The sequence below is a fragment of the Triturus cristatus genome, chromosome 2_1 (genome assembly GCF_964204655.1).
Source record: "Triturus cristatus chromosome 2_1, aTriCri1.1, whole genome shotgun sequence".
In the NCBI taxonomy this organism is placed as follows: Eukaryota; Metazoa; Chordata; class Amphibia; order Caudata; family Salamandridae; genus Triturus; species Triturus cristatus.
In genome coordinates, this window is record NC_140581.1 from 756,432,470 (window position 1) to 756,504,558 (window position 72,089).

Below are 72,089 nucleotides of genomic sequence, written 5' to 3' on the forward strand. Positions count from 1 at the left end.
AAAATACATATTTGGCTCTCTAATTTCAGAACTATCCTTTCAATAGTGAATGCTTCTACAACATCAATTTTTTTCGACTCTACATGACACAGAGTGTTCACGTTTGAAACCCCAAGTGGACTCATACCAGAGAACAGGTACTGAGTCGTAACATCAAATAAAGTTACCTGGAGGAGGAGCCTAGCGCGCATCCAAGATGGTCGCGTGAGCACAGGGCTCCCCGGACCCTCGCTGCTCCTCGGAATTTATCCTGACTCTATCCTGACTTGGTTGATGGAACCTGGGAGACGAATGCTGGCTGAACACTAAACTCCTTTCGGAAATCAAATCGGACCTGGCAATCCGGAGTTATGGCGGTTTGAACTTTTGAGGCCCACCCGACGGCTGTGCCCGATGCGAGGGTGATCTGTGGAGCCGGGGCGTAGTTGAACAACAACGGCAGCGAGGCTGTGCCAGTGGCCGTCACATTACTTTCGGTTTCACTTTTGGTCTTTGAGGGGCTGGACTGTGGACTTGCTTGGTGCGACTGGGCTTTCATTTTGCCTTTGCTTGATGCCGGTGGCTTCGTCTGCTGCCAGTGTGCTCATTGACGGTGGTCCCTTCGCTCCGCCATATTGCGGCCTGTGGTGCGACACGCGTCTGCCTGGCCTGTGCCACCTCGACGCTTCCTCAGTGGTCCCCTTCGGCGATCGAGGTTCTCATGGGAGGCAAGGGAGACCCCGAGATGCGTAAGACCAAAACATCCCTACGTGGGGGACCGGTCCAGACGAACAACATGGACCGCTACACTCAGGGTAAAGGATTCCCCGGGACGGCCAATGTCCCCCTGGAGGACACCAGTGGTGGCCCGTCCGTTTCTCCGGATCTGTCCCTGCAGGACATCATGGGCGCCATTAAGGGCATCAGAGAGACCATCGCTACGCAGTACGAGGCCTTGGCCCGTAAAATCGACACGGTGGCCATTGACATTACGCTAATCCGGGCGGATCTCTCTAAGACCAACGAGAGGGTTCAATCGCTGGATTTGCGGACGTCCTCCCTTGGTACGGACGTGTCGGACCTGCAGGCCACTCTCGGCGATCTCAAGTCGGCCAATGATCTGATGGCCCGGCGGCTGGAAGACTTCGAGGGACGGGCCCGCCGCAATAACATCCGCGTCATAGGCGTTCCGGAGACCTCCGATAACCGCCCGGTTGATCTCCTGGTCGAGGAGCTCATCCTCGAACATCTTGCTCCCGCTGGCCTGAGTAAGTTTTTCGCTGTGGAGCGGGCCCATCGAGTCCCAGGTGGCCGGCCGCGACCGGGTGCCCCCCCGAGGCCTATCGTTGCGAGACTTTTCCATTACAGAGACCGAGACGCGATTCTGCAGGCCTCACGGGTCCATGGCCCGGTCCGACATGAGAACTCGTCCATTAACTTTTTCCCGGACTTCACCCAACTTGTCCAGAAACAGCGGATGGGCTTCCAGGGGGTGAAGCGGCGCTCTCCGGGACCTCGGTCTCAAGTACTCTATGCTTTATCCTGCAAGGCTCCGAGTGGAACATGAAGATCGGACTACCTTTTTTGACTCTCCTGCGACTCTGAGTGACTGGCTGGATTCGCTGCCGGACCGGGGTGACCGGACTGGGCCCTCTGCCGGCACCGAGGGTGGCGGGTCTCCTTTGGAGTGACTTATGGTCCCGGACTCTGCCATGTTGTACTGTTCGGCTGGGTTCTACTTCTTTTGTGCATTTTGTTTCACTATGTTGTGTGTGGGGAGCGGGCGGGGACGGGTCCCTTCCCTCCTCCGGGGTCTTTTCGTAGAATGGGGTTTGTAGGGCGACAGGCACACTGCAAGTTGGGGTGGTTTTTTGGACCGCAGGGGTGCAGGGTGGGGGGTGTTGGAGTTGGGGGGGGGTTGGTGGGTGGGTGGGGTTGTTTGCATTTGTGTTTTTTGTTTTCAAGGCGAAGTATTGGCTATGGTTCATCCTTGGGTGTTGAGCTCTTTGCTAGGGGGCCCTTGATCTACTGGAGGGGATGGGGGGGGACGGGTTGAGATTGATGTCTTGGAACGTCAAGGGATTGGGGGACCGTATCAAACAGGGTGTTGTGCTGCAATATCTGCGTCGTCTGACTCCTGATGTGGTGTTCTTACAGGAGACGCATCTGGTTGGCAATGTTTGTCGGGCTATGAACAGGGGGGGATATCGACTTGTGGCCCACTCTGGTTTCACCACTGGTTCGAGAGGGGTGGGCATTCTCTTGCGAGCTTCACTTCCGTTGGAGATCACCAGGGTGGTCCCAGACGATAGAGGGCGCTATGTGGCTCTGACTGGGAGGTGGGAGGGGCAGTCCCTTTCCTTGATCTCGGTCTATGTTCCCCCGGGCCTCCAGAACTCCACCTTCTCAGACTTGGGTCGTATGTTGCTTGGGCTTCCTGACAGTCTTTTGCTTATGGGTGGGGACTTTAATTCGGTTGTCTCGGTTGACCTGGACCGTCATCCGCCCAGGGCCCTCCCTGCTGCCCAGGCGTGGCTGGGCGGGCTCCTGGAGACCTTCGGTCTGGTGGACTGTTGGAGGTTAATGCATCCGACACAGTGTCAGTACACCTTTCACTCTGGGGCCCATGGGAGTCTCTCCAGACTGGATTATTTCCTTATGCCCGCGGCCCAGGCTACTCGGATTCGAGAGGTCAAACACCTGGCCAGGGGTATTTCTGATCATTCCCCACTGTGGTTGCTTTTTGACACCGGGTCGCGGTCCGCTGGGCGGATCGCTCCTATTAACCCTTGGTACCTGCGAGACCCCAATATCCGGGATAGCCTGATTAAGTCGATTGATCAATATTTTTCTGAGAATGAGGGGTCGGTGTTGTCCTCGGTGTCCCGTTGGGAAGCTTTCAAAGCAGTGCTCCGCGGGCATGCCCTGTCCCAGATAGTGGAGGCCAAGAGGGTTAAGAGAGAGGCGGTTGTGACGCTGGAGACTGAAATATCGGGGCTGGAGGCAGCCTTGGAGGCGGGTGTCACCCCGGATGGGCTGCATGCCCTCAGCCTGAAGCAGTTTGAATATAAGTCTCTCGTCACTGATGCTGCCAAGACTATGTATAGGGAGCAGCAGGGTAGGTTGTATGACGCCGGAGACAAGGCGGGTAAGCTGATTGCCTGGTTGGACAAGAAGGAGAGAGTGAATCGTGTGGTCCCGGAGCTTCGGGTGTCGGATGGAGTGTGTGTGACTGAGCCTGGTGAGATTGTTGAGTGTTTTGCTGACCACCTCCGTGCAGTGTACTCCCCGGTGTCTGATAGAGATGAGGACGACTCTCGTCTTCTGCTTCGGGATATTGCCCTGCCCGGCTTATCCGTCGAGGACCGCGAGCTGATGGATGCCCCTTTGTCTGTCGAAGAGATAGCTACTGCGATTCGCTCCCTCCGCTCGGGCAAGGCTATGGGCCCCAACGGTCTGCCGATTGAACTATATAAGTTGCGCCCGGATAAAATCGCGCCTTTCCTCCGTCATATGTTTCAGGAATCGCTCGAGAGGGGTTCCCTTCCTGACGACCAGCGTCTGGCTACTATAGTGGTGATTCCCAAGGAGGGTAAGCCACGTGACCGCTGTGCCTCCTATAGGCCTATTTCCCTGCTGAATGCCGAACCCAAAATCCTTGCTAAGGTCCTCGCCAATCGCTTGCTGAGCGTTATATGTGACTTGATACATCCGGATCAATGTGGCTTCATCCCACATCGTAATACCGCTCTCAACTTACGGCGTCTGCGCGGCGTCCTCGCTAGGGCTGAGTACTTCGCTGAACCGGCCATATTGGTTTCCCTAGACGCCACGATGGCCTTTGATACCATTGAATGGCCATTTCTTTGGGCCGTCTTGGCGAAGTTTGGTTTTGGGGAGGGGTTCCTTAGCTGGGTGAAGCTCCTTTATGCTGGACCAATGGCTCAGGTGGTTGTCAATGGGCGGGTTTCTCGGCCATTCGCTCTCGGGAGGGGAACTAGGCAGGGGTGCCCGTTGTCCCCGCTGCTCTTTGCTCTCGCCCTGGAACCGCTCGCTGCCTGGCTCCGTTGGGAGCCCTCGATTAGAGGGCTCCGGTGGGCCCCGGGCTTCGAGGATCGGGTTTCATTGTACGCGGATGATATTCTCTTGTATCTCACCTCACCGCGGAAGTCGCTCAATGTTCTCTTTGATGTCCTTACTTCCTTCGGGAAAAACTCGGGTCTGATAATCAACTGGTCCAAATCTTGTGTGTACCCTATCTCTGGTGGTCTTCCTCTCTTGCCGCCTCGGCTTCCGCTCCAAATATCTCAGTCCGGCTTTAAATACCTGGAGGTGTACGTTTCGTTGGATCCGGCGGTCCGCTATGAGCAGAATCTCCTGTCTCCACTCCGGCGTTTGAGGGCACATACGGCTCGGTGGTGTAAGCTGCCCTTGTCTCCGCTTGGTCGCGCGGCGCTGTTTAAAATGATGTCCCTTCCCAGATTCCTTTATGCACTCCAGAACTCCTTCGATGTCATTCCTGCGGCCTACTTTAGGGAGGTGGAGAGTTTGCAGCGGAGACTGGTTTGGGACGGGCGATCGCGTATCGCTTTGGCCAAGCTGACTCTTTCCTGGTATGACGGGGGCATCGCGCTTCCTGATATTAGACGGTACTATTGGGCCTCCCAGCTGTCTGCCATTAATCATGCTACGTACGCTCCTGGTTCGAACCCGGCATATGAGATGGATAAATTCCTGCTCCCCGGCGGTAACTATAACAGAGCGCTTTACTCGCGGTCTGCTGGTAGGGCCCTTACGGGCCCTACCAGGATTGCGGTCCGTGTATGGAAGGCGGCTAACGTTGCGATGGGCTGGAGTGAGCGTTTAACGCGCGCCACTCCTCTATTCGACTCAGACCGCTTGGGAAGCCTCTGGACAACGAAAGGCTTCGAGCGCTGGGATACGATCGGCATCAGCAGAGTGGGGGACCTGTGGGTTAAAGGTGCGGTTAAATCCTTTGCGGCGCTTCAGCGCGAGTATGAGCTTAGTGACAGAGAGTTCTTCTGTTATGCACAGGTTCGGCACGCCCTGCTTTCGGTCTTTGGGGAGGGGACCACGGTCCCTTCTTCTTCGCCTCTCGAGGACCGCATACTCGATGGTCACGTCCCCGACAGTACTATCTCCCTGATTTACAAAAAACTGATAAACAATAGGGCTGACCTCTTGGTGCGTCTTCGGGAGGCATGGACGGGAGATGGGGTGGAGCTGGACGATGAGGACTGGCAGACTGCACTGTCATCCCCTAAGGAGGTGGCCATCCCGGCCCGTCTCCGCCTGGTCCAGCTTAAGATTCTCCATCGTGTATATGTGACGGGCCCCCGCCTGGTCTCGATGGGGTTTTCAGACGACGGACTCTGTAAGCGTGGCTGCGGGCTCAGTGCTACCTTTCTCCATATCCTATGGGAATGCCGCGAGGTGGCGGAATATTGGCGCCGGGTGCATGATATTATGAGACGAGTCACCGGGGTCGCTCTGCTGCCGGAGGTGCGTCGTTGTGTGCTGAATGTATGGGAGCCCAATGACTGCAATGCGGCTCAGGCTCGGTGGGCGGCCTTGGGGAACATGATTGCAAAGAGAGATATTGCACAGCTTTGGGGTTCCCAGCGGCCTCCCACCGTGTCCGTCTGGAAGGAGAACATGGACTGGTGCATGTTCAGGGAGAAAACGGTGTATGTGGCTCGTGGTAAACCGGGGGCTTGGGGTAAAATTTGGGGGCAGTGGAACGCGTATCGTGGGTCTATCTGTGCTCCCCCTTTGGTGGATACGTCCGGGGTTGCCTCGTCCCCCTGATCCTTGAGGGTTCCTTGTGCATCTCGTACTTTGGAGTACAGATTTGGTTCTCTCGTGGCTCCCCCCTCCCTCTCAGGTCTTCTTTTATTGACCGCCCTCGGGTGGTTGGTGTGTTGACTCCCCCGGCTGGTGTTCGCCGCCCTTCATAAGTCGTTTCGCCTTGTTTGTTGTATTTTTCTATTTTTCTTTTTTGTTGTTATTTATACTAAAAGTGTGTATTCTGATTTCCCTTATGTGCAGTCTGATCTACTGTGATAGTGCGGAGCCCCTGTGGGCCAGTCATTGTTTTCTGATATGCTGGAACACTTCGACTACTAGCGGCCGGCCCTGGTGGTTGTAGGCCCGTGTTTGTAACCCTTTTTATGCACAATAAAATCTTTTCAAAAAAAAAAATATATATATAAAATTCCCTGTCTTTTTTTCCTTATCAGAAAATATATATTTAAGAACAATCCATTATAATTACAGGGTTTATTGAAATTTCCTAAAACAACTAAACTCTTGATCCGTTTGTGAGGATATCAAACCCCAAGTGGACCTACATCAGATAACAGGTACCGAGTCGCAATATTAAATATAGTTATCTGTCCTCCTTTTTTATCATAATATATACTTAAGTACTATTCATTATAATTACAGGTCCCCTTAGAAACCTCCTAAAACCATCATACCTTTGACCCATTTGTGAGGATATCATTTTCAGTAAGCATCACTAAACCTTTCAATAATTTTTTTGAGCAATATATTCTCAACATCGAAACGTCCTAATTATATAGTCATCTTTATTTACATTTCTGTTTTCTTCTTTATACATATCATATATTTTTATCTCTAATTGCTTACTTACTTTTTGTCCATTTACTTTCGCTCATTCACTCTTTCCCTTTTGCCTTTACCATTATCTTTCTTTGAAATGATCCCTGCCCATATTTCCCAAATTTTATGAATAAGAAATGTGCATAGTAGATATACACAGCCTTATGATGAAATCTGTAATTGTGTCCATTAGATCATGTAGCCACAATATGCTGGATATGAAATTGAAAAATCATCTATGAAAGATAGTATTCAGCCTCTGTTTTTTAATTGCAGGAATTGTGGCTTTTCCTGACGAAGGCGTATTTTTTTGCCGAAACGCGCGTAGAAGACTATTACATGGCCACAGAAGTGCCCCCATTTTCTGTATAACTATTGTAATTTTAATGGAATCATTGTATTGAATGACTATATATTGTATAATTGTATTCTCTAACTGTGATTTCTTTTATTTTTGTGATATCTATATCAATAATAAATATTATTGTGCAATTTTTTAATTTGTTGTGGCTACACTAATTGGACACTCCTACAATACAATAATGCTTGATAAACTAATTGCCTAGGAAGTTACTGTTCCATTGTGCTTCACTTGTTTAACCTGTCCTAATTCAGCCCTTCCAAGTACCACACATCAGGTGTTAGACTAATGCATTTCAGTGTGGTGGTTCGCATAACTGTATTGAAATGCAATGTCCCGCATTATAGCACCTCAGCAGTCAATGCACCACACAGCTACAGTGACAATGCGGTGCATGCTGCACACGGCGAGTTTGGGGGCTCTGGCTCAGCTGCTAGAGCTCAGCCTGCACAATGCTACAATACAACAGTAGGCACCCAACACCGGCGTGGCAATTACTATTTGCAATGCCAATCACTGACCTGAGGCATCCGGTTGGAGTCTCAGTGCCCAATGGCAACACAGAGAGTTGTTTGTTAGACACATCATAATGACTAATAGATGGGTCTGTCCACCCCTACTGCCTCCTGCATCACACAAGGGGGCAGGCAGTGGCACTTCTTATAAAGTTTTGGGCTGTTGCTGCACAGTGCAGCTCAAGGGCAGACGGCAAATAAGCTCACTGCCCTGCTCATACCGCAGGCAGTAGTATCAGGATCCAATCCCAGAGTTTCCTGTGACGGGCCCGATTCACAATGGACCAGCTTGCATAATTGCGCACAAAAGTGAATTATTTTGCGAACTCTAAAAAATCGTAACTTTAAAAGTACATACTGTAATAAAAGTTCTTGGTCTTAAATATTACATAAAAATCGATACTGTTTTTATAATGCATCATACTGGCTTGGTCGTAAATTGCATCCATTGCATGCCACGGTTAGCTTACGACCGAGACGTATGGAGCGGTTCGGACCCGGAAACGACTCAGTCATTGAATTTCATGTAGCTCGCATCGTACTTGCTCGCTCGCACAGCTGTACGAGTCAGGTGGAAAACACACCTACAGCTCGTAGTTTTTCCGGCCAGATCGTGTTCCGTGCCCTTCCGACCTGGATCGGAATCGGCCCCTAACTGTTCACCCACACTACCAAAAATAGAGCATTAGTATTATCTACGTTTGCCTCAGTATACCAATCTGGGTCTCACTGGACTCTCTGCACAGTGTACTTCATTTTAGACCAGACCTCATAGTAGGACTGACCATGGGACATCAGAGGCAAATGACCTCAACCACTATTGTTGAGCTTCTAGCCAGCAGTGTGTTGTACTGTAATTGCATATATATAATGCACTTACTAGCCTGTTGAAAGATTAGAATGCTGCTCCAGGAATACAAGGTTAGGTACTTGATTAGTTTGTTAATGCTTTCACATGTGATTGTATTTAATAATTTATGAGCCTTGTGTTCTTAAAGTGATCCATTACATGCATTAGTTAAGGTGCTTCCTGGTCAGATTATTTCTATTTATCTTCTTTATGTAAGAGATAGAGAGTAGGTGATTAATTAGACTAGGACGCTGGCTTTCTATATAGTGCACTAAAATGAAGTACACTGTACAGAGAGACCCAGATTGGTATACTGAGGCAAAAGTAGATAATACTAATGCTCTATTTTTGGTAGTGTGGGTAAACAGTTAGGCTTATCAGAGGGTAGTGTTAAGCATTTGTTGTACTCAGAGAGGCAATGAATGAGACACACACTTAAGAATAAATGTGAGAGCAACTTATCAAAATAGTATTGATTTGTATGTAATTTTCAAGACAAAGAACTTTTATTTACAGTAAGTACTTTTAAAGTTACGATTTTTCAGAGTTTGCAAAAAATATCAATTGTGTGCACAATTATGCACCATTGAAGTCAATGGGGAGAAAGCAGAAAAATGCTTATAAAATCAAGCAATGCATTCATGAATTTCACCTTCTTGTTTTAGGTTGACAGCAGGACCATGTCCAATGCTCCAGCAGCAGAAAATCAGTAGCGTCCTGGATTTGGCCTGGAGCAGGGTGCTGAGGGTGTTGGTAGCTGGTGCGCTATGACGAAGGGGGCCACTTGAATATACACGGCACAGGAAGACTTGAAGGTAAGTTTGAGGGTGGTCTTACTCAGGGGAGGAGGTCGCAAGGGTTTTAGGACCACAGGAGCACAGCTGGGTTGTCATTACCGGGGCACTGCAGATAGGCAGACCAGATAGGTCGGTTGGGTGCCGTGCATGGAGATGTCCTCGTGGTTAGGAGCAGGCAATTTTGGGGCAGCTGGACCACTCGCAATGTGGTCCTAAGGGATTTTGATGTCACTCAATGGTTGCCTGTTGCTGGGGTAGTTGGAGTTCAGAATGGAATCTTCATCTCACTCTTTGCTGAAGGGGGGTTCAGTACCATGGGTATTGGTATGGTGCGGCTCTGGAAGGTCCTGGTGTCTCCAACATTAGTGGGGAAACAGATCTGACCCTCCAGAGCTGATGTACCTTTTCTGGTTTGGGTGCTGCACTGGAGTCACCTGGGAGCAGCAAGTTGACTAACTGGACTTAGCAGGTTCAGTACATTGGGTGTGCAGGGCAGTGATATCTTCACTCCAAGGGAGGCCATCAGTGATTTCTAAAAGACTTGAGGAGTTCCGAGGTTCTTGGAGTCTTCACAGGGTCAAGACAAGACTGCACAACCACCATTGTCAAGGACTTGAGGCAGCAGGCAGGTTTTGGCACAATTTTTTTCTCCAGCAAGGCTTCAGTTCTTGGGCAGCAGCTCTTCTTTGTCTGCATCTTCTTCTTGTGAGTCAATTCGAAGGTTCAAGGTCCGGAGATGCCACCAAAATACTATATTTAGGGGGACATTTAGTACCCAATTGGTTACCTACATTTAGTGTGTCTACACCCTCTAAGTGACTACTTCTGGTAGGGAGGGATACTACCCTAGCCATGATAGGTTGTTTACCCACAATTTCAAGACGCTGGATTGTCAAAGGAGAGGTCTACATTGCCTGCCACACCTTAGGGGTGGTGCTGGCAAAATGTGGACACTCCTCTTCATCTACCTCATTTTACCACCTTCCCTCCTGCCAAATGTGGGGCAGGACAGAGGGGTTGGCATCCCCCGCTATCTGGGGATGCCTGGGCTGCACTTCAAAGGCAGCATCACCTTTGAATCATTCCATCCTGGCAGAGGTGTGAAGTCAAAAAGAGGTCTGGTGCTGGCAAGATGGCTAGGACTAGTCAGGGACCACACTCAGGTGACCCTCTAAAGGGTCTCCTGTGTGCATTTATTAATAAATCCAACACTGGCATCAGTGACGACATATTAAGACAGATGTTTGGTACCATGCATCTTAGGGTACCATGAAGCCATCATGGAGGAAACTCATAATGAGAAGTATCCAGCCCATGTACTCTCTATGGCTTCCCCATGCCCTTACAATATCTAAGAATGGTTCAGATGTTGCAGGGTCATATCTGCTTATGCGGATATGCCCACACATGGGATATACTGCACTCTGCCTTAGGGCTGTAAGGCCTGCAGTAGAGGTGACTTACCTATATCCCATGCAGTGTTTGATGGCATGGCACACAGGGCTGTGTGCCATGTTGAATCTTCCGTTTTCTTTGTACCAAGACAAGCAGCCTGCAGTGGCAGTGTGCATGGCCTTGGCATGGGTGGCACAATTAGTTCCACAGCACTAGAAGATCCTATTCAGTACCTATGCTCTAGTTACCAGGGGCACCACTTACGAGGGACTTACAGGGTTAACTGAAGTTGTGCCAATCGTGGTACAGGTTTTTAGAAAGAGATATGGCACTAGGAGCCTGATTAGCTGAGACCCAGTACACTTACAGTTCAAAATCACATCTGACATCAGGTAAAAAGTGGGGGCTAACCATGTCAAAAGAAGCACTTTCATACCCATGTCTTTTGATTTTGCTCTACAAATATACAAGGTTGATAGGGTTTGCCACATGTTCTGCCCATCCCGTTTTAAGTGTGCAATGATATTTTCACTCTAAATAGAGAGGACAGGTCAGACACTGGTGTATTTGTGATGCACCACATCTGCTTAGTTCTGAAAAAACACGAAACACTCACCAGAGCTTAACACAGTAACCCTATTTACTACTTTAACTCCTCCACAACACTTATTGAGTGCAAATATGACCATGGCCCACAATAGTACACAGAGAGGAGTAGGTATTTTATAAGGAAGCTTAGACATAAAACATATAAGCATCTTTAGCCACATTTCACCCATGAATATTTCTTACAGAATTATAGCTATTTGATGTGCTCATAAAAAGTAATTCTCTGCTATTTTAGTATCGTTTTTGGACAAAGTGTCCATGTTTGAATAATAAACCTTAATGTGAAGCACAGTGTTTCCACTGGACTTAGTCCAAAAGTAAAATAAGATTTAACAACAACAGCTTGGCAGTCCTGTCTATATTTGTAACAGATTCACTATTATTTGAGCAGCTCAGACTCTGCCTTGTGCACTCAGTATACAGGATAACATGCATCATCATTGTTGTTATTTAATTTACTTAGAACGACTGACCATACAAAGTTATGAGGGTTTTAATCCACAATTTTTAACAAAGAATGTTTAAAAGTAATGTAGTCAGTGATAGTGAACGGAGTCACAACAACACAAGGTTTTATGTTGGATACGTGAGGGATCATTGACAAATAATGTCTATCTCTATTCTACTTATTGATGTTAAGATTTCAGCCCATTGATTTGTCAATCTCAAGATTATGTTCAGAAACAGGAACTGCACTAAGTGTTATATACCAAATGGCTGAGAGAGCAATCGAGGAAGAGCATAGGGATGGTTATTGCTAACATAATTATCCTATGAAGAGCATACAATGAATGTTATATTCAGGGCTGTGGTGGCCCTTACATCACTGCAAATCAAGAAGCACAGTAACTCTACCAACTGATGCCTGGTTTAGCAAACACAGTTGGACACACCTCAGATATAATTTTCGCAGGACCAAGACTTGTTAGATCCACAGAGAATGTCCTTACAATCTAAAGTGACCATCACCTCATTTAATTATGTATTAACTTCCCTAACAGAATAACTCAATCCATAACATTCTTGAACAAACGTACGTATAGCCAATGGAAGAAAACAGTTCTATCAGAACCTGGCCTATACCTCATCAAGAATTCTGCCAACAAACTAACATCAGAAGTGGGTAAAAAGCACAGCAAAAAGACACCTACTTTCTCTAAGCAAAGAAAGCCACCTGAATAAACAAAAAGATAAATAAGAAGAAAATAAAGGTAGGTGCCATACAATATCTCTTGATTAAATCAGACAGCAAAAATGATAACAATGTTGCAACCTTGTATAAAAATCATGTATCAAGAATGATAAAAGGCTCCATTACTCCATGTGACACACCACAGTGGAACACCTATCAGAAGAACTACATAGGATCTTCTCAAAATCTTCTCAGAATTCCACAACCCAGAGTGTACCACCACTAAAATACTACACTCACAAGCATTCTCAGAGGTCATTGCAAATGGGCTTGAAACCAAAACAAAGAAATTAAATGACTGCCTCAGGATCAATGCAATTAGCATCCAGTCTACAAAAAACATGATGAGCACAACAATAAGTGATAGAAAATATTTTGATCTCCTCAGAAACTCTTCAATGCCAAATTCAAGGAATGGGTAAAGGGAAGCAAACATTTTTAATCAATGTCAGACCCACAAAGACAACTTACCTATCACAACCACTGCCTCTGTGGCAAGAAATATACTCAACTGATCCACTCCCTTTACCAAGGCTATTTTCCCTCTCATCTCTGAACTCTGACATCTGATGTTTCCAACATATGAAAACAGGTAGAAACAGATGCTTTCTCCCAGATCCCCAACTTCATAAAAGTGAATAATCTACTTTCAGTGAACTTGGTTTCCACCCTAGTAAAGGCACCAGATTCACCATAATACTTTTCTGGGATGATATGAAATTGACAGCACACAGAGCACACAGAGATGGAGAGGTGGCACTACTACTGCTGAATTTATCAGCAGAATGTGACTCTCTCCACCACCAGACCATACTACTGAGACATGAAGAATTAAGCATACTATGAAATATCCTAAACCGCATGTTCTACTATGTCCAAGTTATGCAGAGTATCATCTCACTACCTCTGTTCCCATCAATACTTTTCACCACACATTATGTAGTTTCCTAAGGCTCAGTTATCTTCTCACCTCTGTAAACCTACTGCCTCTCCTCCTTATCAGGTCTGATTCGCTGCTTCGGTTTTACCTACTACAATTATGATGCAACTCACATATAATACTAAATCTAGAAAGCTATATGGGCCTAGTGTCATCAAGTCTATACCACAGTTTCCTTGACATTCATTAATGGATGAACATCACACTTCTTGAACTGAACTCTAAAACTAAAAAGCTGGCCTGTGATCATGGAGTAACTACCAACCTACAGCCATCTGGCTCAAGAGAATAGAGTCCCACCATAAATAACAAAGAAAGTAAGATATCTCACACAGATAAAGGATTCCAACAAAACCCTGATCCCTCACGTTGATTAAGCCACAAGGAATATCTTCTCTCCAACTACTTCCTGCATCTAGGATACTTGCAGAAAGTGATGGACATTATTGTCATGTTATTGTTTCAAATATATTATGCAAATCACACTTAGGGGAACTGCTACGTCTGTATCTATGGGCATAACTCTTCCTATTTTGTAAATATCAAAGAATCCAGAAACCTGCAGCAAGACACCCCCTACATTTCCACTGAAGAGGATACATTACTCCAGTGCCTCAAGCACTCCACTGGCTACTAACAGCCAGACACTCTGCCTTCAAGGCACTCTGCATTATCCACATGACCATCCAAGGTAAAGGCCCATTGCACCTCCAAGTCGAATTCCAAAATAAGGACATAACTGAACACCCCAAACCAGACTAGTCATATGCCTGTTGATCCTTTTCTAAAAGAAAAAAAGCACTGGCGAAAGGTCTTCTCTGTACAGGTGTCAAATTTTGAAATTTGCTAACACCATCAAAAGGAAACACAGAAGACCATCCACGTTCATGAAGGATATTAAGACACGGTTCTTTCCTGAGGTGGCAAAACAATATTGATGGCTTGGCTCTACAAAATACTAAACAAAATCTAAGTACAGTCACATGAAAGACAAGAAACATACAAGAACAACGTAAATAGGGCATTTACCCTGAGTGACTGAAACCAGCACACTTCCTGGTCTACTCATATGTGTCTAATGGAGCATCACAATAAGGAATTTAACATCCTGGTGGTTTCTCCAGCATGCACGGTGTTGTACTAGGAAATAGTAAATGTTGCATTCATTTATCCACTTGTTTTCACTTCTGAACTTACCTAGATCATCATGAAATTGATATGCATCCCACTCCTGGGTGGGCACATTATGACATCTATGCACTAGCTTTGATAATTTGGATGGCTTTGATTGCAGTGCATGCTGTGGGAACCCTCCATTCACTGGATGGAGTCTAAAGGACAAGTATGGTGTGTGTATGCTAAATGTTGCTCCTCAACTTCAGTAGGGCTAACTTTATCCAATCTTTGCCAATGGGATGATCTACTCTTCATACTGGAGACGCTCTATAGCACACTTTTTCTCAGTACCTGTAATGAGTTCACACCTGACCCTTTATCCTTTATTACTCCGGAGTTGTACTAAAGGAATTTTCACTATAAGTACAACCTCTTCTCTGCAGGCCCATGAACTCCTTTAGCAAATTTTTTACACACTCTAGGCAAGATAAGACCACCACTCTGTTCAATCACACAAGCCACCAACATGCATCCCACATAGGCCACAATGAAACTCAAACCCTTCAACCAAGCAATCCCCCATTGTGTAGGGTACTGCTTGTCTCAACCATTGTTTCTAGAGTTGTTACTGTGACGGGACGCACCTCAATTGTAGTGCATACAGCTTGGTGGATAATCTCCACTACGAAGTGCATTTCTTATCATGTTTTGCAAATCTATTCTGATTATTTCGTTTGAACACAACATCTGCATGCTCAACAGCAACATATCGCCTTTTGGAAATTCGCCTTGATTCGTTTATCATTGCCTCGACTGCTATTTACACAGTCCCATACAGATGCCATATACAGGCAATTGTACTGGAAAGTGCCCTTAGACCATTGGTGCACATTTTGGATTGGCACAGGCGATTTACATCTAAGCTGCCCTGAAGAAGTCCAATGTTTAAATGGACAAAACACGATGGCTGATGGTTTTTTATGAATGGAATATTCCACAATAAAGGAAGAAATAAAGACTTATGGATCATATAGACACTGTTATTCACAAGGATGTGTCAAATTAGATTGTGATCTTTTGAGGTTGTTTCGATTCATATGTTCGCTTTTCTGTGGTGCAGCTCCAATTTTACTTTGTTGCTCCATACTCCCTTGGGAAGGGAGGCATCCTCGGGCAGGGGGTGCATGTGGAGATTTGCACAAAAGGATATATTGTATTATCACAAAGTATGGGTGATTAACGGTTTGAATGTTGTTTGGTGTTTTGGTCCACTGCCAATATCCTGAGTATTTGTCTGGTAATGTGCTTCAGCACCGCGTCAGAATTATGAAGCGCTGTACAAGGTTTCATATTAAAACCAGAAGTGCTGGCTTTTTTCAATGCTTGTTTGTAAGCCACCAGGGTTCAATGAAAATGTGGTGAAAGTAAAGCCTGTCCATGCTGTATACGTGAATACAGCTAAGAATGAGGCTGTGACTGAGGGAGGAGCAGGAGCTGGGGCAATGTAGCCCCATAAAGATAACTCAGTCAGTACTGAATTCAGGAATCAAACTCAGACAAAATAAACAAAGCACACTTTTCAGTTTACTACTTATGTATGTGCTAAATACAAAAATGGTGTGGAACACAGGTATTTTGGGGTTTGGGGGGATTGAGATACTAAATCCTGTGTTGGGTTAATCAACTTCAGAATAAATAGATAAAAAAATGAAATTTTTGTCTTAAGCCTACATCGTCTACTTAAGTGGTTAGTTGTTCTCTGCCCAGTCCCCACTTTCTGTGGAGAATGCATTCCCCCCCAAAAAATGTCAGAACCCTGACTGCTATTATGAATGCAAACTTCACTCTCAGCACATATGTAGAAGCAGATGGAGACAGGGTGGGTAATTTGATGCACTGTCACTATGACTCTCACGCTAAATTAGCGTGGTTCCAGCGGTATCATGAAGGGGCACGGTAACTACTCAACGTGGGTTGGCCCGTTACTCAACTTTTAGAAGGGAAACCTACATAAGGTATATAGTGTTTGTGTCTCCTTAGATTCCTTCACAAGTTCCAAACACTGTGTAGATTAGAATCCTTTGGTCCTAATGAATTGCCCCTTGATCATTATTGACTTTTTTGAGGCAAGAAACATGTCAACCTTTTGAAAATTGTTTTGGCATCCAGAGATCATTGTCTCTTCTGGGAGCCACCACCTTTTTAATTGGACAAGCATACGCACTGCTTATAATCCTACCTAGAGAATTGGTTAGTCCATTTTAAATCAGATTTTTTCATACACACACACTGCAATTCCCCAATCTACACTCTGGGCCTTATACTAGCACTTCACATATGGCATTGGGACAAAAGATCTCCGATAAAGAGTCCCCTTGGGGGGGGGGGGGGCTTTTCGGGCATTGCAGCGCCGGCATGACAAGTATCAATGTACTATGAGAAAGCATGACACCCACCTGGGTGAGTGAGGGCCCTAATTCCTAAAGGGACTGTCCCCCCAACTTTGGGTCCTCTTCCTCCGACCTGACTATTGCCCCCTTCCCTCTCAGCAACTGCATATCCTTCATTGTTAGGAAGCATATGGAAAGTCATTGTTCGAGCAATGATTATAGTCAGCCCTTCATCACCTCTGAAATACTCACCATGCTGTGGTAAATTCATATATTGACTTTCAAACGCTTACCTCTTGTGATAGAGAAAAAAAATCCATAATGCTTCAGAAAATGCCAAGCTTGTGTCACCTATGACACAGCCATAATAATGCCTGAAAGTGTTCCTATCTGTTACTAGGACCCGGTGCAAAGGCAGACGTGACAGTCACATTTCCTCATCCCCTGCTGTATCTCCTGTACAGTCTCAAAGCACCAGCCTCGTGCAGTTCAGGGCCATACTGAATACGTACTATACAGAACTTGTGGCCATGATCAAGTAGTTCCCACTCGCATGTGCGCACTGTAACCTGCCCCGTTGAGCACCGGCGTCACCTTTCGCCTGAATGGTCACCTCATACTGCACGTGATTCCGGACGGATGCAGCAACACGCCACTTTGTTTCCATTGCCACAAGGAGCTTTCTGTGTGCATCAGTGTTACCGAGATGCTGTACCTGTAGCGCAGAGAATACATTCATTTGTCAGGTCTGCACTATCTAAATGCATAAACATTGTCACACATTCATTATAGCACCGCTAGGGTCCTTGGTAAATGGGGGAAGTAAAAACATTAAATGTTTCCCACGGGCCCCGAGGCGTGCTCCAGATGAGAATGATTCAAGCAGGCAGTTCTGACAGAAATGAAAGGTAAGGAGAAATGCGAGTTTCGGTATAATTCGCTAGCAGTGCAGCCTTCCACTGGCTGAATCCAATAACCTCGCCGAGACCGAGAAAATATAATCTTACAGCTATTACATCCAGAACGATTATTGCATGCGATTCAGCGGAAGCACCGCGCGAGACGCTGGAGTTTTACAGTTGATGCGTAAACATCTGCATTGCAAATTACGATCCGTTTGCTCCGAGAAAAATATAAATAGGCGATTTACTTCCAAATTCCTGATTGTAGCTGCCTTGTAAACATGCAGTGTCTCTGCATGCATGAATCTGCGCAACGGATAGGTTCGTGCTGTCGGTTCAGGACATTGAGATGCAAAATATCATTCATTAAATGCAAAGCACTGTGTGGTAATTAAGGCAAAGTGGAATATAAATTACACGAGAACCAACAAACCATTCAAAAGGAAAACTGCATGGCCAGTTTTAAGGAGTATGTATTTAACTTATTCTGGCTAATACAGTATGTGCGATACAGCGCTCCGTTTTGAAACTCGACCAGCTTGATATAATATTAGAATCCTTTTGAATGCAGCCTTAAGCCATTTACTGCCAATCTTATTCAACCCTCCTGTAGGACGACTACTTCTTAAACTGTGGATTTCGGTATTTTAAGAAGCAAGTAAAAAAGATGGAAGTGTTAAAGGCACGGCATTATCTCTTTTTTATTTGCGGTCTCTTACCAGCAAATGCCCCTTTGTAACTGCTCAAAAGAACCAGCCAAGAAACCTCTTAATCACATCCTATTTAAAGTTCCAAATGTGGAAATAAATGGGAAGGTACTGCGCAATAAATGGAAAGTAGTCAGGAAATCTAGTTACAAGAAGTCATTTGTTTTACAGCCATAGTGGAGAAATCGCTCCCCACCATGGATTGGAAGAATAATGCAAGTGACCCCAGAGGTCTGTGACGACACAGAGACCCGTGGCCACGGGCAGTGTTCCTTTCCAAGGTCACGGAACTCCGAGGTGACCTGTCATGCACTTATATTGCACCAGCGAGGGTGGTTTGTTCCTTATAACATCGGTTGTGTTTTCCATTCACAGCATCCATATCATCATATCCAGTATGCATTTGTCTTGTTTAACACTTTCAGCCAGTCCTATCATTATAGCTAAACACAATTTGCATGCTGGGATTATCAGGCCAATGTTTTCTCTTAAAAGTTATAGCTACATATCCCATAATGCAGCATGTTGTATCTCAAAAGTCAGGACTGGTTGAAAGTGTCACGCTTGTTGGGCCACTTGCAACATCAGTTTTCTATCAAAGAAACAGGCATTATCCAAAGCATGACGCTAATTTAATCCAGAGAACAGATGTAAATTCAGAGTTAAATAAACCTTTTTCATTCACTCCTTCCCAAACGCAAATGATACTTTCCTATTGCTGCATATTGCTGCCATACTAACATTTAAAAGTATTTAATTAATTGGTTGTTGTTTAATTTATTTTCCCCTCTTTCAATGTTGCTGAGCCCGAAGTGCACGTGCATGTGCTGGGAGGAAATATTCCTTACTGGGAGAAAGCAGAGAGCAGCTGACGCTTGCCCTCAGAGTTTTCAAGTGAAGACGGAGTATACATATTAAAATATTCTCTGTGCACTGGAAGAGGAACAATATTGCTTTGCATGGCCGTTGATTCACCATAATAACAGAGGTAACAGAAGTGACACAGCATACCCACTCACTGAGATTCACAGCAGTGACACCACAGGACGTGACATCACATAAACTATCCCCCCATATCACAAGATTTGATGTCATCTGACTGTTGCCCTTATAGTTCTTATAGGAAGTGACATTAATAAAGTAACATAAACTGCAAGTCCAATAATATAACAAGAAAGTGGCTTAAATTGGTAAAAATACATTTTGCTTTATTGTATTTTAACATGACCTTTCAGAATATGTGTTCCGTAAGATAAATGAGCGACATAAACTAGGATCAGTGATTCCAGTACACAATGAGTGTGTTCAAGTTGGTGTGCACTATCTTCTCACTGAGTTTCTAAGGGAAAGGGGTCTCATGCTCTTTGCCTGTTAGAGGAGGCAATATCGATTTTGGCATTACTACTTACTTGTAAAAACGTATTATAAGTGCTAAGTGATGTGGGTTTTTTTGTACAGACATGTTCTAACTTCAGAGTGAAGTTTGTTTAAATATAATTTTCTCCCATGTGTTTCGTTTGATACACCATCCCCCAAGCTATTGGTTAGAGAGTAAGGATGCAAAGTGTTATATTCAATATCAGTGATATAGGAACAATGGAAACATGTTCTTAGGTCAGTTACAATAAAGTAAATGTATCAGGTTTACTTGAGATGTCTAAGATTATGCTACCCAGTATGGATGATACCCAGACAACTTTTCCTCAATAGCTATTGCTACTAGGTAGATTTGGAGCAAGAAGAGAACAACCTTGTTACTTGATGCACAACTGGAGTGAGAAGAATCTTAGGAAATGTGTCAGCAATCTTACTTGCTAAGAAAGGTATATTCAATATGGCCTTTATTTACTGTGTACGAATCAACACAGGATTCCTGATACAAGGGGCAATGGTAACTCCAGGGAAGGGGTGTGGGGGTTGAAATATGCGCCATTTTGAAATTGTGAGGAATACCATGTGGGAATTAGTTTCCACTCTGATTTCTGCAAGTATCTGTCTAGTATTTATTCTAGAGATTTCACCTGCTTGCTTGGGTCTCATTGCCACGAAGGGGAAGGTAACCCTGGTAATTGTTTGTTGCTATTGCCATCTGGATCTGCCTCCAGGTAGATACAGAATTAGAATGATGATAGGGCTGAACACCTAGCCATTCTGGAATTAACAGATAGAAGAGTAGACCATCTTTTGAATATGATACTTAAATTCAAAGATTAAAGAGGATTACTATGTTTTACTAGTCTCATCATTGTGGAGAGAATCTACACCGGTGTCTAATTTTAAATTAAATTGGATGCAGCTCAGAGTTCGAGTCGTTTTAAAACTTAGGCACCACTGCCAAGCACAATGTGCAGTTTACCATACAAACCCACTCGTATGGTAATTTCATTGCATCATCTAGGTTGAAAATAAGACTGAAATGAGCGAAAGATATTCTGAGAAGAAATGTGGTTCAGAAATATGGTTGATCATTTTCTAAGATTTGTTCAAAAGGGCAAATTTGAAAACTAGATGTACAATATAGAAGTCTAGATGAATAAGATTAGGCATTTTTAAATATGGAACATTTTGATTGTTTTCAAAGATGAAGGCAGTGCCCTTACCTTAGCAGTGTGTTAAGAAGTTTCAGAATTAGAAGGACCATTTCTGATACGATTTTTTTTTTTAACATTGAAGGCATGTGGGGCAGTGGCATAACGAAAGTTGAAGGGGCCCCCTGCAAGGTACACAGAGGGGCCCCGGCTCCGGATTTAATCCGGAGCTCTCCGGTGTGAGTACAGTGCTGAGGAGGCCCCCTGCAGCTCGGGGGCCCCCTGCACTGCGAGGGATGCAGGGGCTGGTGCTACACCTCTGATGTAGGGCCATTGGTATATGAGCAATGGTTCATGGTAGCAATTAATTCAAGTGAAGAATGCATGCCTAAAGACTGAAAGCAATTCCATTTAATGCGTTTTCTCTACAGAAGTGGTTTTTAACCTGTGTTCTGAGGACATCTGGGAGACAGCGAAGCCAAGTCATGGGTCTGCAACTGTTTTACAAAATAAGGCGATATTAAAATGAATCAATTGAATTAATTAAGTATATGCAATTTTAAGGAAGCAACAATGAAAATTTGAATAAAATCTATCTTTGAATTGTAAATTGCACAACATATTTCAATATCTGAGCATTTGTTTGGTGTATACTTGTTTTTGCATATTTGTGTATTGCTTTAAGGTCCAAATTACAGAAGTTGCTGAGGTCAGCGTCCTGACATCCAATATTGTCTCACAGGCGGTCCCCAGATTTCAGTAACGATTCAGTGGTGCTCCACAGAAGTTGAGAGGTTAAGAATCTCTGCTCTACAGTATCACTCGGGGGCGGTATGGGTAAGGTTTATATTCTTAGATTGTGGTGAATGTTTGTGCTTTTCCATAAGAAGACATATGACAGGCATTTTCACATAATTCTGATATGGTATATTCCTGCTCTGGGCTCAGTCAATGTTTAAATATTCATAGGTGATAGCTGTAGGAAAGTAGGATCTGCTTCACATGTATACCCCCACTTTTTGCTGGTGTTTCACTGTTTTTCGGCTTTATTCTGGCTGGGACCCTACTATTCAGGGCCCCAGCCTAGCTGCTTCCTCTCTAAAATGATTCCATGTACTTTAGGTACATTACAGATTGGATCTGAGGTGCCCTTATAAGTCCCTAGTATATGGTATACTATGTACCCAGGGCCTACTAGGGGCTGAAGCATGTATTATGCCACCCCTTGAAAGCCACCCAAAATGACACCACAGGTCTGCTACTGCAGCCTGGGTAAGGTGGCGCATGCACCCCTTATTAAGATATAGGTTCACTATATCTCAACATATACTGCACATACAAACCTATCAGTCACCCCCATGGCAGGCCTTATCAATCCTGAAGGCATGGTGCTTGGTTATATGTGATGGGGTGCCCAGGCATGAGCTGAGCCCCTCTGCAGCCTTCGGAATCTCTTCTCTGGGGCTGTCAGTAGTGCAGCCTGACCATATACTCTTTAAGTGCACTATAACCAAACGGTAAATGCTAACTTTGGACTGGCTGCACGGAAATATGTCGTGTTTGGTGTCAAACACCTTGGAATCATACCCCCACACCAGCAACTGGTGTGGGTGTATGATCTCACCCTTCCAGAGGGAGAGACATGGCAGTACTGGGCTACCCGGTAGAACCTCAATAGAGCCCTGTCATCACAAAATGGATGATGCAGACACAGACATGGGTCTGGCCTCCTGCTGCTGACCGAAACTTTGGCAGGGGAGGCCTAGACAATAGGTCTCCTGTCACAGGGAGGTGTAACCACCTCCCAGACAGGCTAATGTGTATTGGGGCTGGGTGGGAGCACTCTCTGAGTGCTTTGAAGTCCTGCACTGGGAGCACATTTGGTGTCCCTGTGCATAGTCCAGCTCAAACCAGTTCAGGAGCTTCCAGCCCCTGCTCTGGTGTGAAACTGGACAAAGGAAATGGGTGTAGCCACCCCTCTTTCCAAACCCTCCCATAGGTGGGTCCCCAGAGGTAGTCCAACCCCTTCCTTAGGTATAAGTAAGGAACCTCTGTAACCAGAACTTTAGATTACTCGAGACGAAACTTTGAAGCTGAATCCTGGACCTTTGATGCTCTGCTAAAGACCAGCGGACTGAAGAAATCTTCCTTGGGGTCAAGGAGTGACTCCCCTGCTTGGCAGGCACCAACAAAGCAATTTGCCGGTCTGCATTTCCGAAGCTCCCGCCAGACTCCAAAGTATTTACAGCCCAGGAAGAGGATTTCCTGACATCTCAGAGGCCAACCAGAGTCCCCAGCAAAGCTGAGACCCGCAGCCCTCGTGAGTAGCATGGAACCGGAACTCCTGGTCACCGTGCACTTTGGAAGTGCATTGATTTCTCGACGTCTCCTGAAGTCGTGCTTGGGCTGACTTGTAGCCCCTACCTCGAGCACAGAATCCACCAAAGATTGTTGGCCTGGTCATTCCGAGTGACCCGTGGGCTGCCATTTTGTGGATCGTCTTGAGGTCCCTTTGCGATCCCTGGTACATTGACTGGTGGGTCCCTGAGGGGGTAACTTTGAATTTCCTTGGGCTTCCCTGGTTGCTCCAGATGTGCCCCGACTCCCTACCAAATGGTGAGTCCCTCAGACCTTGCTGGTCTGCACTGAAGCATCTTTTTTGTTTCTGCGTGGGTTGCTGTTGCCAAGGCTTATTGTGTCTAATCCAGGCACCGATGCTGCAGCACTCGACATCCTCCGTGGGCAGCTCAAATCCAGCTCCTGGTTGTCCTCGATGCCTCCTGGTCCTTGTGGCTGAAGAGTCAAGCTTCACCTCTTCCAACGGAAATCACCCGACATCGGTGGGCATCTGTTCATCACCTTCCTGGTCACTGGCTAGTGACCCAGACTCTGTCCTCTCTGCTTTCAGGTTCTTCTAATTGTCGATCCAGGCTTGGATCTCTTCGGACACTTCGCATCTTCATGGCAGCAGCACTTCTTCGCCAGCTCCCACTGAAATCTACGATGCAACCCGACACCAAAAGACACCTATGCACCCGGCTTCCCTGGGTGAGGTAACACGAGTCCTCCGGTGCTCCCGTGGGTGTTAGCCCTAGAACTTCCTAAGTCCAAAAGGGTTTGGTCCTGACTCATTTCTAGGTGTCCCTAATCTTTAAAAATCTAACCGCGACTTTCCCCATAGAAGCTAATGGGAGCTCGCGGCTGTGTTCACACACTGCACACGGCCCCCGTGGGTCCCCTGTGTCACTACCTTGGGTGGTTCCTTGGGGTCCCAGTGATTCCACAGGCTCTAGGCCTTGTGTTTAGTTAAGTCGTGGTTCTTATACCACTATTTTAGTATATGGTTTGGCTCGCCCCTAGGGCCTGATGTGTATTTGTGCTATTTTACTGTGATTATTGAAATGTAACTTATGTGTTTTGACCTCTAGTCTCATAAAGAGACTAGGAGGGTGTGTTTAGTATTAAACACATGTATTTTATATATATACCTGGTGTGAATATCTTTCATTTAGGAACTCAAGAGGTTATAGACTGGTAAAACATGCTACTTTACATTCCTTCAAGACTCAGCCTGAAGGCTGCTCTCCATAGCTACCACTAGGATAGCTTTCAATAAAGGTTGTCTTTAACCTATAACCAATAAGGGGTTGTTTGGACTGATACAGGGTGCCCACTATAACTAGTGGACAGCATATATCAGGCCAACTTCACACAATAGCCAATTCTTTCACCAGGTATCTTTAGACTTTTCCTTTTTGTGGAGGAGGCAATTCCTTTACAGGCCATTTTACTTTTTAGATTTTGAAGGGGGCTGTATTTGTCTCTGAGCTTATTTTAGTTTTCTGAATAAAGAACCTATCACCCTTACACTGCTGTGGTGAGTGTGCACATGTGTGCCAGAACGTATTTAAAAAAATAAAAATACCTCTTTAGTTATTGTTCTTTTGGCACATTGATGAGTACATATTGGTGCAAACTCTGAATCAATATTCCATCGCAGCCTGAAGATATAATAGAAAACGTTGACATATTTTAGTTCTTTAAATATATGTACTCAATATTGAGTTGCATTACTTGAAAGAACAAACTAAAATACCAGAAAACCATGCTGGGATATGTTTCCAAGAATGCCTGAAGCTCAGCAATATCAAATATATATGTGTATGTTTTTGTTTACTTTGAAAACTTAGGGTCTGATTTAGAGTTTGGTGGACAACGCTGTCACAAATATTACAAATATTCCGTCCACCATAGTGCCATTGGGTATAATGCAGTTGTAATGTAATGTAATATTTTAAATAAACAAATAATCTGTGTAAAAACATTACATTAGCTGCAACAAAAAGATTAATTAAACAGGATTTCATTCATTAGACACATAAATTGTTAAAAGATAAAGATCGTGTGCATTTTTTAATACGTGTAATTTCTGCTTCGCTCAGCAAATGGTTTTCTGTGTGAATGGTAACATTTAGCAGCAACAAATTATGCAATCTCAATGAGGAAAGTTCAGGGTTACATTTTATATTTTATGTGTAGCATCCTGATTATCTCACAAAATGAAAGACAGCATTCCTTTCTATGTTACCTTAGCAATCAGGAGGCTAAGCTGAGGTCAGCTTTTCAAGCATGCACGTCCTTGCACTTTTTAGTCAAACCAATATTTTAGCAAGCAGTCTAAAGGATATTCAAGATTATTCTTTAACAAGTATATCTAGGTACTGCGTTTTCTGCACCTTTAAATGTCGTGCTAAATTTAATGCAATACTGCATGTTAATTCTGCGCAAGTTTTCTTTTTGTAAATCTAGTAAAAGCACATTTTACAGTTTGGACAAAATCTAACCCAGTCACATTTAGGACAAACTATCAAATACATTTTATCCTAAAGATATTATTTATTTAAGAAAAAGTCCAGTTTAAGGCCGGGCATTGAAAATGAATAAATTGTGCATTTTGCACAATTTGTTTGCATATAATTTTAAAAGTGCACTTTTCATGTTTAAGCCTAAGGCAAATCCTCAGCTCTGTTGTTAACAACATTTTCCTGCGCTATCAAAATAATCTGTCACTGCCAATACTTGAGCCCTGGATTTGTTCCTCTTAGTTTCCCGAGAGTGGGGTTAGTAGACATGAAAGGATGTTTGATCGGTTCAGGATGTCTACATGTGATAAACTGGGTGCAGTGCATTTGGGAATTTTGAACAGCAACTGAAAGTAAATTGCTGGATTAAGGTGGCCTATATTATGGTTGCAGGTATCACCTCTGACTGCATGGAGACATGCCACAGCCATATATTTTCAACATCTACATATCGTAAGGTTTATATTACTTAGTGCCAGATGACCATTGCCTTGCTTGGCTGTCCAGGACAAGGTCCTGGCTGAGACATTTGTCAGATTGTTAGCATTTATTCTCAGGACAAGGTAGCTTCCTTTAGAATTTACCACAGAATCATATCTCTGTCAAAGCTTGGCCCAAACATTTGTTTCCATGGGTCTTCTTAGTGTGGATCTATCAAACATGTATGTTTTCCATCGATCTAAGCAGGGGTTAATACACTAGCACCAGGGAATGTTTTGGATGAGGGAATTTCACAGGATACACATCTCCAGTATTTAGGTAGGGACAATTGCATCCAGGGGAATTTAGTTTACCTATGCCGGACACTTCTGAAAACCAGAGACATATGTGAATCCATTATAATGTAGGTTGCACAAATTCCAACACATCTGAATATCCCTTGCAAATGTCAAAGTATAGATAAGAAACAAAATGTCTACATATTTCTCTGACAAAAAACTTCAGACCTTCAAGTAAACATCCTACCATTCAATGTTCATATGATTCTCTCAGTATGAATAGTACTCACAAGCTTAACAGGCCTTCACCAGCTCCCCCCTCTACAGCCACTGTTGCTAAGGTTGTTCCTACCCAGTGTGGTCAGCCCCAGGCAGCCTCCAGTCAGTGAGCTCTGTTCATTCTTTTACCACATTTCTCCAGTTAGGGATCCCACAGCCCTTGGCACTGCAACGCTGTTTTGCCTTCTGCTTTTTCCTGCCATCTGCATCCCGCCACCTGCTTCTCACTGCCCCAGCACCCCTCCGAGGACCTACTTCCTGGAGGCTGTGGTGCTGCCCCATTGAGCAGGCCCACACCGGCTCCCCTGGTTCCAATCTGTGCCACCTCCTCCTGCACTGCTGCTAAGGCTGTTCCTGCCCAGGGCTGGTCAGCCCCAGGCAGCCTCCAGTCCGTGAGCTCTACTCATTCTTTTTCCGCATTCTCCAGTTGGAGGAACCCACAGCCCTTGACACTACAGCACCATTTTGCCTCACATTTTTTCCTGCCACCTGCTTCACGGCCACCTGCTTCTTGCCTTCCTAGTGCCCCTCCCAGGACCTACTTAATGGAGGCTGCAGTGCAGCTGCGCTGCTGGCACTCCAAAGGCAAGCCCGTCTGCACCCGGACTGAGCCCAGTATCATAAACCCTGGCCCTCCTGTCACCCACTGCAACAGCACCAAGCAGCTCCTGGACCTGGCCCCATTCACTGAAAACAACATCTGCTGCACTTCTACCCCGTGATCAACCAAACAACCATTCATCTCTCGCCATTGCCTCTTTTCCTGCAACACAGGACCACCAGTCCATGCTGGATCCTACGACACTTCCACCCAGATGACTACGAACACTCCAGCGCTGCTCCACTGCATCCTGCTCTATGCCAAATCCCTCTGCAAACATGCCACAGAAATCTGGGACACATACACCACTCTCTCCCTGATGTTGCCTTCATCACCAAAACATGGCCCAGCCTGTCCTCGAACCCCCACATTGCCACCGCAAATCCAGATGGCTACAGGATGATACACCAGGATTGCACCAGCAAACACAGTGGGGGCATTGCCTCATCTTCAAGGAAACCTTCCAAAGCATCACCACCAATGACGATCCCACCTCTCATGGAACACCTCAACTTCCAACTACAGACCAACATCAAGGCTTTGATAAGAGACACCCTTGTATGCACTCTGGCTTTCTGTGATGCCATCTCCAACCTCATCGCCCCCCTTGCCATCGACTATTACCACTACATCCTAGTCGGCGACCTCAATTTTCATGTGGATGAGCCCAGTGACACCAACTCATTAACCCTCCTGGAGAACCTGAAAAACATTGGCCTCATCCAACTGGTCACCTAACCCACTCACAAAGCCGGACACACACTCGACCCCATTTTCACCTCCAGCGACAGAATAAAATTCACCCATGTCACAGAACTCACCTGGACTGTCCACGCCATCATCCACTTCACCATCTCCTATGCTCAGCACAGCATCACGATCATCAGAACTCCTCCCACCACAGCTTGAGCAAGGTAACTGACCTTGAGCAAGCCGTCCAGAAGTACGCCACATGGATCACCAAATGCGCCAACAGTCACACTTATTAAACCAGCCAAAAACAACAAAACCTCAAAACAAGCCAGCTAGTACACTCCAGAGCTCAGACCCAACAAGTGCAACTGCTACCGACTAAGTAACAATGGTGCACAACAAGGAACCCAGCTGACAGAGACAAAGCAGCCCTCAGCAACTACCACCTGCACATCGGGGAAGACAAGAGAGAAGCCATCACAGTCTGCATCGATGCAGTAGTCAACTACATGAAAGAACTTTTCAAAATGGTCAAGTAATTCTCCAACCCGGCAGCCACACAGAACACAATCCACCCCTCCCAAGAACTCTGTGACACCCTCTCAGACTACTTCCATAGCAAGATGGTCACCATCTACAACAACTTCGACCCCCAACTGACTGCTCTCAATCTCTACAGCCTCGACCAACCTGGCACACACCAGCCCAATGTTCACCACCTGGGCTCCACTCACCACTCACACCACCATGGCCGTCATGTCATCCATCCACTCTGGGGCACCCACCAACCCCTCCCAACACTGTCTTTTCAACCTTGGATCCAACCCAATCAGCACAGAACTCACTAGCATCATCAACATCTCCATCATCACAGAACCCTTCCTGGACAGATGGAAACACGCAGAGGGCTGAACCCACTTAAACAAACCCTCTGCCGACCCCAGCACACTCAAAAATTATTGACTGATCTCCTTGCTCCCCTACCATACCAAAGTACTTGAGAAGGCCTACGACACACCCACAACCTCCTACTTGATGCTTCCCAATCAGGATTCCCTGCCAACCACAGCACCGAGACCGCGCTGATTGCTGCCACAGACAACATCAGAACACTCCTTGACCACGGAGAAACTATGGCCTGATCCTCCTCGGCCTCTCTGCTGCGCTCAACACCGTATCTCACCACATCCTCATCAACAGACTCTATAACATTGGCATACAGCAAAACCCCCTAAAGTGGATTGTCTCCTTCCTTAAAGGGCACACCAAGAGCAACCGGCTGCTCCTATCACCTCCACATCCAAGGAAAACATATGCGGCATATTCCAAAGATCATCCCCCAGCCCCACCTTGCTAAACACCTACATAATTAGCATTGCAGATATCATCAGATCCCTAGGCCTCAATATAAGGAAACCAACATATGTCTTCACAAAAGGCCAAATATTGTCACTATCATGCTATTAACCCCCCCTTTATGTCAAGACTTACAGCCACTATTCCATTGCCACCATTTTGTCAAAGGAAGGTATCATGCCATGTAAACTTCCGTATTCCAAGAATGCCCACCTCTATCCTGGGGACAGTAAATTTGGCAAAGGGGACATCATGCTATGGAAGAATGCCCCCTCCTATGGCAAGAATTACTAACATTATGCCATAGCTAGAATTGTGATATCATGGCATGGAAGCATGCTCTTCATATTCCACGTTTAAGCAGTAATATGTCAGGGCCAAACACACTCACAAACATACTAAACACAAACACACACACACACACCCTAATATAAAAAAATATCACTTTATTACCTGCATACCGTTCACAGAGGCATTCCTGAGGGATCTCCTACCATGTTGCCTGATGTTAGGAGCACTGGTGACTTCAGTACTGGCTTTCGCAGCCCATCTACTCCAACAATAATAATCCCATGGAGCAATCAGCATCCAAGATAAATTGAACAGGTGATCTACGCACGAGTCACCTGCTTTCTCTATCTGGGGCACCCCAAGTGCCCCCATGCTTAGGTAAACGATGGCACAAGAGGAATTATCAAAAACAGGCTGCTCCGGCCCTCCAAAGCCAGCTGAACACTTCCTAGGCTCTCTCTGTGGCAAAGTCTTAGCAAGAGCGTTCTACCACACTCCTTAGGTGCCCCCTGAGCATTGAACAGAGTCATATCACATGACATTGTGGTGGAGGCAGAATCAATAGGGGGTGCCAGCTTCATTCCTCAAGGTCCCCTGAGAAAGCTTCCAACATTGAGGCAACGTCAGCCCTTGATACTGCTGACACCCTTGTAGTCTTCTTGCTCCTGCAAAGGGTTCTATGTATCAAAAGAAAGACTCATTTTCCAAACACTCTTCTTTCAAAAGAGAAACAGCTGCTGAAGATTTTCTTCTGCAGTATGAAATTGTGTGAGTGTCACTGGACCGAGGTGCATAGCAGAGTCCATGCAAATCACATTGGAAATACAACTACAAAATATTACATATGGATTTAGCTCCCAGATCTAAACTGGGACTAAATCTTCTCTTTAGAAATGGGGGTAGGTGTTCTAATGAGATGTAATATTCACAAACTTGTGACTTTGGGGGGATTCACAAAATATTCTATTTCCTTCCTACTTTGCAAACTTGTACAGCATAGTAGTTATTCACTATATGGGTTTAGAATAGAGAGGTACCTTACCCAAAATTGATGGGGTGTATGGAAAGGGATTTCTTCTTGGCGGGAAAATAATTTCCTTGTGGTGAAAAAAAATAAAAAGTAACTTTATACAATTGAACTCTCAGTAAGTATAAACAAATGGGTATTGTATTGTATTCCTTGATCAATAATGTATTTGTGATTGCCCACACTTGTGAATACCTGTAACAATCATAGCAGTACCTCAGGGATTGTCGGAGTATTTCAAAAATGTGTACTTTTGTAGGAAAAAAACTGGGAGGGGGGTGTAGATTCACAGATTGGTTTGTGAATCGCCCCAGGAAATGTTGCGTGAATTAGTACTTGGAATTCAAGTGTCATTCACACTCAAACTGAACTACTTTCTGATTGATCCCCTCTACACCAACATTTCTCAAACGCTCGGATTTAATAAAAAAAGCCACATTTTATGTATCAAATGCCAATCAAATATGTATTAAGCTTACATCTAAGGCATGCAATAAACATTAGGCACTAAAGTCAGTAACTGCAACAAAACGATAAATCACACCTCATAAAAGTGATCCTTCTCTGAACTAGCAAATAAACGATGTGACCAGACATTATTTGTCCTTTATCAGAAACTGATTTCCTGCCTTTCCGTGTACATATTTTATAAAGCTATATTTTATTTATGGCGCTTATCTTCTGCAGTGCGTGTGACGAGATCAGCCCAAGCTGGAAATGACAGAGAGAGCTACCTTGATAGATTCTTGCTGGTCTAGATCTTCAATAGAGAGTATTTGTAGAGTATCACTGAGAGAGTCAATAATTTATTCAAAACCATAATAACAAATGACTTCTTTCAACAAATACGAAGCATGTTCAGCACCACGAGAGGTATCAGGGCAGAACTGTTCAATGCACTCGTTCCCGTGCGTACAAAAGGTTGTCAATGCCGGCGCACACATGCGCCCAATCAGTGAAACGAATACGTCGACAGAAATGCGATACTGTTTTGTGTTAAAAAAAAAAGTGCTAAGATAGGTGAATCAAACTGTGGATTCTGACCAGGACCGGTAGCATCTCGGCTCCTTTCATTGCAAAAAGAAACCAACAAAAAACTCTGAAACAGGATATATGCGTCTCACTTGGACAACATATCATCTGTACCTGTCAGGGTAAATTCAACAAGCAATGGCAACAAAAGTAGAGCATCTGACACCTGCAATTTTAGCAGTATGTGTGTGTGTGTGTCACCACTTGAACACATGTCACTGTTGTTCAAGGCATGTCATATGCTGGGTGAAACCTGTTGTAGATTATTGTGTTCTTCGTGCGTGAGCATATTGCTGTGACAGCCAGCTTTTTTACCTGCCTTCTTAATGGCAATGGGCATGAGTAATTTAGTCGTGCAATACACTGAAAAGGCAAGTTGTAGGGCATCCTATGTTTTCTTTTACAAAATATTAAGCAATCTATATCTTCCACAAAGTCAGCTGTCATCACAATATTTTAGTGCCCTAATTTGAATAAAATAATTAATGTACCAATCATTTTATAAATGTATAGCTAAATTATTTCAATGAATTCTATAGACCACTGTTTTCTAATAAGTGTTTTACTAGTTTTTTATGTGGTAAATATTAATTTTTATTTAAAATTCAGGAAACTAAATAAAAGTGTAATTTAATGTATTTCCATGAATTAAAGTTTTAATTCAAAATTAATAGTGTTGTAACAGTTTTTTGTTCTATATTAAATTAAATTCATAAAATAAATGTATGTTAATATTTACATAAAAATATTTGTAATATTTATTTTTGTGTTAAATATACCTTTTTCATGTTCTCGATAAACTTTGGTCCCAAGATCTCCACTCTGACTGTGAAGGCTCCCTATGGACATTTGTGAAAATAATTAAACCCGTGAAGAAAAAAGAAACAAAAGAATGTTATATTTGCGCAAGGGATACCGTTGCCCCTGTGCCCAGTTCCTGTATTGGGGAGAATTCTGAACAGAGGAAATGAGTTCTCAACCAGGATTTCATATGATTTGCCAAAGAATCTGCATGGAAACCGGTGCATCTTTCTATGTGGATTCGTAGAAATGATGGTGAGTTCCAAAAGTAGAACATTTACACTCGTCCATAAATGTAAATATCCATGTATGGATTTTGCAGACCCCATACTTAGTAACTACAATGCTGTAGTGCCATGAAAGCAGTATTAACATAAGAATGGCTTGCTATTAGCAATGCATTCAAAATTCTTATAGTATGTTGAAAAAAAACAACAAAAGGACTTTCCATCTCATTAACTGTATTTTAAGTGTGTTTGTGTTTATGTTGCCCGTTGAGTGCCGAATTTCTAAGTTGGAAGTGGAGCAACAGAGGAACAAGGATATGATTAAATGAGTTAAGACACAGAAACAGAGCGGCGCATGTGGATTTTCAGCATCCTTCTGAATTATATGCGATCACATAAAAAAATTGATGAAGGGCATTCCACCGTGAATAATCTTTAGAAGGAAAAGACGAACTCAGATACAATATGGGAAGCCTTGAGCAGCTATGAGCAGCCTTGCACCAGATGACCTCCCCACCATATTGAGTGGGCACGTGGGATGTCACACTCATCAAAAAGGGAAAAACGTGCAGTAATCAATGATCTATAGCATAGTTCACCTACATTTTCCTTCAAACACATATTTTGACGGAGCACCAAAAGAAACGAAAATCATAATGGAAAAAAAGATGATTTGAACCATCTGCGTAACAAAGTGAAATAAATTCTTCAGTGGGTTGAGTCCTTCCCATTAGCTAGCTCCCAACTCAGAATATTAATATCGAATGCTAAGGTTTCCCAATCCAGTGTAAAGAATTGTCACTTATAAGTTGTTATGAATTGTCATTTATCAGCTGTTCTGCATGCAATACCAACCTTTGCATTCCAGTTAATACAATTCTACTACACACCTGGTCACATCTGATCTAAGTGTATCTCATTTTATGCTGCGCATTATTCATTTAAGTTTTTATTTTGTGGCATATTTCTCTCTGTATTTTGCTGCAAGGAGAGTACTATTTTTCAGTGATGCCAAACAAATGGTACATAGAACCATGATTGTTTTTCTCTTCATTATCCTCATCCCAATGTACAACTCAATGACTGTGTCGATAACAATGTTGCTGTTTCATTGCCTCAAATTTTGCATTATGATTACCTTACTAATATTTTCCTGGGCAAATTATATAAATGGGTTTGCTCGCTTTGTTCTTAAATGCCGTACAGCTTATTGTTCATCTATTCTTCTCTCAGTCTTCAGATAACCAATGTATTTGTCTGCTCTCTCAGAGACTTGGAAGGGAACGTGTGATACATCCTATCATGAATAGGTACTGGCAAAGCCAATTTGTCTAACTTTTTTAAACCAGCATTGTCAAAGCCCTCTTAGTCTGATATATAATAAAAAATTTAATCAAACACACCTGGGAGATTGCAACAATAAATCACCTATGGCCCCAGGACCAGCCGCGGCAGGTAAGAGCTGTGGAGCGGTGGGGGCAGGTGAGGGGGGATTTCACGAGATGACCACGAGGTAAAATTAACTATTTATTTAATTTCCCCTCGTGGTTGTCACTCAAAATCCCCCCTCACCTGGCCCACTGCTTTTACCTGCGGCTGCCGCAGCTACCCAGGACATAATACCTAAAGAAAATAGTCAGATACACACACTCATAAACACATACAAATGCACAGCAGAGGGCCTGTATTTAGCCCAAGGATGCAATACCAGAACAGACAGTCAGTTGCATTCATTAGATAAGGCCCAATCATTGCCCAATAGTAAGCATCACCCTAGATAATCCACACAACATTACCGGCCACCTGGACCACCTCAGAATGTGATCTCCAGTTGGTATTTATGGCCCCTTCTATCAGGGTAGGATCATGCATCTAAACACGCAAGTTACGGCCCACTGTACCATTATTTCCTACCCAAAGAGGTATGAGTTTCTTTTTATTGCACCTGTTGTACAGTATAAAGCATGTCATGTACCTAATGCGAGTTTAATTCCTGCACGCAACTGTATGATATGTGCCTGCTATTCCTGGTCGTTATTGTTTAATTAAACTTAAACTGTTCCTGATTGCCAAGCATCACAGTTATCCTTTTTGATAGTCAGAACCTGCTTCAACATTCGGCAAACCAGCATAGGAGCTGATCATGGTGAATGCCCGGATTGCAACCTAGGGACAGAAGGATCCATCCACCCAAGCCCACTCTGCACGCATTTCATAAGAAAGAGGTGGGGCATTCACCTCTCCTTACTGCAAGGCAGCCTGTGGCGGGCTGGGTCCATCCACTGGTTGCCATCAGAAAGGGTAAGGCACAGCAATTAGCTTTTTCTTTCCTAAATAATAGAAACAGCATAGCATGGCAGACAAATGTGGTAAGCCTAGAAATAAGATCACCCAGCAATCATAGATACAAGTGGCCTGAGGTACCTTTGTGTGTATTATTATTTATTGCGAACCTTTGATCAGAGTGGCCTGGAGTTACTCTTAAATGTAAAAATGGTTTCACCCAGCACTCCTGATCAGAGTGGCCTGGAGGTACGTTAGCCTCAACCTCATATTTTTTAGTTAACCGCTAGCTTAGTGCAAAAGGGTTTCTTAACAACCCCTGTATCGGAAAGGACTGTTGAGAGGAAAAAAAAAAAGCCATTTTCAATTCGGACCAGAAACAGTGTACCTAGGAGACTAGACCTAACTCTAGAAGAGCAGAGGGTGTATTGTACAAGAAATGTGCTCTTGAGTTCAGGAAACTATGCACATAGATAATGTATGAACGAAGGATGAGTGTTGCTTTTATAAGAGAAGACTGCGCTGCAGGAACACATTGATATTGTTTGCTTTGTTGTTGTCTGAGTGAGCGAAGCCCACGCTGTCAAAGCACATTCTCCTTGTTTGCATTATCGTTGTCTGTTGTCAAGAAGAGCCTGCTTAACAGGAGTGCATTGTTGTTGTACCTTGCTTTTAAGAGTTATTTTCATCAACTGTTTACATTGCTGTGCACATGATGAGGACACTCCACCCTTTGTAGACTGCTTTTTATGTCCCAACTGCTCTCCAAGCCCTCGCATGTACCCTTAAAGGGTGTGCCCCAGCTGACCTAAACCCTCTAAAAAAGATCACGCAGTTCACACTGCCCTCAAAACCTGTATTTTCCTGTGTGCCCGTTATTTTTTGGGGGTGCTTTATATGTGAATTCAGGACATAGGTGCACTCTCTGTTTTCCTATGTGTATTGACAACTTGCTTATAATTTGTTTGTTGTTCCACTGTTCACCCTGTTTTCAAAACATGCATTTTGTTATTTGTGCTTTATTCTTTGGGGTTGCTTCATATATGAATTCAGGTCATACGTACACCCTCTGTTTTCCAGCGCATATTGACTACTTGCTCATAATTTGGTTCTTGCTCCACTGTTCACCCCATGCATTTTTCTTGTACGCAGGTTATTCTTTGGGGGAGCTTTATATGTGAATTTAGCTCTTGCGAGCTCTCTTTGTTTTTTTGCGTGCATTGACTACTTGCTCATAATTTGATTGCTGTGCCACTGTTCACCCCACTTTCAAAATGGCCAGTTTTCTTGTATGTGTGTTATTCTTTGGGGGGGCTTTATATGTGAATTCAGGTCATGGGCGCACTCTGTTTTACTGCGCATATTGACAACTTGCTCATAATTTAATTGTTGTTCCCTGAGTCACCTCACTTTTAAAATGTGCATTTTCTTGTGTGTGTGTTATTCCTTGGGGGTTCTTCATATGAGAATTCTGGTCTTATACGCACTCTCTGTTTTCATGTGCATATTGATGCCATGTTCCAAATTTAATACCCATCACACGAGGCCACCCCAGGTGTTTGAAGACGTACACTCTCTTCTGTGCATGAGATTGCCAGAGGGATGCTTCACGCATCCTGCTAATACATGCACTCTATGGTTCTGTGCGCACCTTCTCTTGTTATATCCCTGTCCAGTCACCAGTCTCTGCCCACAGGTATTACTAGGATAAAGCAAAGAAAGCTTTTATTGTCTTTGAAATTTTATGATTTTTGCATGTAAAAAGTACTTTTTTATTACCATTGTATTGCCTCAGGTTAAAAAGTTAACTTTTTCCACACAGGTTTTAGCCACTAGCTCCCGCAAAACATGTTCCAGCTGACCTGCCTACTATCAGCCCTGCCCATTCAGACCACCAGGGTACCATAAACCACCCACACCATCACCAACCAGGGTCAAACGCACATCCCTATCACAGCCTCTCAAACAACAAAAGTGTGCACTCCTCTGCAGCACATGTAGAGAGCCTTCCCCAACGAAAGGACAAAAATGAGTAAACATTGCCAAGAGTGACACTTGCAAACCTAAGCACACATATATCCATGGCCTAAGGATAGAACGTTTGATCCCAAATTAATTGAGCATACCAAAACATACATAATTACCAAACATAAAGGACACATGAGGGAAAATAGAGAGGCTACAATTCACCTCTCGACTCTGTTCAAAGAAAGGGCAATAAAGGACCCTGCAGCTCAGCCTATTGTCGAGGCTTCAGCACCGACCCCTTCATACACCGGAATGTGTGTGGTTACACCTGCAACAGAAGCCTTGGGGTACTGCAGTCCCCCCATAGTAGAAGCAGAGGAGCCACCTACAAAACAGGGAACTTGTGCGAGTGGAGTTACCACAGACAGATGGGGATCTAAATTATCCTCCACCCCTAATCATTCCACATAAGCTCGGCCTGTCCAGGTCCAAGGCCACCCCGTTGAGTAAACCAACTCGCAGTGCACTACAATGGAGACCCTCCAGGACAGATGAGGCAGGATGGCTATCTGGGTGATTCTTAGCCATCCTAGATAGGGACCCTGCAAGTTCAGCTGGCAAAGAAAGTACTAACACCCAGGGGCCAGAAAGGGAAGGTGGAGCTGCAGGTGGTATAGGAATGACATAAGAAGAGACACCTAATGGAGCGTGCACAGGGAGGTCCAAAGATAGGCAGATCCAAACTCAGGGATGTAGCTAGGAGACTCAGGGAAGAGAGGAGAACTACCCGTGCCCTGGAAGAGGAAGAGAGAATTGAGGCCAGGTGCAGAGAGCGAAGGAAGCAGGAACTGAATAGGAGAGGCTCCTACCTAGTCTAGGGCCACCACACAGTGGACCACCACCCATGTCCAAATCCCTGAAACATGGGACAGCCAAGGATATCAAAAGATACTGAAAGCATAGAGACGCAGCCCCACCCCCCCAGAAACAGCAACTAATGGAATGATACAGGCAATTAGAATGGGTAACCACACCCTAAAGGAGATAACTGCACTGAGGGAGGGCACATTTTACGTGAACCGTTTTTGTACTTTGCTAGACCAATGGACAAGGACAGAGGGTGAGTATGCTAGGCCCTGGTCACGAGAAGGGTCTTTTGATCCAGAAGACAAAACCATGACAGAGGATTGCATTTGGCATGAGGGGGGATCGAGACTGGGACTTCTTCTACATATAGCAATGTCTCATGATGTAGGAAAAGTATGTTGAGGAGATGCCCACCACCCCTTCAGTGGCAAGGCAATTACCCTTGCTTCAGCAGGGTGCCACAGGGATTGTTTATGTCCCTTGGGCCTAGATGGACATGGAAGGGCTTAGGACTAAGCGTCAAACTGTATTGGAATGGGGAAAGTGGATAACATGCTTTGAAAAGAACACAGCAGGCATCACACTCGCTTTATGAGACATTAAAAGCCTACTAAGAAGCCTGATAGGCGAACAGACTAATGCCATGTTCGCTGTAGCTCGCATACCAGCAATAACTCTGAAAAATATCCAACACAATGGGACAATGTTTAACACATATAGACATCAGATCTGGAAAGCCCTGTGAGAAATGTTGCCCGACTGCCCAGACATAGGGGAACTGATTAAGAGATAAACGATTACCTCAGCAGAATGAAGCGAAGAAGGGGCCAGGAGAAAGGACAGCCATGGATTAATGCAGGCCAGCAGTTCACCTTTTTATTCAATATCCTTAAAACGGGATGCCTATTTGTCTTTCTTCTCACCAGTGCCAGCTGCCAGTTGCCTTCCAGCATTGCCATGGGGAGCAGGAACTAGGCATACAAGTCCCATCCTCATTAGCAGTTCGCTGCCACCTATGCCAGCAATTCGTGCCTGAAGGCGCTGTAAAACCGGCTGAGGGCTCCCGTCAGCGAATGAAAGAGGCTGGGCTGGACCACCTCCTTAAATTGTGAAATAGGATTCTCAAAAAATCATGGTAAGAGCAGATATTTTTGTATGTTTGTACATTTGGCACTCGATTGAAGCTCCCACTTATCCTTGTAATTATGGGAAAGCGTAAACTAGCTGCTGTTGTGTGGGCGAGAAAAAATAAAAATGCCAGACTGAGCGCACCCATAACAAATAATTTAAATATTGCTATGGGTTTAATTAATAGTGAGATTGTCAATGTTGAGGAGCGTCTTGCAGCTACTAAAACAGCTCTAACAGCAGTAACTGAAGGAACAGTATTGAGTGAAAAAACATTAGAGCTTGGTACAGACATAAATCTACAGCAAAAGGATATAATAGTCGATATACACAGCCCTGACATAGTGCCTTGTATGTCTACAATGCCACAGGAATTAACAGTAATAACAGAGGACAAAGAGAGCACAGACTCAACGATTCCCCCGGTAAATAAAATAAACAACCACCGAAGGTAGAAACAAAAGCTCTTTGTAAACAGCCCCAATCTTTATCCGAGAGTCAGAGTAACGACACAAGGGATACTAAAAGTACTGATCACCAGCCCAATCTGGAAACACTATTTAAAAAACTGCACAGCAAAATAGACTTATTTGAAAGGAATCTGATGTCAGAGATGATAAAAATCAAGAGCGATGTAGTTAAGATTTCAAAATTAATCACAGATTCGATACCAACAGAAAATCCCTCCAGTATAACGAGCCTAAATGCATAATCAGCCAGAAAAATGACCGGATACAATTAAACATCTATTTCCAATTATACTTTGTCAGGTACCTTGGGAAGACAACCATCGGGTGGCAGAGGTAACACCAAAACACACAAGATGATGGACGGAATGTTGCACATTGGCAAAATATTCACCCCCAGTCACAGATCTGGGTTTAATCCATCGTTATTTTGCTCACCACGCCACCCCAGTTCAGACATGGCCATATGCGAATCAGTCTTGACCCTGTACCTCATGGGAACAGTCCAGCCCGAACTGCCAAGCCATGTCTTCCCTGGACCGGAATCAAGCATCCTAGGACCGGTTTCGGGGTTTCACCCCTCTTCAGCCGGGCTAGCTTGACTCCAGTGGCGTAGTGAGCACGGGACCAACGTCTGGGCATACCCTTCCCATATAGGGCGAACAGCAAAACACACAAGATGATGGACGGAATGTTGCACATTGGCAAAACATTCACCCCCAGTCACAGATCTGGGTTTAATCCATCGTTATTTAGCTCACCACGCCACCCCAGTTCAGACATGGCCATATGCAAATCAGTCTTGACCCTGTGCCTTATGGGAACAGTCCAGCCCGAACTGCCAAGCCATGTCTTCCCTGGACCGGAATCAAGAATCCTAGGACCGGTTTCGGGGTTCACCCCTCTTCAGCCAGGATAGCTTGACTCCAGTGGCATAGTGAGCACGGGACCCACATCTGGGCATACCCTTCCCACATAGGGCGAACAGCAAAACACACAAGATGATGGACGGAATGTTGCACATTGGCAAAACATTCACCCCCAGTCACAGATCTGGGTTTAATCCATCGTTATTTTGCTCACCACGCCACCCCAGTTCAGACATGGCCATATGCGAATCAGTCCTGACCCTGTGCCTCATGGGAACAGTCCAGCCCGAACTGCCAAGCCATGTCTTCCCTGGACCGGAATCAAGCATCCTAGGACCGGTTTCGGGGTTTCACCCCTCTTCAGCCAGGATAGCTTGACTCCAGTGGCGTAGTGAGCCCGGGACCCACTTCTGGGCATACCCTTCCCACATAGGGCGAACAGCAAAACACACAAGATTATGGACGGAATGTTGCACATTGGCAAAACATTCACCCCCAGTCACAGATCTGGGTTTAATCCATCGGTATTTAGCTCACCACGCCACCCCAGTTCAGACATGGCCATATGCAAATCAGTCTTGACCCTGTGCCTCATGGGAACAGTCCTGCCCGAACTGCCAAGCCATGTCTTCCCTGGACCGGAATCAAGCATCCTAGGACCAGTTTCAGGGATTCACCCCTCTTCAGCCAGGATAGCTTGACTCCAGTGGCGTAGTGAGCACGGGACCCACGTCTGGGCATACCCTTCCCACATAGGGCGAACAGCAAAACACTCAAGATGATGGACGGAATGTTGCACATTGGCAAAACATTCACCCCCAGTCACAGATCTGGGTTTAATCCATCGTTATTTTGCTCACCACGCCACCCCAGTTCAGACATGGCCATATGCAAATCAGTCTTGACCCTGTGCCTCATGGGAACAGTCCAGTCCGAACTGCCAAGCCATGTCTTCCCTGGACCGGAATCAAGCATCCTAGGACCGGTTTCGGGGTTTCACCCCTCTTCAGCCAGGATAGCTTGACTCCAGTGCCGTAGTGAGCACGGGACCCATGTCTGGGCATACCCTTCCCACATAGGGCGAACAGCAAAACACACAAGATTATGGACGGAATGTTGCACATTGGCAAAACATTCACCCCCAGTCACAGATCTGGGTTTAATCCATCGGTATTTAGCTCACCACGCCACCCCAGTTCAGACATGGCCATATGCAAATCAGTCTTGACCCTGTGCCTCATGGGAACAGTCCAGCCCGAACTGCCAAGCCATGTCTTCCCTGGACCGGAATCAAGCATCCTAGGACCGGTTTCGGGGTTTCACCCCTCTTCAGCCAGGATAGCTTGACTCCAGTGGCTTAGTGAGCACGGGACCCACGTCTGGGCATACCCTTCCCACATAGGGCGAACAGCAAAACACACAAGATGATGGACGGAATGTTGCACATTGGCAAAACATTCACCCCCAGTCACAGATCTGGGTTTAATCCATCGTTATTTTTCTCACCACGCCACCCCAGTTCAGACATGGCCATATGCAAATCAGTCTTGACCCTGTGCCTCATGGGAACAGTCCAGCCCGAACTGCCAAGCCATGTCTTCCCTGGACCGGAATCAAGCATCCTAGGATGGGTTTCAGGGTTTCACCCCTCTTCAGCCAGGATAGCTTGACTCCAGTGGCGTAGTGAGCACGGGACCCATGTCTGGGCATACCCTTTCCACATAGGGCGAACAGCAAAACACACAAGATGATGGACGGAATGTTGCACATTGACTGGGGGTGAATGTTATGTTTTGCCAATGTGCAACATTCCGTCCATCATCTTGTGTGTTTGGCAGGGGTAACACAGCGGAATTCATGGCCACAAAAACTGGACATATGGTGCTTAATTTTGGGTCGTCAAATTCCAGCAGTGCAAAAGTGATAACAAAAAACAAAATCTTGGACAAAATTCAACTTCCTTCTCAAACTGCAAGAACCCACCTGAGATCCCTCCACCTACCACCTGATGCAACACCTTATACTATTGTTCTTAAAAATGTCCCAGAGTTGAGGGATCGGATCAAAGAGGGATGGGGTGATTTGAAAAACAAAACAGTTTATTGGTTTACCAAACACTGCTACCATAACTCAAACATTTTGGCCCAAAATGAAATGAAATGTGAAACATTTCTGTTTTGGGATGCTTTTATGGTTTTATTTTTTTGACCGAATAAAGCTTGCTTTGACTTTGACGTGAACTACCAACCGAAGTATAAAAAAACGGACTAGACAACATAGTTGGATTGGACTCAAAACCAGGGCCAGAGATACAGGCTCATATCACACATTATTACAAGAAGAAAATATAAAAAGACAAAGACAGGTAGGACCAAGTACAGAAGGAGAGCCTGTGCATGTGGGAAATATCAAATAAACAACTGTGCGCCAACTACCCGGGAGCCCCAAAAGAAGAACCCATAGACATCAGAGTTGAACTGCAGCTCGGGCCTCAGCACCTCTTACCAGGGCAATATCGCTCAGGGATCAAAATTACACACAGGTACCCCCCACAGCTTTGGGCAACTGGACCACATGACGTGGGGCTCTTCAACACCACCAAGCTAGTTAGGATCACACTCAGGGAAGGAGCTATCCTTTCCCGAGTGAAACACGACCCACTGTCTAGGGAAGCAGAGGAAGGCATAGCCTTCATGATACAGGCCCTCATCGATCAGGGAGTACTCTGTGTGGGGATGTCACCCTACAATACCCCATAAACCCCATCAAAAAGACAAGAAGGGAACTTGGTGCCTAGTACAGGACCTACGCCACCTAAATGATACAGTGGCTCTAGAATTCCCCTTAGTACCAGACTTCTTCATCATACTGACCAATATCCCAACTGACGCTGTGTGCTTCTCAGTCATAGATGTTGAAAATGCCTTCTTCATCATTTTGCTTAATCTAGGCAGCTAATACCTAATGGCACAAACCTTTAGAGAAGCTCAACTGCTCTTTCAAAGGTTGCTTCAAGGGTACTGTGAGTCACCCATTATCTTTAACAGGATCCTGAGGTGTGACCTGTCCAACTTCCAATGTAACAGCACCCTGGTACAATATGCTGATGATATCCTGATATGCAGCCCCACCCAGTTGATATGCAGACAAGACAATCTAGCCCTCCTCACTACTCTAGCAGAGAGAGGCTACAAAGTGGACAAAGAGGAAGTACAATATGTGCTATAGGAGGTCAGCTATTTGGGTCAGCTGATCCCAGCCTCAGGAAGATGGGTCAAACCCAAGCAAACACACATCATTAGAGCAATGGCACCATATTAAACAAAGAATGAGATGCAAAAATGTCTTGGGCTCTGCAACTACATCAGGCAATGGGTCTTCAACTACGGCACCCTTGTAGCCTCCTTACTGGCCACAATGAAGAATGGAAAATCCAGTGGTACCCAACTGACATGGACCCCTGAGATGCAGGAGACCTTCAACCAATTAAAAGAAGAAATCACAAACATACCTGTATTTGGGACCCCATAGTATAACTAGGAGTTCTTCGTGTTCTACCATAGTGATGGATGAGTGGTGACAGCAGTACTCACCCAGAAGTAGTATTTAGGGGACAAACCCATTGTAGATTACAGTGGTCACCTCGCCTCTATAATGCAGGGACATGCCCCTTGTCAGCAGGCCTTGGCTGCCACAGCCTTTGCGGTGGATCAAAGCACCTCCATTGTCATGGGGGCACCCTCACACTGTACACCAAACACACAGTGTTCGCAATAATACAGAAAGGGAAAAGGCATCCTGATCACCCAACGAGTCTCAGGATATGAGTTTATGCTATCCAGACCACTGCTCACCATAGGACGGTGCTATATCGTCAATCCAGCCACCGTCATTGCCCATGAAGTACAAGAAGGACAGGAAGTCCAGGACTGGCCGGTGCAGGCACCAGACGAATCTGCCAGGGCAGAAAAAGACCAGATCCTCATCAGCAAAGTTGTGTGTTCATAGATGGCTTCTCTTTCATAGATCAAGAAAGCTGCTTCAGGCACACTGGGGAACAGTGGTCACAGGAGATAGTCAGACATCCGCTGATCTCCTGCAAGTCACAGCACAGCTGCATTGCTCCTGAGCCTCTCTGCACAAGCAGCCGAGTTGGTGGCACTCATTGAGGCCTCACACAAGGCACAGTGGACATTATCACAGTATATTCCGACTACGCCTATGTTACAACTGCCATACATTTTAGTATTAGCAGATGGACGAGAAGAGGCTTTCTCAAATCTGACAGCAGACCAGTAATGCAGAAGGATATGTTAGAGCTCCTTATCAATGTATTGACGCTGGTGAAGCTAGAGGCAGTGGTCATGTGCACTGCACATACAGGAGACCATGACTTTTTCTCCCAGGGCAACACACTTGCCCACTGGGCCACAATGGCGGCAGAATACAGGAGCAATCCACAAGTTTCCAGTAAAGGAGGCTGAGAAGCAACCTTCAAATTACTTCTCACTACCTTCTGAAATACCATACACTGAGACGGCTAGGTTATACCTTGGGGAAACACAGGAAGTGGCTCTCCCACATGAGCGAAAACTCTGGGATTCTAGGGGATGCAAGTAGACCCCCACAATCTCATCTACAGGGGCACGTTTACAGGGAGACCCGTCATGCCCCAAGCCTTCTCTACACAGCCCCCAACCAGCTCCACACCCCGAAAGAAAGCATGCTAACCAACCTACAGCTCGAGTGGTTAATTCTCTATTCGGCACAAATTATCTCTATGTACCTAAATGAGTGCACAGTATGTCAGCTTTACTCACCTAAACCCACACTAAAGGTAATAGCTTCATCGATACCGAAACCCTATGGACTATTCCTGCACTACACATAGACTTCATTGACATGATGGACATGTGTGCCACTTACTAATATCTAATCTTTTGGTCTGTCCCCTCTCTAGGTGGATAGAAGCGGGCCCCTACACATATTGTGACTTTAACGCTGACGCTTAGGCCTGGGTGGTGAAATTCACTCCATTCGCTGAGTTTTCCAGGTTTTCTGCACTCCACACTCCGCGGAGTGCAGAAAACTCTGCTTTGCGATGGGCAGCGGAGTTTTTTCCCTGCTCGCAATCGCGAACGGTAAGTTCACGATCGCGAACAGTAAGTTCACGATCGCGAACAGTAAGTTCGTAAGCCCGAGCTGCCGCTCGGGTAGAATTTCTACCCGAGCGGCAGGAATACCAGCACAAACTGCGATTCGCACTGCACTCCGCCACTCGGGCAACTTCGCAGACTTTTTTTGTATCTGCGCAAAGTTCCGCGTAGCACAACTCCGCAAACTATGCCCAGGCCTAGCAGCTATCTTTCTGGTTCAAGAGTCATACCCAGGTGGGGTAACCAGAAATCATTTGATCAGCCAACAGACGACATTTCATAAACAAAATGATCAAAAACATCTGTACCTTGCTGGGCATAACTCCCAAGCTGGTCTTAGCTTACCACTCCCTGAGCACTGGCATAGTGAAATGCCTAAATGGCCTAATAAAAAACTAGATTAGCAAGCTGTGTGCCACCATGGGCAAGAATTGGGTATGTTGCTTGCCCCAGCCCTGCCCTGTTCAATCTAAGGGACACCCCAGACAGAGACCATCACTTGAACCCCATCAGCTAGTCACTGGAAGATCAATTCAGACGTTAACACCTCTGAACAGAACCAAACAAAGCCCAGAGTCCAGCTCTGAGGTCCTAGTTAATGAAATGCATATATCCACTTCTCTGAATTGGCCAGCGCTTGCAGATTTCTCGCTAAACAGGTTACCCAAAGGAAGGCAGGGCTCACCAAAATTGTCCTACCCTCCATAATCCCACAGCCTGGCAACCAATCCTGATCTGAAACTTCCATCACCAGTGGAGAGACAGCAAGTTTAAAGGGCCCGTCACACTAATGTTTGCAACTCCTACAGCTATCAAAGTAGAAGGGAAAGGGTCATGGATTCACCTGTTCAACATGCTTTTGGATCCATCACTACCACCACCACCAAAAGAGTCGAATCACAGACTTTTAAAACTTAAACTATGAACACTTTGGGGACAGAAGTGCCTGTGGGGTTTCTCCCAGACTTTGCAAACACTTTACCACTGGGAGCACACTTAGGGCTCCCCCCGGACTTTAATTTGACTCTTTCATGCCTCAACTAAAAACATTAATCTATGTATTATCTCTTGCCCTATGTACTTTGAATGATTTTTCAGCTATGTGTCACTGATAAGGAACAGGTCAAGTTTCAGCCGAGGTCACCAGGCAAAGTGGTCTAGTGTTAGTCCTGGGATCTAAAGCACTTAACATACAACTTAACCACACACAATGAAGGTATCACACATGCATTACATAGTGCACTATTACACAACAACTGGTATCAGCACATGACTTCGGTGGGGAGCCAAGTATCTACCAAATCCTGCTGTCTGCTCATTGATAGCCTATGCAGTAGATTCAGATAGACTATACCTGTCCGAGGAGGTACCACCAAACAAGACCTTGTGCCTGATGCACTTATGCCTATGCCAAATAAGAGGTAAACCCCAGCCCAATACTATTGCACCACAGGAAGTCACAGTGAACTTAACCAAGTTCAACATCATACCCAAAGTCATTTACATCCTAACAGAGCAGAATGAGATCCATTCTGATCTAGACAAACTCAAGGACAAGGGGCTCACCAAGCCCTCAGTCCAGTGCAATAACGTGTCCACACAAGTACCAATCTGTGGACCAAGGCTAGCCCTTAGTGTAACTGGAGCCATATTCATGAACAACAAGTGGAAACCCAACATTCAGTTCACCTGCAGAGCCATCAAAGTACTAAGGAAATCTACTTTTTAGGTCTCTGCAGACAGTGTAGTGAGCTTCAACTGTATATTAAAGACCTATTGTTTCAAAAATTTGAACATGTGCTTACAGTGAGCTTTGGATCTATGTGTTGCTCACGATTGGATGACTTCTTGTTTGTCTCAGATCCCTGCTATCGATTTGATGTCTTTCTTCCGTCATGTTTTTTTCTACCCATGAGTATTTTGTTTTTACTGTTTTGAACTCTGCTCTTCCATTGCTAATTTGAGGGAACATATTTCATTCAATGGGTCTGTTCTCTCATCTTCTCTCCATTCTTCTTACCTTTCTTTGTTACAATTTGCATGGCTGTAGTTTCATCTAGGAATGATTAAAGCAAAACATCTTCTGAAATAAAACAGCAAGAAAACCCTGCTGTTGCAGATACATATAAAGTGTTAGAGAAATGTTTTCAAGAACATGCAGGGATGGGTTTAGAGCCATTTTAATTTATATTTTCCTCACACCTTATTACTTACATATTTATTTAGGACACACAAAAGCAACCACTAATCCATAAACCTGTGAAAGTGAGCAAGAAATTACAGCCATGCAAATTGTAACAAAGAAAGGTAAGAAGAATGGAGAGAAGATGAGAGAACAGACCCATTGAATGAAATATGTTCCCTCAAATTAGCAATGGAAGAGCAGAGTTCAAAACAGTAAGAACAAAATACTCATGGGTAGAAAAAACCCTGACGGAAGAAAGACATCAAATCGATAGCAGGGTTCTGAGACAAACAAGAAGTCATCCAATCGTGAGCAACACGTAGATCCAAAGCTCACTGTAAGCACATGTTCAAATTTTTGAAACAATAGGTCTTTAATATACAGTTAAAGCTCACTACACTGTCTGCAGAGACCTAAAAAGTAGATTTCCTTAGTACTTAATGACATAATCTCAAATGTTATTAATAAGATGTCTGGGCCACTGAATTGTGGCTCTGTCAATCTAGATCATAAAACAGAAAAAGGCACCCAACAAATTACTAGGAAAGTCTAGTTTGTGCCCAGGAGAAAACACAAAGTTTTCTGTGAAACCCTCACCCACCAGGGTTACCCCTTGGTGGCATGCTTCATCATAGGGTCTGTTGTGATCTCTGTAGAAAGACACCTGGAGCCAGGAGTTATTCTTAAGCCATCTTTATTCAGTCTCCAGTTCAGGTTACATCTGTCTCTACTCCAGCCAGCCTAGTGTGGTACCAGCCCCACCAGGAGCAGCCTCCCTAGCTGCTCAGCCCATCTTCAACTGCCAACACTCATCCACTCAGACACCCAGGCATTCCATGCATCACAGGCACACCAACATTCTATGACCATCTCACGCTCTGGCTGAGCAGCTAGTGGCAGCAGTGCTGGACTACAATGTTATTCAATTAAGTAGGATATAACATTATCCCTTTTTCTTCAACGAAAACGAAACTTGCAAATGATAAAACGTGAAGGAAGAACTATCAACAAGAATAATAAATAATAGTACAAGTCCCACGGATGCAAACATAAATCAAACATCGCAGGAGCATCAAGAAGAAAAATGAATAATAGTACAAGTCCCACGGATGCAAACTTAAATCAAACATCGCAGGAGCAAGAACCATTAAAGCAAGAAAGGACGGATAAGATACATACATTTGAACAGCATTATCTCCCATCCCTCCCTAAAAAGAATTAAAAAACATTTTGAAGCAAGCAATACATTCCCTGAAATACATTTGAAGCATTTTGCATTAAACACTGTGACATAATGCACTACAACGCAAAGGGTAAAAGACCCCACTCAACCAATGCCCAAAGTAATAACCTAGAGTAGCACTAAAGATAGCATACTCTACTACAACAATCCCAAAAGAAAGGGAACCAAACATGTATATAGGTCGTCACCCATAGAAACTCCCATGAAGGGACATACATAAGTACTGCGCGCAACTAAAACTCAACCCTGTGTGCAACACTAACTCAACCCTGTGTGCAACAATAACTCAACCCTGTGTGAGGGTTAACCATAAAAAATGTACCTTAGTACTGCGCGCAACTATCTATGGACAAAGCCATAACCCAACCCAGTGTGAGGGTTAACCTAGGTACTCCAAACCCCTTGAAGAGGTTACACACTCCCATGTGATGACCACCCACAGGACCTTAGACACCCCATCCAAAATAAAACGAAAATCTGTGGCATCACGACAAAAGATGTGCTAATCTCACTATCTTAACCTCTGATAAATGAGAACATTGTGGCTTAATAAACTACACACTATACATATGCCTCTAAAGAAAGTAATATGCCCACATCACACATGCTAGTATGCACCCTCTCACCCGAGTTGTGCTTGGACAGCACTTCCCTTATGTAAGGGAACCCCAAAAAAACACAAGCTCCACCAAAAAGAATGATAAACCATTACAGCCACCATAAACACAGTGCTATGACAAAACCAAATGTTGAATAGAAAACATGTGAGAGTTACAGGTCACTTTTGTACCTGAAGCATAGTCATCAAAAACATAGACAAACTGTGTGCAGAAAAATGATCCTTCAACATTCCTCACGGTGTATTCCTCAACTTGTCTTGCCAAAATCCAAACTGGTTCTACACCATTCCTCACGGTGAATTCCAAGTAGACAGACGACCCTTTATCAAATATACCCATAACAAATATCGCGTTGTCGCCGGCCGTCCAGTCAACCTACATAAAACTTTATCAAAAACACAGTGGTTGGCAAGATGTCACGTGGTTGGCAAAGTGCGTCCTTGAATGACTGCAACACTACATAGAACTTGGACATCAACCACCAAACACAAAATGGCCGCACGCAATCCCACGTCCAGCCGGATGACTCACGGCACGTCAAGACTCCAAATGCGTACTCTCAAAGCTTGTGTGTCACCGAAGATCCCACGAAGAGACGCGTCATGTAGAATTCCACGCGAAGACATGAGGTAAATCAGCGCGCGCTGTTAGTGACTCGCGCCACGTTTTTTGAATTTAAAATGCAACTGCAGATAAATTGACAGTAAAGCGCTCCCATGAAATCGTCTATAATTTTACCTCATAACGAGTTGGCAATGGCGCAGTACACCAACTCGGCACTCACGATGTCATATGCATAAAATCGTTGTCTGTCTCACGCTGGACAGTATACGCCTTCCAATATACTCCCACATGTACGCAGCAGCTTCTGAACACTTGCCCATACTGCACAAGCTAACACGAGTGCTAGACCCAGTTCGAGTAACTCTCCGCACCAAAGCAGCCATAAATCCAAGTGAAAGACGACCCGGAGAGCCCCAAACGAAGGCATCCCAAAGATTGGTGAAAACGGGCAAAACCATAGTTCCTTTTAGCTGAACGTCGCATCGTAGCACTAAGTATAAAACCCAGGACGGGAACAACTGCACGTAGATCATTATTACACTCCAATTCCTGTGAGACCTTGATTGAGCATAAAACAAGACCTCAAAGCCCAAAACTTGTGATTCTCCAACAGTGTACCACCATATATGCCTTTTTCCTTAATGTCACTGTGGACCAAGTAAGACGAAGTGAGACACTGTGGTTTTGAAAGCCCCTTAAATCGCTGCAACTGTCACTGTGGTTTTGGAAGCCTTCCAAATCGCTGCAACTGTCAATTAAGAACCTTTTTGAACAAGATATACACCATGTGTGCAGCCACTGCACACTTTCCGTTTTTACATCTATTAAATTGACTTTTTCTTCTTTCTGTGGCTTGAACACCATGTTCATTTGTAGTATGACTACTCCTCCAACTCACAGTAATCCTTTTGTGGCTAACGTTGTGGCTGGAACACCAGATGCGGTCGTAGTTGAACTACTCCTCCAACTCACTGCAATCCTTTAAGTTAGTAGTAGTATTCCCAGGCTGTAGTGTCCTTTTAATGACACTTCTCTGTGGGCTGTCCAATGGGAAGGACACTGGTGGGGCTGGCGCTGGCTTTCCTGGGAATTCCTTCTTTGTAGATGTAGTTGCTTGTAGGGTCTCTTAGTTTCTCCTTTATTTCCTTTATAGTTCCTTTGTTTCAGTGGTTCACCAAGAGTCTCTAGGGTTCAAGTCCGCTCGTCGCCAAAATAAATGTTGTGATCTCTGTAGAAAGACACCTGGAGCCAAGAGGTATTCTTAAGCCATCTTTATTCAGTCTCCAGTTCAGGTTACATCTGTCTCTACTCCAGCCAGCCTAGTGTGGTACCAGCCCCACCAGGAGCAGCCTCCCTAGCTGCTCAGCCCATCTTCAACTGCCAACACTCATCCACTCAGACACCCAGGCATTCCATGCATCACAGGCACACCAACATTCTATGACCATCTCACGCTCTGGCTGAGCAGCTAGTGGCAGCAGTGCTGGACTACAATGTTATTCAATTAAGTAGGATATAACAGGGTCCTTCCAGTTCCACTGTGGAACCTGGCATGCTGCGACCTACGAGTTATGCAGGAGCACTTTTGTTGACTATGAGAGACAAGATGGTCTGTGAGAGAGGAGTGGGGGGAAAAGAGGAAAGTGAGAAACTTTCAAAATACCTGGCTAGTGGGTTATGATTATTTTATTCTGACGTTGCTGAGGGAGTCACAGCTCCTAAAGAGGAGTAAGAGAGAAAGAGAGATGAGTGCCACTCTTTTAAGACAATGGCAGGGGACAGTGTGTCCTTTTCTTAGTGCGCTCATACACCCAAAGGATGTCATACTTCATCATGGGGAGGTGCTCCTCATCGGGCTGGCCCTGCAGTGCCCTATGGGTCACCCAAAGGGTCACTTTGTAGGAAATCTTTTGAGTGATGTAGCCATATGGATGTGTGTGGGTCTGTGAAAGTGGTGCTAGGTGCAGTGTTAAACGATAGCTAGAGGGGAGTAAAGGTAGGTTTAATAGGAAAAAGTCCCTCTGTCATCGTTCAAAAAACAAAAGGTTGAGTGCTGCTCGAGGGTGATGATGGCCCTCAGTAGCTAGATAAGCATGATGTCCGTTTAGGGCAAGAAAAGGGTTGACATGTTTCACGCAGTGTTGTGGTCTCAGGAGGAGATCCTATGCCCTTCTTCAGGACCTGAGGGAGAATAAAGTGAGTGCTAGTGCAGTGTAGTGGCCTAATAAAATATTGTAGTGCCACTCATTGGCATTATAGGAGGATTCTATCTAGAACAACAAAGGAATAAGAAAAACATACAGTCAAAGTTAAAAGACCCATCATGGGGCATTATCTCTGTGTGAGGCAGAGGTCCCTCATTGGTCGACCATAAGCTCACAGTGCAACCAGCTACTCATCTCACCCAATTGCTGTGTTACTGGGTGACAGGTGTGGGCTGTTATAGTGAAATCGTGAGAGAGAGACAAACGAAAATATAGGTAAATCTCAATTAATATTGTAAATAGTTACTGGTATCATAGAATTCACAATGCTGAATAGTGTGGCACATAGCTCTCAGAATGTTGCATTGTAGGTAAAGAGAGTGCGTTATAATGCAAAAATGCCGTCTAGGGCTTGTGAAGGTATCGAGGGTGAAGTTACGTATATGGTTAACCATTGATGGCAAGACCTCAGAACACACTGTGCTGACTAAGGTTGGTTGGGTAGTTACTGCTTACCTATTCAATTTGAGCGCAATGTCCCATTAGGACCGGCTGAGGGTGTGCTGTCGCAATCTGTGTGGAGACGTCAGCATTAGTCAAGGCATACACACCGAGGTGTTACAGGAGCAAGCGGGGTGCAGAAAGGAAGCGGTACTTACAGTTGTGTCGGTTTTAGTAGGTGCTTGAACCTACCCGACCTCTCGCCACCTTGGAGGGTGTTCAGTGTAGCTCCTTCCATATTTGTGCTTGGCGCTCTGTGAGGCAGGATGGGCGTGTCTGAGTGCACGCTGATTGTGACGCCGAGGTCACATGTGTGTGGGTGTAATGGCTCAACATGGTCGCGCCATCTTGGAATGGTGTACATTTCAGGATGTAACTATAGGATCGGTGTCAATGAGAACTACCGTATAGTATTCATGGCTTCTGCTAGGTTACCACGTAGTGTATGGTCACTCCATTTTTTAATGGTGTGCATTTCAGGATGTAATTATAGGATAGTAGTCAATGAGAACTGCTGTATAGAATAAAAGGCCTGTCCAGTCATTGAATGTTTACTCTCTGGCAACCATTTTGAGGCCTACTGATCTAGTCCACGAAAAAGTATTCTGAACCCAAAGGGGGATGTTGGGCACATCCTATCCTCTGGGTGACAAAGGGACACCACATCAGAGTGTGATAAATAAAAAACCCTGAAAGTGATAAGTTGTTTTTGGACTTGAGGTCAGCACTGCATTTTTTTATTGAGATTAGCAGGCCAGGGATTTTGTGATCACGGAGGCAGAACTACACTTGGACTTTCCCAAGGAAGTTTATTTTACTTTGGAGGACAAGATGGGGAGTTTTCTGTTACTTCAAGCTTACAATTCTGCTTTGTAACCCCAAGTACCTCATAATTATTAATGCTGCTACAGTTCCTTCTCTATCTCAAGAATTGTCCGTCTGGGAGATTCTCACAGAGTGCTTTGGGAGGATGACTGTCGATGGAAAGAAGGCTGTTGCAGTCAGTTGGTTTTTTGTATATTTTGGTTTTGATATTACCTTGATCCAGGGAGATGAGGAGGTCCAGGAAAGGGAGATCCTTTTTGGATTTGGAAAGGGTGAACTTGAAATAGGGATCCTTGGTGTTGATCCAAATGTGGAATTCACGGCATCTTGCCTCTGTGCCTGCCCAAAAGATCAAGATATTGTACTGCTATTTCTTTTTTCTGACGGAGGCTATTTTTAATTTTTCATTTTTCCAGCTGTTGCCATTTACTATTCCACACCATTTTTGTTCCGTCGTGCACTTGAGACAGCATTTTTTCTTTTGAAACCTCAAATTTCTCTTTTGGTCAAAAGACTATTTGCGAACATTATTACAGAAACAACTCTACTTTATATCTAGTTGCCGTTTAAACTACAATCTACATGCAACTGTTCTCTGCCCTAGCTTAACTCATGTCTATGGGGAAGATTAAATCAGGCAGAGATGCAGCATCCATGTCTACTCCGTCTCCTCGTCCTAAATCTACTACCTTACATACCTCAAATCCTTTTTTAATTTTACAGGATGACATGGGTGAATCTGAACAAGCCGCAACCTCCTGTACTGTAGATGCTACGAGTACTATATCTTCTTCCAATGAATCGTTCTCACAGTCTACAACACCGGTAGGAAAAATCAATTCTAAAGTACCCACTGCCTCTGCCTTATCACCTATTAAAAGGGTCAAGAAAGATCCTCCTTCTCTGGCCATCTCTCCACCACCAGTTTCACCAGTTTCTTTGGAACTATTATTGGATGAGATCAGAGCTCTTAAACCACATATGGAACATCAAACACTTGTCTGCAAGCTTTAGAGGAGACATGGTCCACAGTTGATAGTAAAATTAACGTGATGGAACACCAACTAGAAACCTTATATATCTCCTCTGAGCAAATTTTACCTATGAAATCAGAAATTCTTGAACTCCAAAAACTAGTGGAAAATCTTGAAAATTGAGGTAGACATAACAATCTACACATTTATGGCTTTATTGAAGGTTTGGAAGGATCCAATCATATCTCATTTTTTCAAACTTTTCTGCCACAGATTCTTGATTTTCCTGCTTCTCCTGTATTAAATATACAACAAGCTCATAGACTTGGTCGTCCTCCTCAAAATCCTTCGGCCCAACGTAAACCTAGGGGCGTTATATTATGTTTCCTAGAGTATACAGATTTGCTGAAAGTTCTCCAAGCAACCAGAATCAAGAGTCACATTACATGGCAAGGTTCCCAACTTTTCTTTTCACAAGACTATGCAAAAACCACAGCAGATAAAAGAAAGACTTTCCTATCTATGCACCCTACCTTACGTGCTTTGAATGCTAGAAATGGTTTTATCTACCTGTGCCTTTTTAAAGTGACCTACAAGAATAAAACAACAACTTATGAGGATTCTGCTTTGCTTCAACAATTCCTTGCTGACTGTAGAGAAGACTCCATGGACTTCGCAGGCTCGCCGTCTCTTTAAACTTTTGTTCTCTCTAATTGCAGACTTTTGTAATCTCACATTGCCTGTGTTATATATTTTATGTAATTAATTGTTTCACATTTTGTCTTTTCCTCAACAGGTGCTGTCTCCCTGCTCCAACTCTCGTTATATAATTCGTTATTCAGTGATGTCCTCCTCGTGATCTTCTCTGGAGTTTCGTTGCTGGTTGTTCGTCTTCCCTTGTGGCCTCAACACCCTCCACCCATGTTTGAGTCTTTGGTATGTTTTCTTGTCTTTTTGTTTTTTGTTTTCTCCCTTTTTCCGCTACTTCTATGTCATTTTCTCGCTATTTTTAACTTCCTTACTGAAAAGCTTCTTACTAAATTTCTCTCTATATATATTTCCATTTTCTTTCCCTCTTCTCCCCGCTCTTCCTTTCTTTCCCTTTCACCTTCTTTTTATTCCAATACTTTTTACTTCATATCCTACTTCTTTACAGTTAAAGTGCTTACTGTTTGCTCATCTATTCATTGTACTTCTCTATTGTTTTTCCTGCTATGCTGTAATGCTATTCAAATGTTATTCTTAGTTTTTTACAGATAATTAATGACGTTATGTATTGTTTCATGGAATATTAAGCGGCAAAGAGTTCTTACACATTTACCTAACCTTTGATCTGATATTGTATTTTTACAAGAATCACATTTATTTGTTTCAGATGTTCTTAAGCTTAAACGACAGTGGGTAGGAAATGTGTCTTCTTCTCCCGGCACCAGCAAAAGAAATGGGACTGTAATTCTATGTCATAAAAAACTTAAAGTGACTCTTCTATCTCAAGACTCAGATGACGAAGGTCATTGGTTAATTGTTTATCTTAAAGTTAATGATATTCCTATTACCTTATTTAATGTTTATGCTCCCACAAAACCTGTAAATAATTCTGGCTTCGTATATCTACTCTCCTGATGTCTATCTCTACTCCATATATTGTTTGTGGAGGCGATTGCAATCTTATTATTGACCCCTATATTGATTGTACATCCAAATCACCTTTTGTTCTTTCTCCAATGCACAATCACTTCACCAACCTGATCTCCCATAGATCTCTTGTTGATGCATGGTGATTTTGTAATCCACAACTTCGGGAATACACTTTTTTCTCACCCACTCACCTCTCGCTTTGACCACCTCTTTGTTTCTAAAGCATTAACACAATCTATACTTCAAGCAGACATTAGTTCTATATTGATTTCAGACCATGCCCCTGTGATATTGGACTTAGAATTGCTCCCAATTAATACTACCAGTAAAAGATGGCGCTTCAATACATCTTTGTTGACTGACCTCACTTTCACTTCTTCTTTTGAAGACTTTTTTCATCGTAATATATCTTCCGTGTCATCCTTTTCGATTGTTTGGGACACTTTTAAAGCTTCAGCCAGGGATTTTATCATCTCTTATGTTGCTACAAAAAAGCCTTAATTTTCGCAAAGCAGATGAAATTCTCAAATCTATTAAGTTAATACAGTCTCTCTACACAATTACAAATTCTAAAGCCGATTTAAATAAGAAAAGTTTAATTATAATAAACGTTCTACGGAAAACGCATCTGCCTATCTTCTTCGAGGTAGTGCACGCTATTATAGCAGCCAAAACAAAGCAGGAAAACTACTTGCTTCATACCTTAAAATCAAAAAAGACCAAAATAATAATATTGAATATGTCTTAAATTCTACTTCTTTTCCAGTAACAAAAAATTTGGAAATCTTGGAAGAATTCAAGAAATATTATACCTCTCTATATACTCCTGAAGCTCACCCAGATCTTAGAGACACTCAAAGCTACCTTGCATCTATACCACAACAATTTCCCACAGATAGTGGTTTTTCACCGCTGGAGCGAGATAGCTTTATTAAAAAGATGTCTCCCATGCTCTGAAACTTCTTAAATGCAGGAAAGCTCCTGGCCCAGATGGATTCCCTATGGAATTCTATGTCCATTTTTCTAAATCCATCCTTCATCCTCTGCTTTCTTTATTTTCACATTTCATTTCCTTTAAGGTTTCTAGTGGTACTTTTCAAGATGCTCTAATTTGCCTAATTCCTAAAGAGGGGAAAGATCTCCACCTTTGTAAAATTACAGGCCTATATGATTAGTTAACTCCGACTATAAAATATTCTCAAAAATTCTCGCTCTCTGTCTTGAACCCTTTCTTCCATTTATTGTATGTAAAGAACAATCTGGTTTCATTAAAGGTCATAATATCTCAGATAATACAAGAATTTTCTTTAATATAGTACACAAAGCTAATAAATACCCTTATTCATTAGCAGCTATTACTTTAGACGTGGAAAAAGCTTTTGACCGCATGGATTGGTCATTTATCTTCCACACTTTGTCTTGGATTGGCTTCGGACTCAAATTTATCTCTTATATTTCCCTATTGTACACTTCTCGCAAAGCTTCTATTTTCGCCAATGGTTCCATTTCTGATTCATTTATTTTACAGAGAGGTGTTTGTCAAGGTTGCCCTCTCTCCCCCATTTTATTTATCCTAGCTCTAGAACCCTTTCTAACTAGAATAAACGAGACTCCAACATATATGGCTTCCAACATGATAATTTCCATGTTAAAATGAGTGTTTATGCAGATTATATTTTATTATATATCTCTAAACCAGAACACTCTTTGCCCGCATTTATTGCAGAGGTTACAACCTTCTCTTCCATCTGTGGCTGTATGTTAAATCATGATAAATGCAAAATTCTTCCTCTTAATATTTTATGCTTTAAACTAAATTTTGTTCTTGCTGACTTCTCATGGAATCCCCAAAAGAGTAAATATTTAAGTCTTTGGTTTGCCCCTTCTATTAAGCAAATATTATATCTAAATATGACTCATGTCTTATCTACATTATCCACCTCTATCTCTAAATGGCATCCTCTATATCTGTCCTGGTGGGGTAGACTTGACACAATTAAAATGATGCTTGCTCCCATTATCTTTTATGTGATTTCTGCTACTCCTCTCAGCTTTCCATCTTATTTTTTCAAAAAAGAACTCTATTTTAACAACTTTTTTTTTATGAAATAAAAAGAAAGCACGCTTATCCCTGGCCATGCTCAAACGTCCCAAATCACAAGGTGGTGTTAACTTTCCTGACTTCCAATTTTATCACAATGCTTTTCTCCTTAAATAACTCGCTAAATCTTTAAACCAATCCATTTCTGCTTCTTTTCCATTGTGGACAGATACAGAACTTTCTTTCTTATCTCCATTCTCTTTTACAGAAGCTTTTACATTTACTCAAAAAAAAACTTTTTTATCCTCACCTATATATAAACCGGCCCATAGACTATATCATTCCTTTCTCATATCTCATCTTTCCTCCAAAGATCAATTTCTTAATTCCTCCATTTGGCATAATCGCTTTCTTAAAATAAACAACAAACCCATGTTTTGGAAAACTTGCCGAGACAAGGGTTACTTTGGAACCGCAATTGTTTTCTAATGATACTCTTCTTACCTTTTTCAAAGCACAATCTCTTTATAAATTACCAAATTCTTTCTCCGCTAAATTGAATATATTAACACAAAATATCTCCTCATCCATGTTGTCAATATCCTCTATTCCACCTTCCACTTCTTCTCATCGTAATATACTTCAAATTTTGAGTACTCAACATAGTGCCTCATCTATATATAAATCACTTGCCACACCTCTCGAGCTTAGAACTAAAACTAACATAGAACTCCAATGGGAACATGAATTCCATACATCATGGTCTATTACTTTTTGGGATAAATTATGGTCAAAGCTCTGTAAAACCTCTAGGTCAGCAAGCACAACAAACACTTTTCTTTATATACAACCGACTCTTGTTTACTCCAATGTCCTTACATAAATTTAACTCCACTACCCCCTCAAACTGCTGTTCATGTAACGTCCCCCATGCTGATTTATATCAAATGTTATTTTCCTGTCCCTCTACGCATCAATTTTGGTTGAAGATGTGGTCTCAAATTAATATTATTTTCCATACTCACTTCCCTTATTCACTTGCAGATATTTTCCTGGGTTCCCTGTCTAATTATTGGCATGATTCTACCTCTAACACAGATATTGTAGATTTATTGATTGCAATTGCCTGCCTTTCAGCAAATAACAAAGAATTGGAAACAAACTACACAACTTTCAAGTTTGGTGGTATAGTGTTTGCTACAATAATCGACTTGATCGTGCATATGTCTCCCCTCTATCTTTACTCCTGAAAAGACAACTCATATGGTCCCCTGCAACCACTTTCATAGATATATCAGCCCAAAAATGTGCCCGTCACCTCCCCTTATTGGAAGAATTTCCAAAACCACCTTGAATTGTTTTTATTAAACTTTATATATATATATATATATATATATATATATATATATATATATATATATATATATATATATATATATATATATTACCTACTGGCGGTCGCCAGTAGGTAGTTATAGTTAGGACCCCTTTTCCATAGGAAATCCGCAACATTCTATTTTGAATAACTTTGGCGCCGGTCGATGAATCCTCGCGAATTTCTCAAAATAGGTGGGGCGCTACGCTCCGCTCCTACCCTGAAAGTCTCGGGGGGATTCGTCAAGCGGGGGCTGAGATAAAAGGGGGGTCCCAAAACGCGTTTTTCCCATGCATTTTTCCATAGGACCTTTAGAAAGAGCTACAGCCCGAACGGCTGAACAGAATTACTAGAAATTTGGCAGAGAGGTAGTCCCTATGTCAAGGAAGTGCCTTTTGTAGGTTTGGTGTAAATCTGTTCAGTAGATTCTGAGAAAATAGCCTTTAAATCAATATATATATCTGAGCCCGCTTACGGTACGCTTACCGTACGCTTACCGTACGCGTACGGTGGCGTGCGCGAGCGCGATTCTGATTGGCTCTTCGATCTTAGTAAACATTCGAATCGGCCGAAACCAGGAAGCGGCGTCCGCCATTTTGTCTCTCGCACTGAGTGTTATTTATCAAACATGATGCCCAAAAACATGTTACGGGGCTGTTTTGACAACTCCCTCCCACATAGTCATGTTGAGGGAGTCCCCAAACATCCCCCAAGAGCAAAAACGGTTTTCTTTTTTTTCGGCAATTTCGCCGAGTACGCTTACCGTACGCTTACCGTAAGCGTACGGTAAAAAATAGAAATAAAAAAAACACTATCCACACTTACCCCACCCCCTGTGCTTTTGGTGGCCGTAGGCCACCAAATGTACAGGGCTTATTACATCAGTAAAAAAACTATATTTTGGCAACATGAAATTATAAAATCGAAATAAAAAAAACACTATCCACATTGACCCCACCCCCTGTGCTTTTGGTGGCCGAAGGCCACCAAATGTACAGGGCTTATTAAAGTTGATAAAAACCGTGCACGGAACGCACTGCGTTAAGTGGGCGCGCACGCCTCGAATGGCGTAAAGTAACTTAGCATTTAAAAAACCGTACAAATTCACTGAAAAAACCATAGGTTTCACACACGTTATAGTTAGGAATTAGCATTTAAAAAACCTTGCAAATTCACTGAAAAAACCATAGATTTCACACATGTTATAGTTAGCGGAAATTTTACTGATAAAAAACCAATGAAATTGCCCCGTTATAGTTAGTGCTGGCAACTATAACTCACGCGACCGCAATCCTCTGCTGATGCTAATACTGTATTTAGACACTTATTTGCCCATGTCTTCTTCCATACATTTTTAGCTATACATATATTACAAATATTTTTTTTTATAAAGACACATATGTCATCAGCAGAAGATTGCGGTCGCGTGAGTTATAGTTGCCAGCACTAACTATAACGGGGCAATTTCATTGGTTTTTTATCAGTAAAATTTCCGCTAACTATAACATGTGTGAAACCTATGGTTTTTTCAGTGAATATATATATATATATATATATATATATATATATATATATATATATATATCTGTTTTCATGCACATAAAATCTATTCTCCTTTTCCTTTAAATGTTATATTACAGCTATTACTCTATAACATGTTGATATCATTTTAATATTGTATTAAGCCCTCTTACTTTTATATTGTACTTTTTATCATAATTACTGTTGTACCTTTTTTCCTCTCCCGCCTCTCCTCCTTTTTTCCAGAGTTAGATTATCTTCTCCTTCTATATGCAACTTTTCTGTTTGAATTTTTGTTTCTGTATTGAACTATTAAATTTAGTTGTATCTTTTCCAAAATAAAATTTTAAACTCGAAAAAAGAATCCATTGAGGGTCAGGCTGCTGTTGAGAACAAACTGTTTGAGAAAGAGCAACAGTGGGTTTTTAAACTTAAGACACATACAGAGGGTTTGAACGATAATATCCCATGGGGCAGTTTTGTAAGATGAACAACAAAAATAAACATTTGTGCAGCCCACCAGCTTATCCCACAGGACATAAACAGGAAAAGGTCCTTTCACATAAACCCCATAAAGACAAGTACACATGGGGTATACCATTGTAAAGATGTTTTTTAGAGGAATCGCACTATGGGTTATACACTGATCTGATTAGGAACATCTGGACCCTATATCCGGTAATAATATGCCCACACCAGTCCTTTTCCATCTATATTATGCCCCATACTGGTATCTATGGACTATATAGAGGGACATCTCTAGAGCACAATATATCTTTACACAACATGATACTATCATCTGCCCACACATAGGAAATATCAGTAACGAATTTTGCCTTTGGGGAACCCCAAAATGGTGCATATAGAATACACACGGATGATATGTCTATACGTCACTCGGACTTATCCTATATTATATGAATACATGACTTTTTTAAAAACATTCTGTAATTATGTTAAAAATAACCCAAACTAGATTATTTGAAACATATAGGGGCATCCGAAACAAACATTGGCAATAAGAATAATAGAATACTCGGATGGACATTGACTCGCTCCACAAAGCGCCCGCCATCTTTTTTTTTTAGCGTTTTAGTTGCTATGAAGTGAGGATACTACGTGTGTAAGTCCTCGCTCTGCTTTAAACCGCAGGAGCCCAGGATACTGGCAAGATGCGGTTCCTGAGTGGCTCCCAAGTAGGTGAGAGAAGCAGAGTGAAGTCTTGATGAGGTAAGCGCTCGCTATTTGACTGCCCACATAACTGGCAAATGATAATAAAGGGTCCTGAGGCAAAATACGAAAAGTGCACTCATCTTATCCTACATTATGGCACATTCCAGGTTAACTTCCTGACAAACTTTATTATGTTTTCCCCAATAGAGTGTGACTGCAGACTTCATTCTCCGCAGGATGAACCAGGAAGCATGGGCTTAATATTATATATGTACGTGGTTGTGTTTTTTTGTCTCTGTCTGTGTACATATGTGTATGTGTGTTAAAATACTCACAACGTTTTGATTACTCGATTATCTTTTAGATTGGGATCCTCAATAGATGTGCCACTGATAGCCACTAGCCCATTGAGGAAGGAGTCAGAAAATGTTCTGTTTTACACCCAGAAGGGGCTTACTGAAGGTACAGGGGTGTGATGATACCGGGTGCGTTTCTTTGCAACTGTAACCACAGAACGAGGAAGAATCATTATTATGAACAAGATATAGGTGGTATAAGTATATGACCTTTCCTATTAGCATGCAAGTTGGATTTTGTGTGTAGTGTACAACAGCAGGAGTGGAACCAGGCATTGTAAAGAGTGATGAAAACAATAGCATACGAAAATTGCCTCTTTTGCTCCTAATATTTCCCCTGGATTTTTAACCATACCAACTAGGGTTTAGAATAAAATATTCATAACCCACTAGCCACGTATTTTCAAAGTTTCTCAGTTTCCCCTCCTCCCTCAAAGACATCTTGTCTCTCATAGTCAACAAAGGTGCTCCAGCGTACCTCATAAGTCGCAGCACGCCCCATTCCACAGCAGAGCGGGAAGGACCCTATGATGAAGCATGCCACCAAGGGGTAACCCTGGTGGGTGAGGGTTTCACAGAAAACTTTGTGTTTTCCCCTGGGCATGAACTAGATTTCCTAATAATTTGTTGGGGGCCTTTTTCTGTGATATGAATCGTGATTGGAGGGCGGCCCCAGCTCTTATCCTCTAACTCATTCTTTATATATGTTTTATGTCGGTCTAGAAGCAATTTTGAATTAGATCAAATTGCTCTCAGCACTTAATCACAAAATTTGCTTTTTGTTTCATAAGCAGGAACTTAAAATAATTCTAAATACGTCAGTTGTTATGAAAGTTTGCCCAAATCCCTATCAAAATCATGGTGGATTAATAGACACAAACAGGATGTAGGAAAGGACATTCTATTGGACAGTTGTTTATCATAGAAGCCCTGGTGTAGCACTAATGAGAGAGCATCAATGAAGTTTAGTTGGTCATAGAGGCATGTAACATTGCTCTCACTCATGAAGAAATTGTTGGCTATGGTTGTGCCCTCAAATATGTATGGTGCAGGTCTCTTGTTGTCTGCATGTACACTGACCTTCATCATTTTGAATTAGCATGTTCTGTTATTACTAAGTAAATATAATCTTAAATGTTGATGTTGCATGATTTAGTGCATACCTCACCTGAATCAATATTGAGGTGTCATTAATCGTCAACAGCACCCCAGTAGTACTCATACATAAGCTGAGGAATCAGTCAATCAATTATCTCTTAAAGGGGGGCTTCTGTTCCACCAGCCAGCAGCCTCACCAGCCCTCAGTCTTGCCAGACAGCAGAACCCTCCTGCCACCCTAGACCAGGTTCCTGTGCCCCAGGCACCGTGCCGTCATCACTTTCCCACCTCACTATCCCCCCGTGCCCTTTCCTCCTTTTCCCACCTCCTGCCTGAACATGGCCCTTTCTGCCTCCCAGGACCTATTTCATGGAGGCCACAGCATGTTTGCACTGTGGATGAGCTCAGTGGATATGCAAATGGCGCACAAAAGGCAAGCCCATCTGTGCCTGTACCGCGCCCAGCACCAGGAACCCTGGGAATTCGGATTCTCACAGGTACTCCATCCAGATCTCAATGCCCTGGACCCCAAGACGCAACAACAACTGCTGCTTTGCATCCCCACGTTCCACAACAGGACCATTCATCTGCCTCCACTGCGGGTTCACCTATATCCATGGACCAACCGGCCTCACTGAAACCCACGCCACGCCCTCTCCACCGGCCAGCACTCCCTTAGAGCACCTCCACTGCTTCCTGATAAACACCATAGCACTTTGCAAACACTCCACGGAAGTCTGGGACATGATCTCCACCCTCTCCCCCAATTTGACCTTCATCACAGAGACCTGGCTCACACCGACAATGCCGCCAAAACACCAAATGGTTTCAAGATGAAACACCGGAACCTCACCAACAGACACAGAGGTGGCATTGCCATTGTACACAAGGAGTCAATCACCTGCACCACCATCGAAGATGAAACCACATCAATCATGGGACACCTGAACATCCAGCTCCACAGCAACGACAAGGAGGCCATCAAAGGCACCCTCACATACCTACCCACCTCAGAGCCAGCATCAGCGACACCATCACAAAATTCATCACCCCACTCACCATTGATTCGAAACACTACATTTTCCTGGGAAATCTCAACTTCCACCTGGACAACTTCACAGACACCAACTCCACTGATGTTCTGGAATGAATGGATGGCATCCGTCCCTTGCAGCTGCTCTCAGACCCCACACACAGAGCAGACCCCATCTTCACCTCCAGCAATAGAGTCAGTTATGGTCACACCACAGAACTCACATGGTCTGATCATTCAATCATCCACTTCAACATCACCTGACCACCCCTCACCACCCCCAACAGCCTCAACACCCCCTTTACAGCTGGACCAAAGTCTCACAGCACCAATGGACCGACACCCTCAGCAGCACCCAACCTGACATCTCTGCCAACCTGAATCAGGCAGTAGAGGACACCTGGATCGCCAGTGCCGCTGACTGAGTCGCCCCCACCAAATCAGTCAAAATGTACAGAACTACAAAAAGAGTCCGCTGGTACACCGAAGAAGTTAGCACAAAGAAACGCGATGCAAACACCTAGAAAGAAGCTGGCATACCAGCAGAAGCGACTCTGATCCAGTCACTTTCAGGTCTGCCCTCAACATCTACCACCACCAATTCAGAGACACAAAAAAGGAGGCCCTGGAAAACTGCATCGAAGCCAGCACTAACCAGATCAAGGAACTTTACACCATCCTCACAGTTTACCTGCCCATCTGAACAGCCGAAAGCTCGATCCCCACCTCACAAAACCTCTCTGACGCTCTAGGAGACCACTTCCACAACACCATATATAGAAATTTTGATCCCCAACCCACCAACCTCCTTATCCTCCTGACCCCCATTAAGATCTCCAGCGACCACCCGCTCACCGCATGGAAACAGCAAAGCCCACCAAACATAACTGCCTTAATGAACTCCATCCACCCGGGAGCACCCTCCGACCCATTCCCTCATCAACTCTTCAACCTCAGAAGTGACAAGATCAACCACCAGCTCACCACCATCCTTAACGCCTTCATCACCTCAGCCACCTTTTCCGACCCTGGAAACACTCAGATGTCAGACTCCTCCTTAAGAAACCCTCAGTCCCCAGGGATCTCCAGAACTAGAGCCCCTTCTCACTGCCCACGTTTCCTGCCAAAGTCCTGGAGAAGGACATCAACCTCCGAATCACCAAACACCTGGAGAGAAACAACGGATTAGACTCCTCTCAATCTGGATTCAGAGTCAACAACAGCGCTGAGACGGGCCTGATCGCAGAAACAGAAGACATCCACACCATACTCGACCGAGGAGAATCTGCCACCCTGATCCTTCTCGACCTCTCCATAGCCTTCAACACCATCTCCCACCACACACTCTTCAAACGACTACGCCAGATTGGAATAGAAGACGATACCCATTTCACAGGGCAAACCCAGAGAATTTGGCTCATTCCCTTCAACTCACAACCCAAGAGTACCATCTGCAGCATCCCGCAAGGTTCATCCCTCAATCCGACCCTCTTCAACATCTACATGACGTTGCTAGCAAACATCATCAGAAACCACAACATCAACATCATTTCCAATGGCACCCAGGTAATCCTCTCTATCTTAGCTGACCCCACCACGACAAAGTCCAACTTCCACAACTGCATAAGAAACATCTCCTTTTGGATGAAGGACAACTGCCTGAAGCTCAATACGGACAAAACCAAAGTGCTAATTTTCGTCCACCACATCTCTCCCTGGAATGACACCTGGTGGCCATCGGAACTCGGACCCACACACACACCAAAAGACCCTCACATACCTACCCACCTCAGGGCCACGAGCCAGCATCAGCGACACCATCACAAAATTCATCACCCCACTCACCATTGATTCGAAACACTACATTTTCCTGGGAAATCTCAACTTCCACCTGGACAACTTCACAGACACCAACTCCACTGATGTTCTGGAATTAATGGATGACATCGGTCCCTTGCAGCTGCTCTCAGACCCCACACACAGAGCAGACCCCATCTTCACCTCCAGCAATAGAGTCAGTTATGGTCACACCACAGATCTCACTTGGTCTGATCATTCCATCATCCACTTCAACATCACCTGACCACCCCTCAGAACCCCCAACAGCCACAACACCCCCTTTACAGCTGGACCAAAGTCTCACAGCACCAATGGACCGACACCCTCAGCAGCACCCAACCTGACATCTCTGCCAACCTGAATCAGGCAGTAGAGGACGCCTGGATCGCCAGTGCCGCTGACTGAGTCGCCCCCACCAAATCAGTCAAAATGTACAGAACTACAAAAAGAGTCCGCTGGTACACCGAGGAAGTTAGCACAAAGAAACGCGATGCAAACACCTAGAAAGAAGCTGGCATACCAGCAGAAGCGACTCTGATCCAGTCACTTTCAGGTCTGCCCTCAACATCTACCACCACCAATTCATAGACACAAAAAAGGAGGCCCTGGAAAACTGCATCGAAGCCAGCACTAACCAGATCAAGGAACTTTACACCATCGTCACAGTTTACCTGCCCATCTGAACAGCCGAAAGCTCGATCCCCACCTCACAAAACCTCTGTGACGCTCTAGGAGACCACTTCCACCACACCATATATAGAAATTTCGATCCCCAACCCACCAACCTCCTTATCCTCCTGACCCCCGTTAAGATCTCCAGCGACTACCCGCTCACCGCATGGAAACAGCAAAGCCCACCAAACATAACTGCCTTAATGAACTCCATCCACCCGGGAGCACCCTCCGACCCATTCCCTCATCAACTCTTCAACCTCAGAAGTGACAAGATCAACCACCAGCTCACCACCATCCTTAACGCCTTCATCACCTCAGCCACCTTTTCCGACCCTGGAAACACTCAGATGTCAGACTCCTCCTTAAGAAACCCTCAGTCCCCAGGGATCTCCAGAACTAGAGCCCCTTCTCACTGCTCACGTTTCCTGCCAAAGACCTGGAGAAGGACATCAACCTCCGAATCACCAAACACCTGGAGTGAAACAACCGATTAGACTCCTCTCAATCTGGATTCAGAGTCAACAACAGCGCTGAGACGGGCCTGATCGCAGAAACAGAAGACATTCACACCATACTCGACCGAGGAGAATCTGCCACCCTGATCCTTCTCGACCTCTCCATAGCCTTCAACACCATCTCCCACGACACACTCTTCAAATGACTACGCCAGATTGGAATAGAAGACGATACCCATTTCACAGGGCAAACCCAGAGAATTTGGCTCATTCCCTTCAACTCACAACCCAAGAGTACCATCTGCAGCATCCCACAAGGTTCATCCCTCAATCTGACCCTCTTCAACATCTACATGACGTTGCTAGCAAACATCATCAGAAACCACAACATCAACATCATTTCCAATGGCACCCAGGTAATCCTCTCCATCTTAGCTGACCCCACCACGAAAAAGTCCAACTTCCACAACTGCATAAGAAACATCTCCTTTTGGATGAAGGACAACTGCCTGAAGCTCAATACGGACAAAACCGAAGTGCTAATTTTCGGCCACCACATCTCTCCCTGGAATGACACCTGGTGGCCATCGGAACTCGGACCCACACACACACCAAAAGACCATGCCCACAACCTTTGCATCATCCTGGACAGAAAACTCACAGAATGTTCAAGTGGCTCCCCATCAGAACCAGGAAACAGTGACGCAGGCCCTCATCACCAGCCCCACACACACTAACCTCAGCAGTGTTACCGAGGGTGGGAACCAGGGCTACCCCTCGATTAAATTCCTACAGTTATCTACAGCGTTCTAATGAGATGCAGCGCCACTGGGGGCATCTCATAAAAAGTTACGGACTGGCCTCACACACCGCCCGGTGTCATGCTTCATCAATGGCTGTCCTCGCCCTCTAAAAACTTGGTTTGATAGAGGGCGGGCATACACCTGGAAACAGGGATGCACTTCTAACTCTAAGTGATGGCCGTGGGGGAGTAATAAGTGACTTAAAAACCATTACATTAGTCCATATACTATGTATATTCAAGTGGTAAATGTATGATGGTTAAAAACTAAGTGAACGGTGATGTGGGATGTTATTCTCCCTTCACCGTGTGAAATGCGGTCGACATGTTTCTGTTGATGTGTCCCAGAAGGGTACATAGCATTCTTCAGGACCAAAGGGGGTTATTACCTATGGACTCACCTCCTCACACCTAGTGTCAAGGAAGGAGATTCTGTCTCTAGAATCGGGGAGGGGTTGTGATTTTTAAAAAAAATATTTCAATATTTCCCTCTTGGTATAGTACCACTGTGAGTTACTCCTGTATTTCTACCCTACACGCTCCATGGGAGGGCTGAGGTGGAAGGACCTACTTAGACTTTTATCAGACTTCAGTGCTTCCAGCCGTTCTTCCCGGAGGCGTCCTCTCTGTCTCCCCGTTGATCATCACCAGCCACCTGGACTACAACAACTCATTCCATGCAGGCACTGCCAGCGAACTCATGAGAAGGCTCCAGACGATTCAGAATGAAGCAGCCAGACTGGTCTTCAAACTGCCCCCAAAGAACCCACATCACCCAGCACCTGAGAGAACTCCTCTGGCTCCCCATCCAGGAAAGATGCCAGTTCAAACTACTGACCCACACGTAAAAAGCCCTCCACAACCTGAACCACCGCCTGAACTGCAACAAACCATTCAGAAACCTCCGCTCCGCCAACCTCGCTCTTGCAGAGGCATCACATATCCGCTACTGCCACACCCAAGGACGCCCACCTCGCTATCAAGTCCCGGAACACCTTCCAACTCCAGACAGCACCCTTATGGACAGACTTCAGGAAGAAACACAAGACCTGGGTCTTTGACTGAAACCCGCAGCCCAGTGCATGGATACCCTCATGGGTGAGAAGCTGTGCTTTACAAGTACCATTTAAAAGGCAGGTTTTAACAGTTACCGATAAAAGAAAATAAGAAAATTATCAACTGAAGTAGACAGGATTTAATTAGAGTCTAAACCCTCTTACACAAAATGTACACAGATTCTCCCATTTAAACGATCAATGCTATACAGAGAGCAGAGCCTGACCACAGATTAAGGCTGCTGTTTATGATATTGAGATATGAATGATTGCTTCTCTTTTATTATACTGGGGTGCAATGGGGAGAACAAAAATTAAGGGGATACTGATTATTGGCCTCATCATGAGTAGATAGGTATTTAGTGCAGGAGACAATGGTGTATCTGCAATTAATAATAGGTATTCCAAGTTATTGACCTAGGAATGGGGCTAACATGTGAAAAGGTCTACTGGGCCCATCGCAGTATGTCATTCCCTATTCTGGGTTCAATGATGGGTTTTTTATTGCTACCATTTACGACTTTCTATGAGCAGAAGGTAAATTCTTGGGGTAGCGCTATAAGTTCCACCCTATGGTGCAGGAGTTGGCGGACAGGCATTAGACTGCACTGTGCCTGCGGGTCCGGTCTGTGCCACTGTAGATTCAGTGGGTGACCATTTGCACGTGGTATAACCAGGCCTGTGGCTCCGGACATAGGATTATTGGGGCTAGAAATTCCAGGTCACTTGCAGTATCCCAAATGGACACGGCTCTGACGAACTGGCAGAGTAGACGTAGAAAAATGTATTGCTATGTTGCCTTCGAATTCAATATGAAAGTATGAGATATATCAGCCTCGCATTGACGTTGGTACAAAAAGTAGACCGACAGTGAAACTATGATTTTTCGACCCTTGTCACTTAACAAAAATTGTTTTATTAACGTTGACAGAGTTTTTAAAATGGTGATATCTAAATTGGTTTAGTAGAACTATGGCCTTTTAATGGTGTTATAATGATATGTTATCGTTTTAAGGTTTGTGTAAGCCAAACAAACTTATGTTTAACGATTTATGAATACTAGAAATACATGCATTTGATGTTTAATTTGTGTTTCTTAATCGTTGTACGTGGAATACGTGTCTAAAACGCAGGGGGTGCTGGTGTGCTTTACACTGTAACCACAAAATATGTGCTGGCACCTGCTTCCGTTTATAGGTGTGCAGGCAGGACTTATTTTCTTTGCTTGTTGAAGACGTGGTTTAAGACAAAATACTGACGTAAAAATCTAAACAGAAGTACTACTTTGCAAGTTCTACTCGGCAGGACTAAACACTGTGAAATGTAATGGATGTTCAGTGATGTAGTCCTACTTCCGCTCTGCACAGGGGGGCTGACTGGGCGGCTGAAGCTGGCTGTCAGATTGTGTCAATAGCTGTCCCCTCTGGAGATGCGGGCAGCTCGGCAGAGGATGACAGGGTGCTGATGAATTTTCACAGTGGCTCACTGTGCTCGCTGTCCATTGACCCCTGCAAGCATGAACGCCATCCTACCTCTCAAAACATGGCGTGAGAACTAAAAGACAGATGGCGTCTTCGGCAAGCTGCATCCGTTTTACGGCCGAGGGTTTAGCCGAATGTGTTTGCGAGATACTGGGATTTATTATTTCTAAGTGCGAGGCGTGTTTGATCACAACAAGCCATTCTTAGAGGGATTCGAAGCGAGCACAAAATCAGCTTTCAGAGAGATTTTCATAATCTGATGCGCAAGTGCCCGTCTGAGCAAAATTGAATTTTATAGCTGACAAAAACATATCGTTGCAGAGGAGCACGTTGCAGGGACTTAGTAAAGAAAAGAGGTGCGTCTAGTTTACATTGAGCGTCTCCGGTGAAGCGTGACGCTTACATCACGCAAAAAAAAAACGCGTGCCATAGATAAGAGGCCCCAGTTACATATTACCTGAGCAGCTGGGGCTCCAATTTGCTTCCTTTGTTTTAAAGATGCTGCTCATCTGAGATGAGAATGGATTGAGATGAGTCAGATGAAGAACGACAGATGGGAGTGTATTTAGAGAATGATGCCTCTCTTCCCCACCGTGGGCCCTCATTATAGAACAGCATTTAGAGAACAGTCGTGCCATATTTTAAACTAACAATCATGCGTTCGGATGCAGAAGCTCATTAGCATAATGCCAATCAGCCCTGTGTGTCTAGTTCCAGGAATATTCTGCATCCATTACTGACTGGGTTTTTATGACTGTTTAAGTTATGGACAGATCAGAGCTGCCGTAAATGCATATGTTTAATCAATAAAGCATATTGTTCAACTGGCAGTGAAAAAACACACATAAATTAAGAGCATTTGTAAAGGTTAATCAATTC